Source organism: Coffea arabica, chromosome 10c (genome assembly GCF_036785885.1).
Source record: "Coffea arabica cultivar ET-39 chromosome 10c, Coffea Arabica ET-39 HiFi, whole genome shotgun sequence".
In the NCBI taxonomy this organism is placed as follows: Eukaryota; Viridiplantae; Streptophyta; class Magnoliopsida; order Gentianales; family Rubiaceae; genus Coffea; species Coffea arabica.
The window spans coordinates 15190811-15262899 of record NC_092329.1 but is presented as its reverse complement, the minus strand read 5'-3'; the positions used below and the strand labels follow the sequence as shown (position 1 = coordinate 15262899).

At 34.5% G+C, this 72089-nt stretch overlaps 3 protein-coding genes and 2 long non-coding RNA genes across 25 annotated transcripts; 3 read left to right on the top strand and 2 right to left on the bottom strand.

Annotated features, from left to right (window-relative positions):
* Positions 1-15563: 15563 nt before the first annotated feature.
* On the top strand, positions 15564-19036 carry LOC113713649 (cell division control protein 2 homolog C). 3 transcript variants are annotated; one of them, XM_027237428.2, is made up of 6 exons: positions 15564-15704; positions 16507-17085; positions 17179-17272; positions 17420-17489; positions 18150-18288; positions 18663-19036. In XM_027237428.2, exons 2-6 carry the CDS (start codon positions 16537-16539, stop codon positions 18753-18755), a joined length of 945 nt encoding a protein of 314 aa, XP_027093229.1. In that variant the 5' UTR covers positions 15564-15704; positions 16507-16536; the 3' UTR covers positions 18756-19036. The 3 variants fall into 3 exon arrangements, with proteins under 3 accessions (XP_027093229.1, XP_027093230.1, XP_027093232.1); XM_027237429.2 differs by having other exon boundaries at positions 15574-15704; positions 16482-17085; XM_027237431.2 differs by having other exon boundaries at positions 15576-15704; positions 16526-17085.
* A 4994-nt stretch (positions 19037-24030) lies between these two features.
* LOC140016279 (uncharacterized) lies at positions 24031-27371 on the bottom strand. Its single transcript, XR_011822656.1, has 6 exons — positions 26892-27371; positions 26369-26466; positions 26213-26295; positions 25587-25661; positions 24652-24702; positions 24031-24253 (listed from the first exon to the last, which is right to left on the bottom strand). It is a non-coding gene; the product is annotated as an uncharacterized lncRNA (long non-coding RNA).
* Positions 27372-41667: 14296 nt separating this feature from the next.
* On the top strand, positions 41668-46602 carry LOC140016122 (uncharacterized). 2 transcript variants are annotated; one of them, XR_011822463.1, is made up of 3 exons: positions 41722-42064; positions 45552-45610; positions 46012-46602. It is a non-coding gene; the product is annotated as an uncharacterized lncRNA (long non-coding RNA). The 2 variants fall into 2 exon arrangements; XR_011822462.1 differs by having other exon boundaries at positions 41668-42064; positions 45552-46602.
* Positions 46603-48722: 2120 nt separating this feature from the next.
* On the bottom strand, positions 48723-58535 carry LOC113713828 (uncharacterized). 15 transcript variants are annotated; one of them, XR_011822214.1, is made up of 9 exons: positions 58422-58436; positions 57284-57907; positions 53962-56895; positions 53611-53727; positions 52556-53413; positions 52380-52461; positions 49935-51770; positions 49602-49833; positions 48723-49388 (listed from the first exon to the last, which is right to left on the bottom strand). XR_011822214.1 is itself a non-coding variant. In XM_072068250.1 (8 exons), the coding sequence occupies exons 5-8, from the start codon at positions 52584-52586 to the stop codon at positions 51414-51416; spliced, it is 561 nt and encodes a 186-aa protein (XP_071924351.1). In that variant the 5' UTR covers positions 52587-52617; positions 53611-53727; positions 53962-54633; positions 56829-56895; positions 57284-57838; the 3' UTR covers positions 50921-51413. The 15 variants fall into 15 exon arrangements, 8 of the variants coding, with proteins under 8 accessions (XP_071924351.1, XP_071924353.1, XP_071924355.1 ...); XR_011822213.1 differs by having other exon boundaries at positions 52556-52617; XR_011822209.1 differs by lacking the exon at positions 52556-53413 and adding an exon at positions 51952-52032 and having other exon boundaries at positions 52380-52471; positions 53611-56895.
* Positions 58536-64641: 6106 nt separating this feature from the next.
* On the top strand, positions 64642-70481 carry LOC113714461 (F-box protein CPR1). 4 transcript variants are annotated; one of them, XM_027238298.2, is made up of 3 exons: positions 64660-64980; positions 67515-67615; positions 69093-70481. In XM_027238298.2, exon 3 carries the CDS (start codon positions 69134-69136, stop codon positions 70379-70381), a length of 1248 nt encoding a protein of 415 aa, XP_027094099.1. In that variant the 5' UTR covers positions 64660-64980; positions 67515-67615; positions 69093-69133; the 3' UTR covers positions 70382-70481. The 4 variants fall into 4 exon arrangements, with proteins under 4 accessions (XP_027094101.1, XP_027094099.1, XP_027094100.1 ...); XM_027238300.2 differs by lacking the exon at positions 67515-67615 and having other exon boundaries at positions 64642-64798; XM_027238299.2 differs by lacking the exon at positions 67515-67615 and having other exon boundaries at positions 64660-64965.
* Positions 70482-72089: the final 1608 nt, after the last annotated feature.

Here is a 72089-nt window from a genome sequence, read left to right as displayed (position 1 = left end):
CCACTCTAATAGAGCGTGGTACGTGCATCCGTTTGGTTTATTTAGTCGACGAGACCACGCTCCAATCGACATTGCAACACTTGTACTTGTGGCATTTCACGCAATCACATAGCATATAACATTTCATGATATCTCTAGCAAGTACTTTTAACAAATAGTTCAATTAGTAGTTAAACACGATTCATGCAAGAGACACTCACCTCAAGTGAAGTGTCTAGAATTCCAAACTTTGATCAAGATTGTGCTCTTCACCAACTCCTAAAATCATACAAATGATTCACATAAATTTTCACTTTTGAGTTGACGAATTTAACTCGAGTCAACTAGTATTTAATTTCACTCAAAAATCCCAAACTAGTATTAATCGTTTTCTCAAAGGATTTAAAGTGAAATCCACAAATCGAGCGAAATTAAATTTTGAGGTTTCTTTAAAACCCAAAAACTTGCTAAATTCGTCAAATATTCCAACATCCAAGTTCTAGAATCATATAAGCCATTTAACACCAATTTGGTGTCACAAGTTGAGAAAAATCACATTTAAACCATTTAGAGGAATTTTCCCCTCAAATTTTTCCCAAACATATCTTGGGAAATTCCTTTAAGAGGCAATCATATAAACCAAGTAAAACTAGTCGTTAGAATTTCTATAAAATAAAAACTCCTTAAGTTTGCCAAATTCCACGACCAACTTAGTCCAATGATTTTCATGAAGGCAAAAACTTGAGTTTTTTAGGAAAATTTCCAGATTTGACAAATTCCTCAAAATAGGGCATTTGGTCTAATAAAATTCAAGGTTATCAACTCAAAGTGGACCTAGTAACAACGGTTAATGCTAGAAAACATTTTCGGGACAACTTTGGTCCACATTTACCCACAATGAAATCCAAGCATCAAACCATTTCTAATTTCAAACAAAAAATCTGTTTTGGTATCTTCTTGAAGAATAAGATTTTGGTCCACTTTTTGGACGTAACCTCTACTAGATTTTTGTCCCAAATTGAGCTATACAAACCCCTTAATTAATACACAAATCATTTGAGCTCAAGTTATCGTGAAAACAGTTCACAATTATCATTCAAAGCTGGAAAAATTTCAGGTGCATTCGGTAGCAAGTAGTCCATTTCCCCTTCAATTTATCCAAATTTTTTCAACTACCCAAAAGCTACATTTTCACCCAAACAATACTACCCATATAGGTTAACATGTATACAGCCCAAGTAGTTCAAAAATTTGTCAAAATTGACCCCCAAAATTCAACTAAAATCTGGAAAATTTCCAGAATTCTTTGGACAGCATATACATTCCTTTTCCTTCAATTCCTCAACATCATTTCAACTACGAAAGTGGTGCATTTTCCCTCAAATGACCATAGACATTCAGCTTAACATTTACACAATCCATGAAGCTCAATTTCTTGTCAAGAATCCGATCAAAAACTCAAACACAAACTGGGAAAAATTTGGACAGTTTGGTTCAACAGCAGAGCAGTTTTCGTATTTTGGTCACATCTCATTCAATTCAACTTAGATTTGAGCATCGTTGGTAGCATTGGAAACTAAACTCATAGGGATACAATTTTTCAGAAGAAATCGTTTTAAAATTCTACTCATAACTAGCTCGAAATCTGGCAACAAAACGCAGCTCATATCCTGGCTTCCAGTGAACCAGTGGAGCAGGACAGGTGACTTTAAAAGACTGCCACGGTTCACTCAGGTGGAACCAGGACGTGAATTTTATACCGTTGGAAAGCTGGAAGAATCTAGTTTCTAATGGCGCTAACGGTACTCAATTTCGATGTCGGAGGGCAGAGTTATGATAGAAACAAAATGGCTGGCTGAGCCATACGGGAAAAATTTCCAGATTTTGCTGGTTTTGGTATTTTCATCACCTTTGGTCAACCAAACCTCAATATCTTTCAATGAAACTTTACACACAACTCCAACAACACATAAACATCAAATAAAAGCCGTTAAAACGTCAGAATTTCGCATGAAAAAGGTCGGTCTTGGCAGGGGCAGAATCGGAACTTTTTTGCTTCTAGAGCTCAATGAAGTTTCTAGCAATAATGCACCTTTAATCTACTTCCTTAAGCACTAATTCAACAATAAAACCATCATCAAACATCATCACAGCCATCAACTCAAAGTGGGAGTTCATAGAGCCCACATTTAACAATTTCCAACAATAATAAGCTACCCATAAGCATAATCAAGCTCTTAAGTGTGAGTTGGCCTTCATTGAACAAGAATTGAAGAGTGGATCATGGTTACCTTACTTGTGTGCTAAAAGGTCAGATTTTGGTGTCCCAAAAGCCCCAAGAAACTCCGTGGATGTGCAGCTCCTTCTTTGTCCAAGTGATTGTCCAAGTTGTCTTGAGCTTGTGTGGTGAATTTGGTGTGAATTGGAGCAAGAAAATGGTGGAGGAAAAATTGTGAAATTTGGAGTGTGAGAGACCGACGGTTATGGTGAGGGGAAAGGGAGTGAAAAATCTGAAATGGAGAGCTTCCTTGATAAGCTTGAGTGTGGTACAACTTTTGTGCTCCCAAGTCAACCGTGAACAGTGTATCGCGCGCGCGTTTCGCGACCGTTTCCTCTGAGGTTTTTTTTAACTGTGCACTAAACCTCTAATGCACATATATTCATGTAATTATCATTCACTCTTAATGACCTCAAAATAAGGTTCTAAAGTCCTTCAAATAAATCGCGCGAGTAAAACGCGTATTTCCCACTTATGCGCGATTAGGTGAAATTTTTGAGAAATTCTTATAACGATGACATTTCTAACTAATACATGGATATTTAGGCATAAAAATACCTATTTTAAGACTAAGGTATAAATCTCCCATTATTCGGGCTCATGAACTCTCAAGTCAGTTACTATTCCTGAGTCTACGGGCACTATTCACACTTAACAACTTTCAAGACTTGAATTGCGAACTAATTGCCTTAAAATTACTCATGAGATATAATGCTATAGAATTGGGTCCAATAGGGCTAGAAAATAATATTCGAAATAATTGAACAATTAACTAATTAAATAACCTCAGAATGGGAATTTAAAAGAAATAAATTGCGAGTCCTCACATTCCTCATCTAACATTTCTCCAACTTAATTATACCTTTTTATAGCCTCTACATATCCTACATTTCAACTTAGGACTAATTCGAGCGTCAATGTGCGAAAATTCAACTTAGGGCTTTGCCGAACGCGAACCGTCAATTAAATCTTAAAAATTTAAATAAATTGAAATGTAACATTTGAATGATTGAAAACAATATTATTTAAATATAAATACATATTATTGGATAATTTTAATATTTTCAATAATATTTTGATTTAATTTTCTAGAGGATAATGAAATTTTTGAGGTCCTCACAACTTTAAGTCTTTAACTAATTAAAAATGCTAGACTAATTAACTAATTGCGTGTATGAGCTGAAACTTGTATCTTGTGTGTATGAATTGACTTATATGGAACTTATCCACATAACATCAAGTAAAATAAGAAAATATTTATTAATGGAATTGTTATATGAACTTGTTAAAGGAAAAAAAAATCAAAACAAGATTATTTTAGGAAAAAATAAAAAGTCCAAGTTACACTATATAATTTAGAAGATTTTCTGGTAACGTACCAAATATTCTCTGGATTATTATATTTATGTATATGAAACCTTAATTTATATTTATATTAGTTTGTATACTAATTGATAATAAAAGGATTTGTATTGCAAATGAGAATAATGAAAGTAGCAGATCCAAACTAGAAGCTATAAACCCGGTCCAAACTTGTTATTCGCAAAACCCCTTCTTGGGTTAGAAGCGTCCTCAATAATTTTGGAAGCCCATTAGAGGAAAGATATAGTAATGGGCTTCTATGACATCATGAAATAGGCAAATACAAAAGCTTTTACCGATGAACCAAAGATGTATAAAAGAAACATCGTAGGCCTCAAAATTGATGAAGTATTACTGGTCCAGCAGTGATTAATGAACTATTTCATCAATTGCTTCATTGTATACATTTCATCATCTTGTTTGTTCATACGGCAGTAGTACAAAGTTGAAGAAGATTGTGAATTGAATCTCTTCACTTTAACCTGTTTACCTAATATTTTTTAAGCATATTTTGTTTGTAGGAAAAAACTAATAATACACTAATTTTGTGGGTAATTGCCTTAATTCATTAAATTCGTCATAATTTTCTCCAATTTTGTGGATTTCTGTAAAGGACGCAGTTGGGGCCATTAACGGGACACATAAACTCGCTTATGTTCCGAGTGGACAACAGGTGGCATACACAAATAGACACGGAGTGCAGTCACAAAATGTGTTGGTTGTATGTGATCATGATATGAGGTTTGTATACGTGTATGCAGGTTGGGAGGGAAGTGCCCATGTTGCTCGTGTTTTGGATGGGGCTCTAACGGGCCCAAATCATTTCCCAATACCCCCCAGGTATGCGAGTTACATCATTGTTCTTTCTATTTAGCATTAATTTCACACTACTAATGGCTATCATTTTTGAAAATACGTTTGGTATAGGCAAATACTATTTGATTGATTTCGCGTACCAAAATTTACCCGATTTCTTACCACTCTATAGAGGACGCCAAGCAGATGTTAGTGGTCATAGAAGGGGGAGATTTGCCACGGCTAAGGAACTTTTTAATTACAGACATTCTATTCTACACAATGTCATTGAGCGAATATTTGGTGTCCTTAAAAGGAGATTTGCTATCATGCGGGGTGCCATACCCCACTATATGATGATTACTCAGATAAACATTGTTATTGCCTGCTGTGCTGTATACAATTTCATTAGAGATCAACAACCGAACGACTATTGCTTCGCCAACCCCAATATGGGAGATTCAGACACAAATGGTGCAATTCCTCCCTATCTGGAGATACAGCCACTACATTTCCCTCCCGAAGTGATTAACCAATGGATTGGCATGAGAAATACAATGCCCAATCATATGTTCAATACCTATAGAAATACACGCCAGCGTTAATTCAAATATGGGTGAATTTATATTAATCTTTTTTATTATTATTATAAGTTAAAAAAACCCCTTTTTAGTAGTGTTGGTTCATGCTACTTTCGGAGAATGGGGTATGATGTACCTGACTATTATGCATATTTAATATCGTTTGATTCCCATAATCCTTTCGTTTGAGTTGTTTTACACCTGCTTTTATAGCTGTAACCTCTTGTAAGCACTCGGCAGGTGTGCCTTCAAACCTGTATTTCATCACGCAAACGGAGGCACCAGCCAAAAAACATGCGCACACTTGTTTACTAAAACCACTGCATTGCTTTATTAAATGTTCCAGGTTCTGTGCGTAAATCAAGATTTCAACATGGTATTGAACTAATTTTCAAACTGAAGGCCCCACTCGTTTGACCAGGTAAGCAAATTGGGGCATGGAGTACTTCAGCCTAAAATGGGTCTCGCATGTGTCCATCAAATTAGCACCATCCGTCACTTACTCCTTTCTGCCAACTTTTTGTAATCACAAATGCATGTCATTTCACAACAATAATGAGTCGCTTATGTTCCAATAAACTTAATCATGCAAATCAAAAATATGAGGTAAATTATGTAAATTTGGCCAATCCAAATGTATCCATTGTTATTCAAAAATAGTCTTATAATGTAAATTTAAACATCTAATTCAGTGATTAATAATTCAAAAATGCAAAAAAAAAAAATCGACAACATGATGATATTCAAAAACTTGAAAATAGGAAAGATCAAATCTTGGCTGATCTTCTGTAAACAAAAGAATGGCCAACCCGTTACCAAAACATCAATTTTGGTACTTAATATAAATGGCTTAAAGGTTAATGTGAGAAGAAAAGAAGCCGAATGAAATATTAATAAAAGATAAGAATTTAGAATTAATCAAGTCATAGGAACACAACAACCTTCTAAATCTGTTCATGGCTAATAGAAACCAAAACAAAAACATAAGATGTATGTTGCTATTAAGTCAAAAACATAAAAAATCTAAATAGTCAGATGTATATTGCATGACGTGAACTGCTGTATGACAATGAACTTGATGCCTTGCCATTTATGTAATGAGTAACACCTTCTTGTTCTTTAGAAGCTTTCTACCAAAGTCTAACAAAAAAACATTGAAAACTACACAAAATTTTTTTAATCCCAGAAACCTAGAAAATAAAAAAAAATTAATACGTTGTTGAAGACAATTAATAAATTGTCAAAGGTAATTAAAAAATTGTGTGAAAACACATAGTTTAAAAGGCTATTTTTAAATCACTAACCAAAAAAGCAATATATGTTCTACTTGAATTGAAGAGTAAATCCATAAATTGAAATAACAAATTAATTACAAAAACTTTTCTAGAAATAAAAATCAAACTGTAACTTTTGAAGATTTAGAAAATTCAAATTCAATGACTTAACTATGAAGAAGGTGTAGGAAATTACAGACCACATACAGCGAGCATAAACAAAGTCCAAATGTGGTCCTTGCATTGAAGGGAATAAAAACGAAGTTTCAAATCTGGTCATTGCATTGAAGTAAAAAAAAAAAAACTTTCCAAAAATATTGTGGAAAAGTGTAAACATCTGCATTACTTGATAAAATGATGATTAATAGATCGAGAATCATATATATGAGTAAAAATATAGAGCATCTTTGATAGCGATAATCTAATAAAGATAATCTAATATTTGAATTGATATTTCTAACTTTTGACTTGAACATGAGAGAGAGTTAAAAACATAATTTAAAATTATTTATATAGATGAGAGAATGGAAGAGATAATTATGGAAAGATTATCTAGAATTGTAAAGTCAAGAGAAAAAAGAGAGATAGAATAGCGTATGTTATTAGGGGGTTAACTCATAGAGCACGTTGCACCTACTTACTATGTCGATAAGCCATGTGGGAAAGAGATAAACTAAAAGAATAAAGATGAGAATACGGCTTTATTATATATATATATATATATATATATATATATATATGATGAATAAAGGCAAAAGAAGAGAGAGATGAAAGAGCGTAAGTTATTTTATAGAGCGTATTGAAACCACTTGTCCTATCATTAAGTCACATAGGAAAGAGAAAACATAAAACGATAAGAATGAGAATACGACTTTATATATATATATATATATATATGATTTCCTAGCACGGGGATATAAGGGTGCCGATGTGTTGGTTGTTTGCATGCAAGGTATATTGGACAAATATGATAACTTCTTTTAGTGAGTTAAAACAACCCTTCTCCTTACCTTGCAAATTAGGAGTAGAACAATACATCAAATTCATCTCCATATTTTTTTTTTCTCAATATCACCTTTTAAAATGATTGTGAAAAGTAGGTGTCCAGATCCTTCACATTCATGAAAAATTTAGTAGAGAATTTTAGTGGGAGGAAGGCTCTTTTGGAAAATTGAGATTCCAAATTAGGGAGTTTCACCGTTATTGATTGGGTAAACAACAAAGATTTCTTAAAACAAAATAAAGGATCAACTAAATCAAGTGATGAAGGACTGACATAACTATAACCTTGGTTTACATCTAAGAGTTTAATGCCATCGACATCTGCTTTATAAGCCAAATTTGCTTGTTTGCAAAATATGATATTATTAAATATAAATGCAAGATTAAATTCATCAATATTATGACCATACAAGGGGAATAGCAAGAATATGATAGTCTTACACATATTCATGACATGGTTGGACCAATATTTTAAGAGAGAATAATGAGACAGTATGAACGATGGTGATATGGTTGGAGTAGTGGTGGTGACGTAGGAATTGGAGTGTTGTAGGATGGATGGTAGTGTTGGGGTTGGAGTAGTGGAGATAAGGTTTGGGATGCTTGTAAGAAAGAGGAAGATAATTATGTTGAAGTTGAATATAAATTTGAATTTGGAGAATACTATAAGATGAATGAAGAGTATGATAGAGAATTATAAAATAAATGATTGTTTAGTATTCTCCACAGAAAGTAAACTAATAATTAGATAGTATCATTACAATAAATTCAAGAGGCATATAATTCAAATAACATGAAAATCGTTGAAATAGAGAATTGTAATCCAAACAAAAAATCAAGTGATATGTAGTGCAACAATTCTCAAATGATGCATCCGTTACAATAAATCATAAATTACAAACAAAATTAATGTAGAAACAACAATGATCCATTCATGTTCTACAATTCGATACAATACATGAATATGACTAGAATAAAGATAATTTGAGATATTGTGGCTCGTTCGCCTGAAAATAGTGATTACACAGGCGGGATGCATCTAAGCATTGATGATCCATCTGATTATGTATTCTGATAATGGTCAAGGAGTTGGGTCTCTTCTATTTAATTCTATTTGAATCATAATTAAGTCTGAAATCCAAACAAATATAGTATCGAGTGTCTCGCAAAGATAGGAATGTCCATGCAGAGAAGTCTAAAATGCTACAAATATGTATATGGATCCAACTAGATTATATGGGTTAGTGTTGGATTTAAAACAAACTACAATCATGTATGAGTACAAGAATCGAAATTTGGTCCACTTCCTACAAGTGCGTGTTCTATTTCAAAAGCGGACAATCTATGCATTGTCACTCTTCTATGGTTATGCAGTAAATTTCATTTCTATGATCGTATATCTGGATTGAGTGTTTTCTCACTTTCTACTCATTTATTAAGAATTTTTCTCAAATTTTCTCGAAAAAAAGGCACATCACATCGAATGTCAACTTTCATTTATTTGTGAACAATTGAATCATTTGATTGAGCATAAATTGGACACATGTCTTTATTGATAAGAGTGAGCATTTCTTAACAAGTTATTAAAATATTTTGTCATATTTGTGGATGCGTAACCCTATTGATATTTTCATTCTTACATAACACCCATTAGTCTGATTTAACAGATCCACCATTCAATCATTTATATGTTTTCTTGTTTAACATTCAAATTTGTTCCATGAATGTCTCATACTTGTTGGCTTGATTTGTAGATCCAACAACCTATACGAGATCCTTAAGTCTAAACCTAAAAAATGAAAACAAGAAAACATAATGTAATCCAATAATAAAAATAAAAAATTTCAAAATTGTAGTCTATCATTATCAAATTCGATGACATGAAAATATATGCATACCTATAATTTTAGAACTTCTATGTAAAATTGCTCTACATATATATCAAACAATATTGATGCACAACCACTAGTTCCTTTTACTTTGATAAGATTCTAATCACGTACATTGTTTACTTGTGTTGATATGAAATAACGGATATATTCTCGATATCTTGGCACACGTGATGCCACAACTGTGACAAATTATGCTCAATTTTGATTTTTTTTCTCATCAACAAGAGTAAATGTCAGAGAAAATTGGTGATTGTAGGTATCAAATTTAACCTCAACTAATAATTTTATCTTATGTGATTCGTTTATAAATATACTATCAACACATATCACTGGTTTAAGATATCAAAATACCTTAATCATAGGTGTAAACGCCCAAAACATATAGTAAAAAATTATATATTGAACAATACTTTGTAGATGATGTTTCCAGATTACAATTGTCCCGAAATTGATCATCACTAATTCTTGCATGAAAGTATGAAGTTAAGATATTAAAATCGATCAATCATTGAATACGGTATCAATAATGTGATACCGAGTATATCATACATTTTAGATGACACATCGATGTCAAAATTATGTTTTATTACTGTCCGAAATTCTTTAATAAAAAATGGTATGTTTTAGATATAGTATAAAATGTACTCGGCACTCATATTTGAAACTCAATTGTCGATACTCATTGTTGTTCGACACATGGATACAATTGTATTTTTTTATAGAAGTTATAATTTTCTACATGTTATGTGTACATCTTAAAGTGACTCTCAACTATCAATTATATGGTAGGATGCATCGTGAGACTTGCATTGAATATATCAGGTGGTTGGTTTGCTTTTTCTCATTTTATATCCGTGTTATGCTTGATTGATCACAATTTCATGGCATGCTATACCTTTTTTTTTTTGTTTCGAACACCATATCCAATTTGAGTTCTTTTATAATATATTCTACACATTTAATTTCTCCATACCTCCTCTGTGAGTAGAGTTGAAATTTGTGGTAGTATCGACACCTTCACTATAGTGCAAATGCAGTGCAATATCAAACGGGAATGATGCACTAAGACTCGCATCACCAACTGGATTGATATCTTCTTGATCAGCTTCATCATGCTCGTGATCAGTATCATTTGATTCATCACTATCTAGTTCTGATTTTGAGTTAGGATCTTTATCTACACCCCTACTTTTGAGTATAGTCGGTAGAAAGGATGTCGAGAATTTTCACCAGAGAAATGTCAGTCATAAAACTAGTGTCAACCCCCAATTATCCCTAGCTCGCTCAAGCTTTTGGCTTCAACGATCTTCTTTACAGATTGACTTATAATGCATCATTCATCCATACTTTGATTGTATTAGCTGGCTATTACAGAAGGCGATAGTTAGAGTCACGTGGTTCAACTCAACTTTGGATCCACCTATATACCCTATGATGTTTGCCCAACATTGATATCACCATGGCCCTAAAGAAATTGTATTTCCACCTCCATATATATCTCATATGCTAGTTGGAATGACAACGCTTTCATATGATACATCATGTCAATGTCATTGTCACACCCCAATTGCAATCCAGCAAAAGTACCTAAAACTACAAATTTTCTAAACCATAGATTTAAATTAAATACATCACGATCTAACCCCATGTACATGTGCACTCTATCTAATAACTCATTATAACCTATTCGATCTTTCACTAATAAAACTTTGTTATACCTCGAAGGGTTATATGTAAACAATCCCGTGGTCTTCGCTATTTTTTCTCTTCAATAAAAATGAATCATTAATGTGATGTCTGCTGACATTTTTCGCCTAATGTAATGAATATTTTTTAGTTAGATGCTATGAATTTCCTTATATATTAATTATGTAAATATAATTATTCTAAACATTCACCTTCACACTTTCTATTAAGGCAATCATTAAGTTTGAAAATAATACACCATTAGGTCAAATTAACTAAGAATAAATATATATAACTACCAAAGAAGAAAATTAATTGTTAACTACAACTAAAAAGTTTTAATACGTCAGGTATTAAAAAATTCATTTTTATTCACTTCCACAACTGAATTCATTAATTAACATGATAATAACTACTGTGTGGGACACACACTATGTGTGTGCATATTTTAGAGAAAAGTAAATAATAAAAAAGATATAGAATAAAAAAATTAGTTAGAGATATTTTTGAAAGGTGATGCAATGTTCACTCGTGAATTAGTTAAGTATAGTGATAGTTATGTAGTGATAATTACGTAGCAGTGGGAGATTTTCCAAATAACATGTAGATGGATAATGGTAAATGTTGGAAAGATATTTTTGAAATAACAAATAATAACACTTTTTAGTAGCACTAAATCGCTACTCATGCTTTATTATATAGAGAGATTATCTATAAATAAATTAATTACTTATTAATTTAATAAAATAAAAATTCATTAACTACCAAAAAAATGTTAACTAAGTGCACGTATTCACAAAATTTAATTAGTCATACATATAAAAAATTAGTCCATAAACTAATAAACTATAAAGTCAAAAAGTAATCATTCATTAAACATAATCATACTTAACTATATATGTTAACTGGACAACTAACGTCATTACCATAATCATTATTATCTATAATTAAAATAATTACTTATTGATTTATTTAAAAAAATATTTATTAACTACAACTGTTAACGAAATACACAAATTACCCAAATACATTTACATTAATTACTTATTATCTACAAATCCAAAAATTTATTATACATAATAATCTAATAGTATGTTCTTATGTTACCTAATTAACTAATTAGCTCAATAAATATCATCATAATTATTTTATGAATAAAATAATTACTAATTACTTTAATTAAATTTACTACAAACAATAGCAACAAATTTTAATTAAATATATAAATTAGTCAAAGAAACTCACTGGTTAATCCGAAGAGTTGCTTCCGGATGATTTCCACCACTGACGGAATGACAACAAACCTCCACCAATGACGGACAAAACCCATGAATACTGACAGACTCAATCCAATATGCCTCGATTTTTTGGGAAGGGGATGAAGATATAGAGAGAGAAATGGGGGTATGGGGATGAGAAGAGAAGAGAGGAAGGAGATAAATGTGGTTGGTGTGGATGAAATTCATGGATTTGGTACCTACTCATAGAAATTTTCTGTTCTGTTAGCCTTCATTTGTATCGATTGATTTGTAGCCGTTGATCAACATTGATCAACAACTTAAACTTCGCACACTTCTAAAAAACATTACATAGGAAGCCTCCTCATGTGTATCAAACTGTTGATCTATGCTACTTTTCGGCAAGGGTTGTCGTTGCATCCAAAATGGGATGCAGTTACTAGAGAATTTAAAAAATTGCTTTGCAGCATCTAGGCATGTCAGTGGGTAGGGTTTAGTTTGAATCCCTTTAATCCAGATCCAGACCCATTTTATTTAGTTAGACTCGAACCCAAATCTAGACCTTTTGGATCTGAAAAAGTAAGTCTATACCCAAATTCTTATGGATCTGGATATCTAATGGGCATCCATGGGTATTTTTTGAACATACTAAATTAAAAATGTATTTAAAATATATAGAGTTCATAAATAATATAAATACCATCCAATTTTTGTTTTTAAATAATAAAATTAACATTCGACAAGTTGAATGCAATATTGTGAACTCAAAGAAAGAATTATTATTGACTACTTCTATATATTTTCAAAGATTTAACTACATCCATATCTAATATTTCATTTGTTTGCCTTTATATTTCTCCTTTTCTTGAAAAGTTTGTACCAATTGCAATGACAATTAGGATTTGTTTTTTTAAAAAAACAACCATATTATATATAAATATTTAATCTTATTAAAAAATATAATTTTGTACCTCTTTTCCTTATTTAAATCTCAATGTTGGTAGATGTCTCCCAATCCAACACTAAAATAATGAATGAGATAAAAATCATTTAACTAAGGACCGATGGCAAATAAATAATAGATAAGAAGATTTACAAACACTTATTCATTTTTTCTTTGATTCAATCAAATCATCAGTAGTTACTAATGATTCAACCATATCTAAAAGTAATTTGGCACGAGTTTCATCAATCACCCAACCACCAATACTAAATGCAGATTTTGATGCTACAAAATTTTACTGTATACGATTCAATAGCTATAAAATATTATATTATTTTATAAATTTACTGATATATATTATTTAATTAAATATATATGGGTTTGGGTAAGATCTGATATAGGTTTGAATTTGGATATGGATTCTAGAAAATCAGACCTTACCTAGACCCATGACTCTTTCACAGGATCTGGGTTTGGGCAGGGTCTGGATTTGAGAAATTAAATCCAAACCCTATTCAAATATAGTGGGTCTAGATTGGATTTGTATAAGATCCGATTCATTGACATGTCTAGTCATCCTAATGTGATGAATGTTATATGAATATATATATATATATATATATATATATATATATATAAGTTTTGACGGTTGCCTGGACATAAATTAAAAAAAAAATTTTTGTTCTCCATACCCAAAAAAAAAATCAAAAGGAAAACAATTATTTGCTTATATCATAAACACAATTTCTAACATATCTTTTTATCTTCCTAATCACCTTTTTATTTCACATATATTACATTATAAAAAGTGTTATAATAATTATTTCAAATAATCTCCTGGCATCATATCTTAAAAATAAGGGAAAATCGTTTAAAACATTCCTCACATTTTACAAGATGACTTTTTTCACCCCTCACTTTTAAAAATATAATTTTACGTCCATCACAAATTCATATTAACCAAATTTGGTCTCTATCTACGTTTTCAACTAGTTTTTGGTCGGAATCCACCACGTGACGTGCATGTGATCATTTTTTAAGGGCAAAATTGTCAAATCAAATTTTTATATAATTTGATTCATAACCCCTCACATTTTATAAAATGAACATTTTAGTTCCTAACATTTTACAAAATAAATTGTTTCATTTCTAACATTTTTAAAAATGAATTTTTCCATCCCTCATATTTTTCAAAATGAATCTTTTTATCCCTCATGGATCATGTATATGAATAGCTTGTTTTCTATAAATCCATATATATGTCTATTTGATTTTACCTGAACAGTACGAATAACATGTAATTTATCTATATTGGATTTCATCTAAACATGCTAATCGTAGTTATACAAATGCTATTCAATAGATATATATAGGGGTTTAAAACTAATATTTTTGTTTGAAACCCATGTACATATTTGGCCAATTATTTGGCCAAATATATTTGCTGACATCACCATTACAATTTTCAATACACCTTTTTATCTTCCAAATTACCTTTTTATCTCACATACATCACATCACAAAAAGTGCTACAGTAAAAATATTTCAAATAACTTACAATCCAAACACACTTATTTGTGACCTTTCTCTTTTGGTAATAATTTATTCATTGAGTTGTATAATAAGGTTATCTAATTAATGGGTTCTAACTCGAATTCTATAATTGTGCTAACAAATTTCATATTAAATCTGAAATTTCTACTCGACACTTTTAATACCAACAGCTGAATTACTTGTCTTGTAACTGTTTTAAAATTTGAAAGTACCAATCACTTATTTTTTTTGTCATACTTTTCTTTTGTTTATTTTTTTCTGTCCAAATTTAATTCGATATAAACACTCGATAATATTTAGAATTAAATGTCTCCTTTATTTTCAAATTTCGAATAAAAGAAAATGAATATAAGTGAAAAACTAACAAATTTTTTAAACCCATTTATATATCTATTTGATTTCACTTGAGCAGTACGAATAGTATGTAATATATCTCTATTTGATTTCACATACTATTCATACCGTTCAAGTGAAATCAAATAGATATATATATATGGATTTTTAAAAAAAAATTATTCACTTACATAATCAATAAAAGATGAAAAAATTCATTTTGAAAAATGTGAAGGATGAAAAATTCATTTTGTGAAATGTAAGGGACGAAAAAATTTATTTTATAAAATATGAGGGATTATGAATTGAATTATATAAAATTTGATTTGACAATTTTACCCTTAAAATATGATCACGTGCAAGGCATGTGGTGAATTCCGACAAAAAACTAGTCGGAAACTTAAGTAGGGACTAAATTTGGCCAATGTGAATTTGTAAGGGACGTAAAATTATATTTTTAAAACTGACAGACGAAAAAAGTTATTTTATAAAATGTGATGGACGTTTTGAACGATTTTCCCTAAAAATAAATATGCTTTTTGAATTCATCATTATTCATAGAAATTCGCCAATGACACGTGGTGACTCGATTCAAAATTGTGAGGCGGGAAACACGTGCTAATGGGGAGCCGTTGGAGCGGATGAGGGGCAAAATGGGGATGATGGGATACATTTATTGTTTCTGCCCCAATTTTTTTAGCCTTCCCTCTTCCTCCTTTTATTCAATTTTAGAATCCATTCTTGCAAAAACAGAAACCTCTTCTTCAAAGTCCCCGATCCTCAACCGGTAAGCATTTCTCGACTCATGCGAATAAGTTTTCCTTCTTCGTTTTTATGTTTTTGATCTTTTCGTCTTTGGGTTTTGCTCGTATAGGAAAATGGTTCATTTTAGTCCGCATAAATTAGTATATTATATTGATGTAAAGATCCTGTGGTCTCTGAATCTGTTGTGTCTTTCATCACTCGTTAGTATTTCTTATAGGAATATTTCTCATGCTAAGTCAAAACCACTGTTCTTTTGTGTATTCTTGTTTTTTCTTTCGTTTTCTTTTTTATTTGTCTCTCTCTCTCTCTCTTTTCTTTTCTGGTGGATGATATGGGATGCCTTCAAAGTGTTTGTTTCAATGCTCATTCCTTACTGTGAATGCCTTCTTTGCAAAATGTTCAATCTTAATTCTGGCTGGCCTATGTGCTGAAGAAGGTAATTTGCCATTCTGGGTTGCATTTTCTTTCCATGATGTATTAGGATTTTGCAATTAAGAGTTCAAGGAATAGTAATATGTGGGACACAGTAGTGTGATGGTTGCTCATGATCTAATCTGTACCAGAAGAACTACTGATTAGTTTTAAAGACTGCAAAAATTTGCTTGAAAATATTGTCTAACTGACTAGAGTTTGTGGACTAAGCACAACCTTTGTGAATTAAGCATAGCTTAAGATGACATAGCATCAAGGATCCAGAAATTTAAGTGTCCAAATGATTTGCCATTATGGAATTCCCTAAATGATGTAAAATTATTGTTCCACTGAAGTCTTGCTTTTATGACTCCCATTCTGTTTGTAGTTAGAATCTTTGTTGTGTAAAATAGGACTGAAAGGCACTTCCAGGAAGGTTTACTATGGAGAAGTATGAGAAGCTTGAGAAGGTAGGGGAAGGGACTTATGGTAAGGTGTACAAAGCCAAGGACAAGGCTACTGGACAGTTGGTAGCCCTCAAGAAAACACGCTTGGAAATGGATGAGGAAGGTGTGCCCCCTACTGCTCTCCGTGAGGTGTCGCTGCTCCAGATGCTTTCCCAGTCCCTCTATGTGGTCCGTCTGCTATGTGTTGAGCATATTGTTGATGGCAACAAAAAGAATGGTGGCAGTGACAGTGGCAATGGCAAGCCCCTCCTCTACCTTGTCTTTGAGTACCTTGACACTGACCTCAAGAAGTTCATTGACTCCCACCGCAAGGGCCCCAACCCCAGGCCACTTCCACCTTCCCTCATCCAGAGCTTTCTCTTTCAGCTCTGCAAGGGTGTTGCCCACTGCCACAGCCATGGTGTACTCCACCGGGATCTCAAGCCCCAGAACCTTCTTGTTGATAAGGACAAGGGCATTCTAAAGATTGCTGATCTTGGACTTGGCAGGGCTTTCACTGTCCCACTCAAAAGCTACACCCACGAGGTTGATTTCTAGACTTATTACTGTTCATTTTGTGATGATGTTGTTGTCCAAATATACAAAATTGATTTAGATTTTCATTTCTTCTGGGTATAGATCGTCACCCTCTGGTACAGAGCTCCAGAAGTTCTCTTGGGATCCACACATTACTCCACTGCTGTTGATATGTGGTCTGTTGGTTGCATTTTTGGTAGGAGTCCCTGTCCTTCCTGTTGTCCATTGCTACCATTAATTTCTTAGTATTCCCTTGTTTCTGGGATCACCTTAATTCTGTCCCCATAGTAAATTTGTGTCATTGTTGTTTACAGTCTCATTATTCCTCTGGCTCTTTTCTCAGCTGAGATGGTAAGAAGGCAAGCCTTATTTCCAGGGGATTCTGAGTTTCAACAATTGCTTCATATATTCAGGTAGAGAGCTATAAATGCAAATTATTCAAGTTTTTAACTGCCGTTGACATCTATGATCCATGAGGCCAGCATTTGCCTAAATTATAATGTGTTTCATCTGGTCTTCCACTAACAGAACTTGCATAAATTATCCATGCCAACCTTAGTATTCCTGGCTCCTTTAGTGTCTTTTATTTATCAGCAGGTTGGGGGAACAATTGTTCAAGTTTTCGGTGGCACTACTTACTTAAAAGTGTCTTATTGGCTTTTATCTAAAGCACTAGAAAGATATCTTTGATACGCAAAAGACATCTTGCAAGTATTGTCTCGAGATATTCCTTTAAGTAAATAAAGGCGCACAGTCTTCTGTCCTGTCATAAATTGTGGTGTGTTACCTATGCTTTTGTGAAATTTTAATTAAGGGATCGTCTAGGGAAACTAGAAATTTGTGAGATACGAAACAGTGAGCATAGCAAATTGTCGCTTCCTCTATTGCAGTAGCCAATGTTTAAGTTCACATGTAATGTACAAGACATCTGCTTTTGTTTCACAAAGTAGAATGCTCAGCTGTTTGGTTTGGTATGCATTATATGTGATTGGATGTCAATGAAGAATAAAGCTCATGTTTTACTAATGAAACAAATATGTGCTTGGTTTTTTTATGTCTGAATGTCATTAAAGGCTGCTAGGGACACCTACGGAGAAGCAGTGGCCTGAAGTTTGCTCACTACGTGATTGGCATGTGTACCCCCAATGGGAGCCCCAGAACCTGGCACGAGCTGTTCCATCATTAGGGCCTGATGGTGTTGACCTTCTATCTGTAAGTTCCAAGGCCTAAATAATCTGATTTCAATCAGTACTAGAAGTTCTTATGGTCTTAAAACATACTTAAGCCAATATCCTTTATTGGATGATCAAGTTTTAGTCAGTTTACGTATTTCTTGAACCATTTAATTGGCAATTAAAATAGAGCGGGGATACATTTTCTCTCAAGATGGGGATAGGCAATGTGTTGAGTCCTGTTCCCCTTTCCTTCTCTCTCTCTCTCTCTCTCGTTTCCAAGTTCATGATGCAAGCTAGCCCAGCCTTGTCTAAAGTTTGAGTTTCAACTATAAATTGATCAGGGAGCTTGTTCAATATCAATCTGCTTAAAGTCTGAAGAAATTTTCATCCTATTTCCTTCTGTTGATGCAGAAGATGCTTAAGTATGATCCAGCTGAGAGAATATCAGCCAAAGCTGCGCTAGAACACCCCTTTTTTGACAGCCTTGATAAGTCTCAATTCTGAGGCTGCATATTGCTTCTAAGAGCTTGATTTTATGACTATCAAGTCAGATGCTTTCATTCAGAACTTGTAGATTGAAGAGATTGTCATCGTCTTGGTGATTGAAACTTGTTGTATCAGATTGACATATGTGGTGTTCTCTCTTTAGTGGTTTACCAGTGAGGAATAATAGTTCCTATTCTGGTTATGTTATTTTAAATTGTCTTTGCAAGTGGTTGGAATCAGTATACCCTGTTTTAGAATATGATCAAAGCTTGTTGTATTCACACCAGCATTTCCTTTTCCGAGCTCTTGCATGATCCCAGAAGCATAGGGTTGTGATATAATAGGCAGAGCCGATGTTGCTTCTGGTAGGATTTTTCATCTATGCTTGACATATTTGCTCCTGTTCTTTTATTTACCCTGATTGTAGTTTCGAATATTTCATCACAAGAAAAACTTCCAAGTAGTCTATTTATTTATGTCCCAAAGATATCAAGTTGGTGATATTGATGCAGTCCTACAAAAATTTGTCTTTTGCCTGCTTTTAAAGCGTGCAATCATCTTGAAAAAATCTGTCATCTGTCCTCAATTTGCTTCAAATTAAAAGCATTGATAACTAGATTTTTTTTTTTTGTTTTTACTAAAAGTTTAAAGACTAAAATAGCATAAATATCAAAATATTAGGGGCCAGATTTAATTTTATCAAAAATTTAAAGACCGAAATAGTACAGATTCTAAACATTTGGGGCAAAACCTACATTTCTCCCTTTGGCACAATCGCCCAAATCATCTAACTTTCCCTATTGATCCAACTGTGGAGTGGTCTTTCACTGGGTGTATCTTTTGTAACATTTTTACTTGCAAAAGAGAACCACAAACAAACAAAGAGCTGAGCACTAAGGTATCATGCAGCGCATTTATAGAGAAATTTTCAATTTTGTGATGAATTTTAAAAAAAATCTACAAAAGGGATGATTTTGGTGAGGGAATCTGTCGGGGGGGTCTTTGCATTCACGGAATGCGAGCTCAGTAGAGCCCAGAAAGTATAAGTAAAATTTTTGTGCTTATTTTTTTTCGGTGGCAGAGATTTTTTTGTATTAAAACAAAATGTTTAAAGATCTCGCATTCGCGTTCGCATTCCTTAAAAAAAAAAATTTTCGGAGGTCAATAGAGCTCCCACACTAAGTATAATTTAATTTTTTTTGCTTTTTTTTGGGGAGCTAGAGAATTTTTTCCAGAAAATAGTAAGAGCTAAATGCGAGCTCCTAAATGTTTTTTTTTTAATTTTTCAAATAGCTCGCATTTGATAAATTTGACCTCCAAAAATTGTATTTAATTTTTTTGTTAGATTTCGCATTTATAAGTGTGACTTTCAGAAAATTAAATTCAAACTTGCTAGAAAAAAAATTTGTAAATGAAATTTACGAGCTCAAAAAAATTGTTAAATTAAATGTAAATGTTGTTTGTTTTGTAGAATTTGCCTTTACTAAAATGCTGTCGGTAGTAAAATCTTATTTTAAAATCTCTACTAAAATCTTATATTTCGGAGAAATGTTAGAGAAATTTTATTTAAAAATCTGTAATTAGCAGAGGAATAAATTTTTTTTTATTTTAAAACTTACACGTGCCTAAAGTCATCAAATATGTGCTCTAAAAAAATCATATTCACAATAATCTTTTTAATATAATTTACTATACATGCATATTTCTTTTATATTAAAAAAAATTGGTAATTGTACGGTTGGAAATACGTTATTTTATTATAATACATTTAAATGGTGGAAAAAGTACACATGCATAGTTCTTTCTATTTCATAGATCAATGTAAAAATAGAATGAAATTGTTAACATGTAAGGTGTTGACTATATTTTATGAATAAAATACTAACTTTTTTTCCTTTTTTATCAAATAAATTTTTTTTATCAAATTCTAATTTTCCTTTGTTATTAATGAATCGTATTTATTTGTTGACACCGATGAATATTAGTTATAAGAATCTAATAATTAATAGTCATTAATATCTGTTACAATTTCAACTGTAATTTTAGAAATTCCATAACGCAATGCTATTTAAAAAAATTATATAAGTTATTTTTATGAAGTGCATGTTATTTGTTTGGTAGTTGAAAAGGAAAAGAAAAAAAATTAAATCAAATATGTAGCGATTAAATCTTGCGTGTTTTACCTTTTACAATTATTGGCAGGACTACTATTTTGATTAAAAATATAAAGCGATAATCAAGGCAAATTTATTGTCATGCAAAAATCCTAAAACCCTAAGTGCTAAAGCCGTAAAACACTAAATCGTAAATCTTAGAAGCCAAATTCTTGTAAACCCTAAAACATTAAATCAAGGTTGTTGGGTTTATTAAAATCCATTAAAAAATATTTTTGTGGCACGATAGGATTACTATTTTAATTAAAAATCTAAAGTCCTAATCAAGGCACACTATTGTCAAACTAAAATCCTACAACCCTAAACCTGAAAGTGCTATTCTCCTAAAACACTAAATCTTGATCTCTAAAACCCTAAAACCCTGAATCCTAAAAGCCTCAAACCCTGAGTGCTATCTCTAATGTAGTTAGTAGCTGATATTATAATTTATGTTTTTTGCATCGACATTTATAAAAAGCTAGTTGTAAGAGATATCTTATTTAAAAACTTATTATTAGTTGAGGAATATATCCGTTTCTTTTTAAAACTTGCATGAGTTTGAAGTTCGCAAATATGAGCTCTCACAAAATTATATTCAATTTAATTCTTTTTATATAAATAACTGTACATGCATAGAGGCAGATTACGGTTGAAAATACCTAATTTTATTATAATACAATTATTTTAACGAAATAACTACATATCTTGCTTCTTTATTTTCAAGGTCAATATAAAATAAAATAAAATTGTTAATAAGTTAGGGCTTAATTTTCATGAACAAAATTGGAATCTTATTTTTAACTTGCCCATATGAGAATATTAAAGTTTGTTCCCTATATTTAATGGAGAAACTATGAATAACAAAAGGTAAAAAATAACAATATATAAATATATTATAAATAATATGTTTAATTTTTTTTTTGTGAAATTCCGACATGTAACTAACTTACCGTGTATGAATTAGAGGAGAGGTTAGTATAGTTTACCTTTTTTATATTTATTCTGTTCATGGGAAAAAAAGTATTTCTTTGTAATTTTATCCTACATTTTTGGTTTTGTTTAAAAGAGTACTCATATAAAGTGAGAAATAAGATACGCGTGATGGCATTGATCCACTCATATTCGTGAAATTTTAGAATATATACAAAATGTCACCAAAAAAGTATGTAATCCATAAGTTAGGTTATTTATACAATAACAATATAAGTAGCGTGCCATCAATGCTGCCCAAGTTTTTCATGAGTACCACATGTTGTTGATTTGGGTATTCTTTGACTTCGACGTGGTTGGTTTGGCACTACTGTATGGACTTGAGTAATATGTGTCAACAATGTAGCATCTTGAATTTGAGTGCTTGTGCCTTCACCCCCTTCACAGTGCTCAAAGTATGCTGATGTGAGTCCCTATCGGGCGTAAACTCTGAAAAAGTCACAGGGGACCTAGAATGCCCAATCGATACACCTCTCTCATGCATAACTTCGGTCTGAGGTGTGACAACAGTAGATGAGTCAGCTTGGTTCTCAGTAGCCAGCGAACCTCCATGGAATCTAGTTTGTATGGCGGGTTCTAGTGATCGGAGTCTACGACGTCGTCCACCTCCATGCTGACTTCCGTGGGTATTTCTAGGAGCTCGCTGAACACGACACGGATCAGCATATAGTGGAATCTCCTATGGTACGTGTGGAGGGCGAAATGCAAGTTGGCGTGACTCTCCTACATGATGCAAAGATGTGGATGCAAAATCTCTCAACTCTTGAAAATATCTGCTGTGTTGTTCATCACTAACTGCAAGAGAGTCCTGTGCCATGAAATACATGCGAGACATGGCATCGCTTTGGAGAAACAAATATAAGAATAAGAAAGAGATACTGTGGTAAAAAATAGTTAAAAAAGTGAGCAAACTCAAAGTGATTATTAAAAGTGGGTTGAAAATAAACTTACAAGATATTGTGTCCTAGTGCTATCATCCTGAAAGCCCTCTGGAAAACGGGAAATCGACTTGGATTTGAAATATAAATCACCGTCCGCTCCCTATACCACTGAACATACTCATCCGATGGATATGTTGTATCTTCAATTACAGTGCCATCTTGTACATGCACACGTCAATCAGTCCAAATATCAATATATTGTCTATGCATGGTGCTCCAGTCTTGATTCGCCTTACCACGACGATCTAGAGAATGTAGAGCTGCCTGATTATCCGTCAACCTCATATCAGGCAGGGACTGATGAAATCCAAACTGCCGCATAACCCGATGAGGGAGATGCGGCTCAACTACATCCCAGCAAATAAGATACGTTACGGATCTCCAAATGTCCCGACCTGCAGTACAATACGCAGGAAGAGAAACGAGAATGTCCTCCGAATATGGCTGCCATATGAACTGAAAAAAATATAAAATCAAAGTTGTTTCATTTTTTCTATTAAGAAATAATAAAACTTCCCAATATTCAAATTGGATAATTTCATGGAAAAAGTGCTAGTCTCCGGTCAATTAAAAATTTTTTGAATTTCTAAAAAAATTTCGACAGAGTCTCCTCTATAACTGGAGGTTAACTTCCTGCCAACAAACTCAATTTCCATTCACAAAATGCAATCTGACAAACTTATACTTTCAGTTGACAAGAAATATTATGACAAGACTACTGGCACAACTTTTCAAATATTTCTATTGTCCGGACATATGTACAATACCTCTTCAGGACGCAGGCCTGTCAACTGATCTAGGAATGCGGGCACAACATGCCTAACAACTCTGTGTACGTCCAAGTCACTACAAGAAAACTGACATTTCACGACACCAGAATTGTGCTGGAAAAAGTCAAAAAACTGCCGCAAAAACCTTTTTGTGGCACAAATGTGACGGAATTCAATTGTGTCACAAAAGTAGCCGTTACAAAAGAAAACGACACAATTTTTCAATATGTCGCATGTATTTGCATCACACTTTGCGACTCCAATTTGAGTGTCACCACTCTACTTGCGGCACAAAAAATGCGTAACAAAAAATCTCCATAATGTTATTGCAACATAAAATTGTGTCGCACAAAAATCACTAATAAAGGCCAGAAATCAATCTTTTGATGGTACAATACTTATCCTGGTCAAATATATTACAATTGAATATTAGAATAAAATTAAAGTTCCACAATACACTAGAACAAAATATCATACGCTGCTTTAGTCAAATTTTACGAACTTTATCACAAGTCATCATTTAAAAAAAAAAAAAAGGATGAACTTCTTGTAATGTAATAGTTCACTCCAATGATAAGATGTTTCATATCCCAAGAAGTGCTTGTCTTGGAAAACACAAATTTATCATATATCTCTCAAAAGTATCTTCACATCTCAAAATCCTGAAATAACACAAAAAATATGGTCATAACCATTGTTGAACACTAGAATTTAGAAAGGTCATCAATGAATTCACTTCCAAATTTGGGAAAGTAATCAACATCCACAACCGAATAGAACTACATTCAATAAATATTTTTCAAAATCCTCTTTTCAAGTTTAAACCTTCAGATTAAAGATATACTTTCCATCAGGAATTATCAATAAACATATGAAAGCATAAAACAAAATGGACTTCGTTTGCCTAATCTGCTCAAAGTTGGCCCCTAGAATTTGTCCAGAAAAACTTCCTTAGTTTCTCTAACTCAACCACAATACCATTTCAGATTTAGTAAACCTAAAGAGAGGCTTATTTGCAAAAGAGACGAATCAATTAAAGAAAAGAGAAAAGATGGCTCACTTGTTACTGGCACTCTCTGCTTTTCTTGCTAACTGCAGCAGCCAGTCATAGCTGAAATGAGAATGACAAGGATTAGTTTGTGAAGTATATAAATTTATTTACTTATTCAGCATAACTGCATCTGTTTAATGCAAAAGTGCATGTTTATTTAAGTGTTTGCTTGCAATATTGATGACAATATTGTTGTAGTCCCTTTCTTCCTTGAAAAGCCAATGATGATTTTCAAGCTCATATGACTCACTTTGAGAGAGGGTCTATTACGTCTAGTAGCGAAAACTTGGCCAAAAAGTAGTTAACAGAGGTTCTAATTTTACACTTTGACATGCATTTTAGATTTTCTTAGAGTTTTACACCATAAACAGAAATTCCAATTTGAACAATTAATTTCTTTACTAGTAAACTACAAAGACATGATCACCTGGAAAAACATCAGCATGTAAATCTTAAAAGAACAAAATAGAAGTCTGAATTTTACTAAATAGACAGAAACCATCAATTTGAGGCAGCACTAAAAATGGGAACATGCCCAAGTCAAAGTATTACCTAAATCAATTAATCTGGGTAACTGCATTCTTACAAACTTAACCTTAGTCATTTAAAATTAGGTAACAAAGTAAATGTAACAGAGAAAGAGAATCAATGCAGGATTCAAACCAAAATATTCAAAATCTAAAAACTCATAAAGTTCCTGATTCATGCCATGGATGTATCATAATATCGAAACCGAATCTGTAATAAGATAATTTTTATAAGATCCAGAAATGAATCAAAAGTAAAGCAAATAAAGCTCCTTAAAATAATGACTGGTGAGCATGAAAACAATTACAGAAGACCTTTGAAAATGTGAGCTAATAGCAAACCTTGACTACATTTAAAGTGAAGCAAAGGCATGACCATATGAATAAATCTGGAAAAGTTAATATCATTGGTTTTACCTTGAGAAACATTAAACCTCTTTAACCAATGAGCACAATCAACAAAAGGCTTTCTACAAGATGAACTCCAGCTTGCTTCACATGCATAAAGAAGAAAAGAAAAAGCAACTTTAACAGAATATAACATATGAAACATCGCAGGATACCTAGAAATACATATCTCCAACATTATTTGGAAAATAACTTCCACTTAATTCCCCCAAAATATTTTTGCATGTAGTGATGAACATTATTTCCTTATGATGGTGACAAGGAAAATACATTTCATAGAGGCAATTTAAGCTAATTTGCAATATCAATTAATTTATATAAAAGAAAACATTATATGGCATTCCCATGAAGTTCTTCACCGGTGGCTATTGGAACACTTTAGCTACTAATTCTCATTGAAAGCTTTATGTAGACAATTAAAATCATAGCCAGTTTTACAAAATTGCAAATTTTCAAATGCAAAAGCTTATAAATTAACAAAGGCAGCTACAAGATCAAAATTTGAAAGCTTTCATTCAACTACTGAAACAAGTTTTCTTGCAGTCTCATACACAAATCACATAGCAGAGCTAGAATACTAAAATAACAATTCTTAATAGAAAGAAGTTTATTTACTGAATTGTCTCTGAACTTACTAGCCACCAGGGAGACTCTGGAAGACTGGAACTGAAAAAAAGGCCTAGCAACTGCAGTATACATGGAATGGTTCCTGAAATGACTGAGTACAGAAAAGTCCTTTTCAACTGACTAACAATCGTACCAGGAAATGGAGGTAGGGAAAACAGAATTACCAATCAGAGCCAAGGTACGCCAGGAGATGAAATTTCCAAATAACATACATCACTGACAACCGCAGCATATCATCAACTGAAGTTTTATAAGCATCCAGCTTCAAAACCATCAAATTGAACCCAAAATCTTATTCTCCAACCAATTTATAAATTATACAAATTACAAATTATGAATTATGTAGAATCGGGAGATGAAAATAGATGACCCAGTTGCAAAGGTCAATGGACTAGAATGAATAATTTGCCAGTATTCAAGAAATATTTCAATAATGGCAAAATAGAATCTGTAATAACATGATTTTTATAAAATCCATTAACGAATGAAAAGTAAAAGAAGCACATAAACTAAAAATGATGACGAAAAAAAAGAGATTTCTTTCTTTGATTTGAACTCTGTGACTAGGGCATCATCAAAAGGATCTTCGAAGGTTGGGATACAAACCTCAACTGAATAAAGATTGAGAGCAAAAATCACCAATGGAGCTAAGATAATGAAATTTAAAAAATTAAAAGAAGAGATTACCGAGTTAATCTAGATTTCTTCATCAACTCGTCCATGAGTTTTAAAAGTAATCCAGATTCAAAAATTTCAATTAATCCAGCTTTCTTCATCAACTCGTCCACGAGTTTCAAAGTTAATCCAGCTTCAAAAGTTTCGCTCAAATTAGATTGGTTTCATCGGTGGAGACTTGGATAAGATCGGAAGAACAAGAAAGTGCATCAATTTTGATAGAACACGGCATCGTCTTTGATAAAACAATACTTCAGGTGCTATTGCTGCTTCTCGTCATCGCTATTAATTGTAAAAACATCCAGTGTCAATCTGCTAAAGGATTAAGTAATTACCTGTTTGATGAGAAATGGAGAGATAGAATGAGAAATTAGGGATGAGCAGAGGCAAAATCGAAAGTTTTGGAAGAGAAATTTGAGGCATAGAGTTCTCGGACTACAGAAGAAATTTAGAAAAATTGAGAGGGGAGAAGAAGTGGAAGGACTGAGAAAATGGAAATATTACTTGCCATGAATATGATTCAGCAATTATTCGGTTAATGCTTGGATAGCTCACAACGACGACATCGTTTAGTTGCGCAATTAGCGGTGGAATTTAATTGTGACGTTAATTTGCCACGAAAAGCCAAATACGGGGTCAATATTTTAGCATAATCAAAATAATACCACTTTATTGCGGCAAAATTAGCTATGTGCCGCTTTGAAAGTGCCGCAAATGGCCAATTCTGTTGTAGTGAGTCATTATTCCACATATATTTAATAAAGTAGGAACCTGTTTAGAACAAATTAAAGTTGTTTCGATAACAAATGTCATTAAAACAACCGAAATAAGGGCGAAACGCGCACCTAGCTCCATATGGACTAGGGTAATGCTCCAACAGCACGATTGGGTCCGAACGCATGGTTGGTATATGTTCCCAAATCTAGAGCTGTTAGAAAATTAGAATCAATGTTAAAATTGCAAAATGATAATATGCAAAAAACCCAAGACATATTATTATTGGGTGCAATGTACCAGTAGCAAAACTAATGAACCGGTAATAGCCGATTTGACAAGATTCGTGGCATCACAAAGTGACCGATAGAGAGTTGCCAAACACGCACTACCCCAATGATATTGTCCAACAGTTTCCAAGTCCTACAGTACTGGAAGATACAACAAAGGGATTTTGTTGCCGGACTTATCGGATAATAAATGTCCACCTAATATCAGTAAGAGGTAGATGCGCGCACGCTGCCTACATTGGACATCTAAAGCATCAGGTGGCAACTCTGTGTCTAAGGCTCTTGCTAAACATCCCAATTTTAGCCTCTGTCCATCAAAGTATCCAACTGCAGAAGAAAATCCAATGAGCTCCTCACAAATGGCTTCCCACTCCTGAATGCTGCGGTATGTGTCTATCCCTATAATCGGTGGACCATCGATGTGCAACCCCTACAATACCTCTACATCTTGTAATGTCACGGTAGCCTCTCCAACCGGTAAATGAAATGTATGCGTCTCGGGCCGCCATCTCTCCACTAAACTTGTGATCAAAGAATGATCAATCATCTGATATCCACTCTCAAGCACCCTCTCAAATTCAACCAAGGCAATATAACGACGAACCCGATCAGGAATAGGCGTATGCTCCCAAAATCCTCTGTCACACCGTCTGACATCTAACTGATTGCCCTCAATATGTCCGTGAAAAATGAAATGTGTCCGGTGTGCAGTTTCCGCCGATATAATGTCGTGCACGTATGGTTTTGGATGTGGGCCAGGAGGGATAGGAGTGTCGGCCATAATCCCAAACAAATATTTGTATCGATTAAATTCAATAGTTATGTATAAGTACTTTCCAAAAGTTTGTGTATATAATTTTGGCTTATAAATCATGTTCAAGACTTTTTTTTGAGAAAATTTTGACCACATATCCCTTATAAATCGATTAAAACTCCATGCCAATCAGTTATTTTTTTTGAGAAACATTTGTTATCTCTCTATGTATTCATATACTGCAGCAATCTATTTGTAGTCATATTTTAAAAGTTTTAAAAAAAATTTGACAGAGTCTCCCCTACAAAGCGGTCATAACTCCCTGTCAATCAAATATCAAAATACCATATCCTGCATATGCAACAGCATTAACACATATAACACACCATCCGAGCATTCCTTTAACAAATATGTCAACAAATCAATGGATAAAGGATGTAGCGATAAATAAATAAAACTATTGGGCTGCACGTTTAAACTGGTTAATTCAATACTTATCATAGTCAAGAACGAAGCATGCATTTGACAAATAAACAATGGAAGTCACTAATGTAATTGTTTGAAATAAATTTTGAATCGAACACAAATGAACTAGAATGAACCCTACGCCAAACTGGAGTGCACTGACATGAGTTTTCAATTTCTAGGAATTCGATCAAATCAAGACCTATAATTTGGACAATTTCTCCTATTGTGACCCGTCTGATGACAATTTCGACATCTTCTTGGTTCGTCTGGATCCCTTTCATCTATCTCATTCTGAATTCTGCTAGCTCGAACCCGCCCTACCCGACGTGCAACAAACTTGCTCCTGTTTGCCTGCAGCTCCCATCCAGGATGGAGCCAAGTATCTTGATGCGGCAGTGGGTTAAACTTCCCTGAATACTGCACGGCCCACCTCGTTTTGGTAAACTGCTGATCCACAAGCAATCTCGGATTGTCACCTCTATTCCTGCACACCGCCAAAGCGTGTAAACAAGAAAGCCTGTAATTCTGCCACTTTCTAAAAACCACAATATTCAAACCACAATATTCAAAATCTAAAAACTCATAAAGTTCCTGATTCATGCCATGGATGTATCATAATATCGAAACCGCATCTGTAATAAGATAATTTTTATAAGATCCAGAAATGAATCAAAAGTAAAGCAAATAAAGCTCCTTAAAATAATGACTGGTGAGCATGAAAACAATTACAGAAGACCTTTGAAAATGTGAGCTAATAGCAAACCTTGACTACATTTAAAGTGAAGCAAAGGCATGACCATATGAATAAATCTGGAAAAGTTAATATCATTGGTTTTACCTTGAGAAACATTAAACCTCTTTAACCAATGAGCACAATTAACAAAAGGCTTTCTACAAGATGAACTCCAGCTTGCTTCACATGCATAAAGAAGAAAAGAAAAAGCAACTTTAACAGAATATAACATATGAAACATCGCAGGATACCTAGAAATACATATCTCCAACATTATTTGGAAAATAACTTCCACTTAATTCCCCCAAAATATTTTTGCATGTAGTGATGAACATTATTTCCTTATGATTGTGACAAGGAAAATACATTTCATAGAGGCAATTTAAGCTAATTTGCAGTATCAATTAATTTATATAAAAGAAAACATTATATGGCATTCCCATGAAATTCTTCACCGGTGGCTATTGGAACACTTTAGCTACTAATTCTCATTGAAAGCTTTATGTAGACAATTAAAATCATAGCCAGTTTTACAAAAAATAAAATTTTCAAATGCAAAAGCTTATAAATTAACAAAGGCAGCTACAAGATCAAAATTTGAAAGCTTTCATTCAACTACTGAAACAAGTTTTCTTGCAGTCTCATACACAAATCACATAGCAGAGCTAGAATACTAAAATAACAATTCTTAATAGAAAGAAGTTTATTTACTGAATTGTCTCTGAACTTACTAGCCACCAGGGAGACTCTGGAAGACTGGAACTGAAAAAAAGGCCTAGCAACTGCAGTATACATGGAATGGTTCCTGAAATGACTGAGTACAGAAAAGTCCTTTTCAACTGACTAACAATCGTACCAGGAAATGGAGGTAGGGAAAACAGAATTACCAATCAGAGCCAAGGTACGCCAGGAGATGAAATTTCCAAATAACATACATCACTGACAACCGCAGCATATCATCAACTGAAGTTTTATAAGCATCCAGCTTCAAAACCATCAAATTGAACCCAAAATCTTATTCTCCAACCAATTTATAAATTATACAAATTACAAATTATGAATTATGTAGAATCGGGAGATGAAAATAGATGACCCAGTTGCAAAGGTCAATGGACTAGAATGAATAATTTGCCAGTATTCAAGAAATATTTCAATAATGGCAAAATAGAATCTGTAATAACATGATTTTTATAAAATCCATTAACGAATGAAAAGTAAAAGAAGCACATAAACTAAAAATGATGACGAAAAAAAAGAGATTTCTTTCTTTGATTTGAACTCTGTGACTAGGGCATCATCAAAAGGATCTTCGAAGGTTGGGATACAAACCTCAACTGAATAAAGATTGAGAGCAAAAATCACCAATGGAGCTAAGATAATGAAATTTAAAAAATTAAAAGAAGAGATTACCGAGTTAATCTAGATTTCTTCATCAACTCGTCCATGAGTTTTAAAAGTAATCCAGATTCAAAAATTTCAATTAATCCAGCTTTCTTCATCAACTCGTCCACGAGTTTCAAAGTTAATCCAGCTTCAAAAGTTTCGCTCAAATTAGATTGGTTTCATCGGTGGAGACTTGGATAAGATCGGAAGAACAAGAAAGTGCATCAATTTTGATAGAACACGGCATCGTCTTTGATAAAACAATACTTCAGGTGCTATTGCTGCTTCTCGTCATCGCTATTAATTGTAAAAACATCCAGTGTCAATCTGCTAAAGGATTAAGTAATTACCTGTTTGATGAGAAATGGAGAGATAGAATGAGAAATTAGGGATGAGCAGAGGCAAAATCGAAAGTTTTGGAAGAGAAATTTGAGGCATAGAGTTCTCGGACTACAGAAGAAATTTAGAAAAATTGAGAGGGGAGAAGAAGTGGAAGGACTGAGAAAATGGAAAGATTACTTGCCATGAATATGATTCAGTAATTATTCGGTTAATGCTTGGATAGCTCACAACGACGACATCGTTTAGTTGCGCAATTAGCGGTGGAATTTAATTGTGCCGTTAATTTGCCACGAAAAGCCAAATACGGGGTCAATATTTCAGCATAATCAAAATAATACCACTTTATTGCGGCAAAATTAGCTATGTGCCGCTTTGAAAGTGCCGCAAATGGCCAATTCTGTTGTAGTGAGTCATTATTCCACATATATTTAATAAAGTAGGAACCTGTTTAGAACAAATTAAAGTTGTTTCGATAACAAATATCATTAAAACAACCGAAATAAGGGCGAAACGCGCACCTAGCTCCATATGGACCAGGGTAATGCTCCAACAGCACGATTGGGTCCGAACGCATGGTTGGTATATGTTCCCAAATCTAGAGCTGTTAGAAAATTAGAATCAATGTTAAAATTGTAAAATGATAATATGCAAAAAACCCAAGACATATTATTATTGGGTGCAATGTACCAGTAGCAAAACTAATGAACCGGTAATAGCCGATTTGGCAAGATTCGTGGCATCACAAAGTGACCGATAGAGAGTTGCCAAACACGCACTACCCCAACGATATTGTCCAACAGTTTCCAAGTCCTACAGTACTGGAAGATACAACAAAGGGATTTTGTTGCCGGACTTATCGGATAATAAATGTCCACCTAATATCAGTAAGAGGTAGATGCGCGCACGCTGCCTACATTGGACATCTAAAGCATCAGGTGGCAACTCTGTGTCTAAGGCTCTTGCTAAACATCCCAATTTTAGCCTCTGTCCATCAAAGTATCCAACTGCAGAAGAAAATCCAATGAGCTCCTCACAAATGGCTTCCCACTCCTGAATGCTGCGGTATGTGTCTATCCCTATAATCGGTGGACCATCGATGTGCAACCCCTACAATACCTCTACATCTTGTAATGTCACGGTAGCCTCTCCAACCGATAAATGAAATGTATGCGTCTCGCGCCGCCATCTCTCCACTAAACTTGTGATCAAAGAATGATCAATCATCTGATATCCACTCTCAAGCACCCTCTCAAATTCAACCAAGGCAATATAACGACGAACCCGATCAGGAATAGGCGTATGCTCCCAAAATCCTCTGTCACACCGTCTGACATCTAACTGATTGCCCTCAATATGTCCGTGAAAAATGAAATGTGTCCGGTGTGCAGTTTTCGCCGATATAATGTCGTGCACGTATGGTTTTGGATGTGGGCCAGGAGGGATAGGAGTGTCGGCCATAATCCCAAACAAATATTTGTATCGATTAAATTCAATAGTTATGTATAAGTACTTTCCAAAAGTTTGTGTATATAATTTTGGCTTATAAATCATGTTCAAGACTTTTTTTTGAGAAAATTTTGACCACATATCCCTTATAAATCGATTAAAACTCCATGCCAATCAGTTATTTTTTTTGAGAAACATTTGTTATCCCTCTATGTATTCATATACTGCAGCAATCTATTTGTAGTCATATTTTAAAAGTTTTAAAAAAATTTGACAGAGTCTCCCCTACAAAGCGGTCATAACTCCCTACAGGGGTCAATCAAATATCAAAATACCATATCCTGCATATGCAACAGCATTAACACATATAACACACCATCCGAGCATTCCTTTAACAAATATGTCAACAAATCAATGGATAAAGGATGTAGCGATAAATAAATAAAACTATTGGGCTGCACGTTTAAACTGGTTAATTCAATATTTATCATAGTCAAGAACGAAGCATGCATTTGACAAATAAACAATGGAAGTCACTAATGTAATTGTTTGAAATAAATTTTGAATCGAACACAAATGAACTAGAATGAACCCTACGCCAAACTGGAGTGCACTGACATGAGTTTCCAATTTCTAGAAATTCGATCAAATCAAGACCTATAATTTGGACAATTTCTCCTATTGTGACCTGTCTGATGACAATTTCGACATCTTCTTGGTTCGTCTGGATCCCTTTCATCTATCTCATTCTGAATTCTGCTAGCTCGAACCCGCCCTACCCGACGTGCAACAAACTTGCTCCTGTTTGCCTGCAGCTCCCATCCAGGATGGAGCCAAGTATCTTGATGCGGCAGTGGGTTAAACTTCCCTGAATACTGCACGGCCCACCTCGTTTTGGTAAACTGCTGATCCACAAGCAATCTCGGATTGTCACCTCTATTCCTGCACACCGCCAAAGCGTGTGAACAAGAAAGCCTGTAATTCTGTCACTTTCTATAAGAGCACGCCTTATCAAAAAATCTGACGGTTTGCGTATTGCCTCCTTTACCATCGACACGCCGGCCTGTGATAACCTTGTATACGCCCGATGGGCTATCGAACTCAATGACTCTGTGGGCGCATGCCTTCTGCTCAGCATTCTTAAAACGCCGCCATATGTTTGGGGGAAAAGGATTACGACAATGTGAAGCACCTTCCCTTCTCGTCTTAAATAACACAATTGTCTGATGAAATGTCATGTCAATACATGCACGAATTGGCAAATGGCGTGCCCCGCGCAAGACATTATTATAACTTTTGGATATGTTGGTAGTTAGAATACCCCAACGATAGCCATCGTCGTGTGTTAGGCACCACTTTTCTGGACTAATGGCAGACAGATAATCCAAGCATCTGGAACATGCTTCGTAGTTCTCTTCTGAACATCCGTCACTTGCGCAATTGTCTTGCCATTCCCATTGCCCAACACAACCTTTTAAAGTGTAAACCTTTGAAGTGTGTCATCAAATTGCTCCTAACATGTCGCAGGCAAAACCTATGGTAGGCCAAAGGTTCCTCCCAATAGTCAAAGTATGTCATGGTATAGATGATACTATTGTGGCGATCGGAAATAACACAGATAGGATGTCAATCAAGTGCCACATTATATCTTAATTGTTCCATGAACCACAATCAACTAGAAATCGTCTCCTCATCCACTATGGCATAAACAATTGACAGAATCTTGTTGTTCGCATCTTGAGTGACTGCAACAAGGAGTTTGCCATTGTATTCGCCAAGCAAATGAGTGCCATTAACACATATAACCGGTCTGCACATATGGAATGCTTCAATAGCCGGTCCAAAGGCCCAGAATACATACTTAAAAGTTTTAACTCGATCTGAACTATCCGAATGATGCGACCACTCCACCACGGTGCCTGGATTGGATTGCACCAGGGCATCGAGATACTGTGATAGTTCGGCAAAATTCGCCTCCCAAGATCCAAACACAAGTTCAATTGCTTTACGTCTGGCATACCAGGCTTTTTTGTAAGACACATAACCTTCAAGTTTTCTTCAACGAAACTTAGTATGTTCTTGACCTTTAATCCAGGATCATCTTTAATGCTACGGAATATGTGCCTTGAAATAACGGAAGCCGTCAGGTTTGTATTGTTATTTTTAATCATGTCGCCTAAGCAGTTATGGTCATTGATCCATTTTGTAATTTGCTACATTCCATGACTCCTTTTCTTTACGGCTCTAACACACCAGTCGCATGGTGGATACGATGGCGCGGTTGAAGTGAAAGGAGTTCTTTCAATTGATGATTTGCATTTAGCAAACCACGTGTTACTCTTACTCTCAATAACTCTGAACTCCCTATTATGATTGATGGACCACATCCTAACTGCTCGACTGAGCTGCTACTTACTCTCAAACATCATATGGAGACGTATATTATTATTCTCCTCACTGAATGTGACAATACGGTCCAATCAATCCTTCTCTTCTATATCATCATCATCTATGCTCCTAAGATCGAAGAAAAATACCATTCAACGTGGAACATATGCAGAGCTGCCAGCTGTGCTATTACGTCTGATATCTCCGCATTCTGTGTTGGTAACCCGATACCCAACAAAGGGTTGTTGGGTATCGAGGTTTACTTTTAAACCCCCACCTTCATGCTCATTATCCGAGTCACTACCAGACACATCTTGCGACTCCGACTCTTCAACCTCTTCCACATCAACTTCCGGATCATCTTCTTCAGAGGCAAGAAGCCTATCATGCCCACTAGCATATACATCATCTTCAGCTAAACTGCGACAACCTTGACCAGAGTTAGACTCGATCCCATGTGAAGAAATATGGCATGATAGCCCTGGATTTTCAAAACTTGGAATCGAATCCAGGCCATGAAAATGTTCCTGGGCACCCATGGACCCTGATGTGAGTCTTGGTTCTAATGAATCCATAGATCGATCATCATGCATATAGTGAGATGCCGATAAAGTCTCTGGAACAATTGAATTAGAACCGAAGTTAAACTTTGTTGGATCCATGAATGCATGTTCAAGCGACATCATTGGACCAACATTACCTATTGGTCCAGTGAATACGCTATTAACTCCAGGCATTTGGACGGTTTCTTCCTTCTCGATATAAATCTCTGCCATGTATGAAATCTTTCGATCCAAAAATCGTACATTACATCAAGAGTTTTATCATCCACCACCGCGAAAACAGTATATTTGGAACTCTCCAACGGTTGACGAAGAAATAATCTCAGCTTGAACATCCCTTTATCGACCCCCATATGGTGATAAATCCTGTCAACCAACTCCTCGTATCCAATTCTATGCCTCAAAGTGAATGTCCGGTTGAAAGTACGAGACAAATAACAAACAAAGTCACCCTCGTAATGTATTTTTCCTCCCCAGTATAGGTTTATCCGCAGAGGTCTTTCTACAGACATGTCTGTGAAATGAATCCCTATTTTGGGGACAATAAATTAGAATTAGTAATCCAAGAGTCCAAACAAATGAAAGAGGGTGGGCTCTAGGTCCAAATTGGCACTATTAAATAGACTAATTTCGATCCAAATGTTTATGAAAAAATTGAAAACATGTATGAAATATGCTATAAATGACGATATGAATAGCCTAAAACTCCCAACTAAATTTTTAGAAAATTTGGACAGAGTCTCCCCTAAAAATAGACTAAAACTCCCTGCCAACCAATCCACAAAATAGACTAAAACTCCCTGCCAACCAATCCAAACAGGGTTTATATGAAATTGTAATGACATTTGCCACACTACATATTGTTAAGAGACCCTATAATTTTTAAAGTTCAAGTATAAGAAAAGTACGGGAAGTTATATATATTTGGGCTCCACATTCACACCGCATAACAAGATTCATATTCACAATGATGTGATATTCTAGCAATGAACCTTACAAAATTAATGCTTTTCCCTATAGCAGATTTTGCCACTTTTTTAGCATTATAGATTTTGCCAATTACAAAAAATATTACAAGGTTGGTCATTGACTTTAAATCCATTAATTCGCCTTAAAATAAATTGGTATTTCATATTCTAACGCCCTTTTCTACTAAAAAAAAAATTTAACAAACTATACTATTTCAATTCGACGGCAAAGATCCAATAGTTGTAATATAAAATAAATTATCTAATAACTTGTATCAAATCTGAATGTAGCCAACTTCTGTGGGTTAGATTCTAGAGGTACCAAACACAACCTCCCAAGCTTGTATCCCAACCTTGTTGTACTTAGATGAAGAAATAATTTACAACCAAAAATCACTTAAAAATATAGAAGTTGCAACATGTATTTGTAATAGATAGTTGCCCTCACAAAAAAAGATCTCCAAAAATTTCGACAGAGTCTCCCCTATAAATGAGTTAAAACTCTCTGTCAAACAATCCAAATTACTGTCATTTCAAATTGCACAGGACGTATTAAAGTACTTTAAATCCATCAATTCGCCTTAAAATAAATCTGTATTTCATATTCTAACGCCCTTTTCTACTAAAAGAAAATTTAACAAACTATACTATTTCAATTCGACGGCAAAGATCCAATAGTTGTAATATAAAATAAATTACCTAATGACTTGTATCAAATTCGAATGTAGCCAACTTCTGTGGGTTAGATTCTAGAAATACCAAACACAACCTCCCAAACTTATATCCCAACCTTGTTGTACCTAGATGAAGAAATAATTTACAATCAAAAATCACTTAAAATATATAGAAGTTGCAACATGTTTTTGTAATAGTCAGTTGCCCTCACAAAGAAAGATCTACAAAAATTTTGACAGAGTCTCCCCTATAAATGGGCTAAAACTCCCTGTCAAACAATTCAAATTACTGTCATTTCAAATTGCACAAGACGTATTAAAGTACTTTAAATCCATCAATTCGCCTTCAAATAAATCCATTTAATTTCATTAACGCCTTCATGGTTTGGAAGAGTTTTAACAAACTATACTATTTCATTATTTCGACGTCCATAATATGTAGTTGTAAACTAAAAATTAATACCGAATGGCTTGTATCGAATTCGAAAGATGGACTTCTGTGGTTTGGACCACAGACTTCCCAACCCAAGTCTCTACGCCTCCCAAGCTTATGTCACCAACCTTGTATGCACCTATACGAAGCAACAACTGCTCAATATGCAAACCATTTCATATAAGTTATTTGCATCCCAATTAGTAATAGTTAGTTAACGAGAATTACAAAAAATTTTTAAAAATGTCGGCAAAGTCTCCCCTACAAAAATTGCTATAAATATTCAAAAACTGACAAAGATATTTAAAAAAAATTGACAAGGTCTCCCCTATAAGTAGGCTAAAACTCACTGTAGCAATGATACAAACAGGGTCTATATTAAGTTGTAATCGGTCAATACCACACTGTATAATATATATGTCCCATATAATTTAGAACCCTAACAACTATGAGCCGCCTACGAATTGCAAAAGAGACTTGAATAGGCATATGCGATTTGGAAGAATATTTAATCAATTTTTGGGCTCCACATCCATATAGCTATACAAGATCTATATTCATATACGTATGCTATTTTCATCAACAACACAATAAGATTTTTTTGGCTATATCCAAAGGCCACTTGACAGCATTATCTGTTATTTTCCTAACCTCGACATGCATATATTGTAAATTAGACTACAAGATCATCGATTCGACTTAAAATAAATCCGTTAACGTGTTCTAACGCCCTCTTCTACATCCAGAAATTTAACAAAATATACTATTTCAATTCGACGTAAAAAATTCAAAAGTTGTAATATAAAATATATTACCGAATGACTTGTATCAAATTCAAATCTAGCCAATTTCTGTGGTCAGGATCTTAGAGGTACCAACCACAGCCTCTAAACCTCCCAAGCTTGTGTCACCAACCTTGTATGTACCTATATGAAGAAACAATTTACAACAAAAAATCATTTAAAAAAACAGAAGTTGCGACATGTATTTGTAATAGTCAGTTGCCCTCACAAAGAAAACTCTACAAAAAATTCAACAGAGTCTACCCTATAAATGAGCTAAAACTCCCTGTCACACAATCCAAATATCCATGAAATTCAAAAGCTCCAATCTATAAACTACATAATGTCAATAAAATTTCTAAACTCCAATTGCAAAACATACAATGTCCAATGTAGATAGTGTTTCGACAAAAAATAACAGCTGCGAAATAGATTTTAAAAACAAAAACTGAAAAGTGGGCACTTGCCACCCAAATTTGGTACATAACCCTTGGCCCCACATTGAGTATTAGAGACTTTGTCTACTATGTGCTTAGCATTTTAGAAAATTATTTTGTACATTAAAATAGTCAGAGATGATTAATTAGTATCATTTTAAATTACACAAGACATATTAATGTACTAATTATTGTAATTATTATCATTTCAAATTATACAGGGCCTATTAAAGTACTAATTATTGTAAATGGCTTTGATAACTACATTAGTGAAAAATAAATATTTGTCAAATATATTTATATACACTTGTTAAAGTACGACAATAGTGTCTAAATGTATATAAAAAATAATTAAATGGCATGCTAAAACTGTTAAAGCAACGGAAATGCATCCAAGACAACTTCAATGCTCGGCATCAAATTTTGGGTCACGCTAACATATATTGTAATTTTAGCAAAATTTATTTTTCCATTTTAGTTCAAGGCCCTTATTTTTCTAAAATCTTCTCTAGGAACACAACTCTAATGTACGATTTACCCATAGCTGCCCTAGAGAAATTCGTTTCTCATTTGCATCACATGTTTAATTCCCTTAATTAGAACCCATTTTATATTTTAAATGGAACTTGCCCCTTTTTTTTTTGTTTTATCTTCTTCAACACAAAAAAATAGACTTTTTTTTAAAACGTTATTTCAAGTTGGTCCAATGTTAGAACATTTAGTCATTTCCTATGCCTTATCGGAAAAATCATGAACACCAACCCGTTCGTAGTACCACTAGCTCTCTATCCGCCGTAGACAATAAAATGAGACTAGCACCACTTTTCTTTTTAGAGTTAGATGTACAAAAAATAAGTTTAACCTAAATTTCATTCTAATTTTAAAAAAATTTTAAAAAATAGTTGAAAGAATTAAATGGACTTTTTCCTTAAAGGGGTTTTAGCTTTAAACTATTTTGCAATATTTGTCAAAAAACTACTTCCTTCTTTTTCCAGCTCCACTGTCCACACGGACACAATTAGAGCAACTACAACAAATTGAAAACAGAAAAATTGCAAGAATTCGAAAAATGTAACGTATATCCTCAAATCCACCACAAAAATTGCAAAAAATAAGCACAACTTACATCAAATTTAAACCCAAATTTCACAACAAATCTGAACTTGCCGTTGGATTCAAGTATTCAAGTATTAATTAAACTTAAAATGCTATAAGTGAGGCATTGCAAATGGAAAAGGCTCACATTTATGCTGTTTGGCAGTCGCAATGGGACGGTAATGCTGGCAAATGTTGGGTCGGCAATGGGGCGGCAGTGGGTGGGCAAAGGCGCAAATGGGTCGGCAATCTGGTGGTTGAAGAAACTCTGAAAACCGGCTGCAATCTGGAGGGCTTGCTTCAGCGAGGCAAAAAGAGAATGAGACGTGGCTTTCGGCGGAGTAGAACAACAGAGATGGTGGCGCCGCTCAACCGTGTGGCGCCGCTCCTCCTATTTCTATCGTCCGGTGTTTTGGCAGCACAAAATAGGACAAATGGTGGCCAGCTCCGGTCTTTGGATGCTTCAATGTGCAGAGCCCAGCTCAGATTTTTCAATTGCGAGGAGGCTATGGCGGGAGTTTGGTGGCCTACTCTGTTTTCTTTGTTTTGCTGTTCTTTGAAGATTTCCGAATCGATATTGCGTTCTGCTTCTTTGACTCACTTTTCTGGTCTTTTTTTTTTTTTTTTTTCCAAACAGACCTCGCATTCGCGGAAGTGAGCTCGCATTCCACGAATGCAAAGACCCCATTTCAAGAACAATCTCCAAAACCTCCCCACTTGTAGAATGCCTTTTTTTTTTTCATCATAAACTAAGAATTCTTCCCGCATTTATAGCTAGTTTGGGAGGAAGGAAATGAAAAGAAAAGAAAGGTTTTGAAAGGATAATAAACTACTTGTTTGGAACTTAAGTTTTTTGTCAAGTTTATCTGTTATAAGTTTTTTAAAAATTTTAGTTACAGTAATCTCAAAAAATTTATTAAAATTTTTAAACTATACATTTCAAAATATTCAAAAATCTACACATTTCAAAAAACTATACATTACAGTAAAGTTTTAGACAAACTCCCAAAAAACTCACTTTCTAAACAGGGCCTTTTTTCTATTGTTTGAGAGCAGAAACATGAAGGAAAAGAAAAGATTGGGAAAGATTTCATCTTCCTCCTTGTAAAGGAAAACTTTCCGTCTAAAATTGGTCAGCAAGGGAAGAAAAGTGTGAAAGTCTTAAGTAAATTTTCAAATATAACAAAGCTATCCTTGAAATTTTGATACAAAAAATTTTAATTTTTAATGAGTACCTGCTACAAAAACCATCATCAAAACATCTCCTTTCACTTTATTGAAAAGACATATTTGTAGAGATATTTATTTAAATATTTTTTCTTTTTATTTGCATTCAATTCCCAAACAAAAAAATTACTTACCTTATTTTCTTTCTTAAAACTCCCAAATAACTAGATAGAATGATCGTGTCCCATCCTTTCTCTTTTTTGACTTGCCCTTTCTCTTCCTTTCTTTTCTATTCTAAACTCCCAAACTATAGTGAAGTCGAGTGCTGAAAGTCCTGTGTGCAATTGATCGATCAGTAGCTTGCAATCTGTTTCAATCTCCACCTGATCCTATCTTGCTCTCTGCCTTTTAATGTTTCATTCAACACATTAGAGTCATGCTGTGTATAATGAGCATATGAAATTTGTGCCCGGCTAAGTTTGGGAAGAGAACAATTGGAGAACATCATCGTACTCAAGTCCTTCAGTCCTCCAGTCAGCTTTATCTAGGTAACTATCTTCTTCTTGAAAACGTTAATCTTCAATTGGTTCAAATTTCTTGATCCGGGCTTTAACTTTTTGTATCTAATTTTGTTGCTAAATGAAGTATATCATTTGCTTGTTCTTTAATGGTGAGGAGAAAAAAGTGGTGGCTATCATTTCTATTAATAACGTTATTGAAGGGTCTGTAGTCACGAAGTTTTCATCTTTTAGTTCCTTTTTGTTGGGTTGATCAAATTATTCTCAAATAAATTGAATTCGTTATATAAAGATTGATTTTTTTTTTTTTTTCGTTTTCATTTGGGTGGGGGCTTGATGAAGTATGGATTTTGAGAAATCCCATTTCCTAAAGATTTTATAGCTGTGGAAAATTGGCCAGTATGGTCTGTTGAGCGGTTTTGCCAGTCTTCGATTGAGATGATTATCTGAAAATATGTGGATAAATTAGTGAAAAGAGCCCTCTACGGGGCCTACTTTGGCTTGAAGGACTGAGACTAATCTTGAGTCGACTTGGGATGTTGAGGAGAAGGTTGCAATCTTCTGTGTAATTTGATCATAACTTAGCTATGTCTACTTGGGGTGCGATTATGAAGCCAAGCATTTAGCTTTTGTAATTTTTAATGCTTTACTCATGTTCTTTGTTTTATGGGAAAAGATAGGGTAATTTCTTCCCACTTTGCCTCCAAAATTAAAGCCATGTTGCTTCTTTGATCACGTTTACAAGGAGAGCCAAAATTACGTATCAAACACAACAAAATGGTGTGTTTGAGAACTTTGGTGTGAAATTAGAGAAAATGATTCTTATAGTCGCTAAAGTCGACATAAAGAGGATCGAAGATGAGAATAACCTCAGCCAGTTATATATTTGAGTCTGAGCATTTATCTTTATAATGTAGTCATACAATGTGAACAAAGGTGATAATTATGAGCTATGCTATAATATATTCCAAGACAAAGGATTAGCTTTACCGTAAATTCAGTAAAATTGCGTTGCTATCTCTGTATTATAAGCTTATTGCAGAAAAGGGTTGGTCTATGGCGACGAGCATAACTTTTTGGATTAGTTTAGCAGGATCAAAAATTTTGGAGCTCATGGAACATGATTCACAAAATTTTTTTTCCTCAAGCAATTAAAAGAAAATCAAACACAAGAATAGAGAAAGCAGATACTAGTTTGTCATGAGGACTTGTGCTATAGGTTTTCTAAATGCTTTTCAATTTTAAAAATACCTTCTCTGAAAATCGATACGGAAGTCTAGCATTGCTGTTAAGGATAGTGCTGGTTCAGTTAATTGTTAGACCACAAAAAACATAATACATTGTGCCACACCTTATTGAATCCAACTCATATAGGGGATTAAAGTCAAAAAGTTGGATTGGATTCTTCAACTGAGTAAAGTATTGTAAGAATTGGATGCTCCTGGCATCATTTATTTTTCCTCAAACCTGATGTCATTGCACCTTTCAAATACAGAATTCTGCAGAATGAGTCAAAAAGTTGGATTGGATTCTTAGTAAAGTATTGTAAGAATTGGATGCTCCTGGCATCATTTATTTTTCCTCAAACCTGATGTCATTGCACCTTTCAAATACAGAATTCTGCAGAATGGTTCCTAGAATCAGATTGGACAGTTAGTTGCTTGTGCATCTCTCTCTCTCTCTCTGTTTCTTTTTTCTTTTTTTTAATTTGCTTGTGTAACTGTATGTCTCTTGAATGACCTGTCTAGTAGGAAGGAATTCAGAGGCTCATTGGAGCTATTGAATAGGTTATTAAACAATTGTGTTTTGTAAATGTGCATGTCTTCTCTGGTGTAATATAGACAAAAAATGTTAAGAGGTATAGAGCTGAAAAGTAAATTAATACAGGATGCGAAATTTTCATAGGGAAAGCAAAGATTACAAACTAACTGGTTCATGTACTTTAGAAAAAATATTTAGATGACGTATTTATGGAATGACGTTAAAAAGCTTTAGCTTTCAGTGAGCAAGGAAGATAGCTTTCTTGAGGCAAGTCAGCTGCTGCATAGTGAGCTGAAAAAGGCAGTCCAATTTCTTATCAAATCACCTATAATGAGCACCTATTAACTCTCCTTTTCTTTTTGAAACATCAATATAGTTTCTGGATGTGTGTTTGAAATTCTAGGTCAAAGCCTCTTCGAAGGCATTTCTATTTGTCGAAAAAAAATGTTAGTGTCAAACTACGGCTAACCATATTAGTTTTCTAAGAAAAACTATATGTTACAGGTGCCTGTCTTGACATTAGTGCTATTTTGGGAAGGACAACTCTTTGAAATGTAATCTGGAATATGCCAGATGAGACTTTAGACTTTCGAGCTGGGTTACAATCAGAAAGACATTAATTTAGTGAGCTTCGCTGAAAAGCTAAATTGAATTTGAAAGCAGGCCGGCCATATTAAGATTGAGCATAAATGAAGATGGTTAGGGCGTTGAAAGGGTAGCTAGAAGTGTTCTTTGATAGATTACTTATGTAAAGAGAAGCCATATATGCATAGATTAGTTAGCTAGGTTATTTCTGTTCTGAACTACCCATCTTCTTACCATGATTTTGATTGCAAGGTTAGATACAATCGCAGTGGGAGGTTTTTGTCAATTGCATTCTATTGTTCCAGTTTTTTTGTGCTGTCTGCAGTTTCTTTCCACCTTTTGTTTTTCCATTTCTGTCTGGTTCTTGGTGAGAATAGAGAATGTTATTTCCCCATGAAACAAGCATAAACAAGAGAATGCTAAAGATCTATGGCTTGAGGTTTCTCAGTTCTGACACAATTAAATTATCGTCCACCATAGTTAATTGCTCTATTTGGATGATTTTGCTGTAAATTTTTGTGTTTGATCGAGAATCGGAGGTTTAATTTAAGGGCGCTTATCATAGCTACTCTAGGGTGTGTATCTTTGTTACATACCTCTATAACACGTAGAATGGTTTCTGGATAATATTCAGTCCTAGAGATTCTGGTTCTGCAGATCACATTATCAATAGGTGCTGTTGCATATTATTGTTGTTGTTTGAATGAAAAGTTGAAAGAGTCAGCATAATCTAGATACCAAACCTCTGAAATCTGCTGAAATTGTGGGCACATTTTTATGTTGTGCTTTGTTCATCTCCATTAAGTTGGTTTTGTTTAGACCACTTGGTTTATGATTGTTAGATTATCACTAAACTAGTTTTCTTGGTTTCTAAAATTCTAGTCAAGCACAAAATTCTGAAATCAAAGAATATATCTGCCGGAGGAGATATCAAACAAATATGACAATAAATCTTCAGACGTCAGCTGAAAAAGATTTTTTTTTTTTGAACTTTTACTAGTTTCCACTTTAGAAAATCTAAGGTTTCTTTATTAAATAGGAAAAGTGACTTTTTGTACACTGGGAATAGTTTAAGGTGTTAATATTGACACTTGAGATAGAGTTTACCTACCTCAAATATATTTGCAAATTGTTTGGTAACTTGAAATTACTACTGTTTTTGTTTATTCAGACTGCATGCGTCTCGCTCAATGTGGTACACAAATCCCGTGGAGTTGCCTTTGAGAAGCTGTATCCTACTTGTCAAGTTAAATTCCTGTTAATCCTTTGTACTAACTGCTAGTGATTACTATCCCAAAAACACTAATCATGATATATGTAACTGTCTCATTAGACCCCACAAGACACAAATAACAATTTCATTATCCCTCAAGACACAGATAACTGTCTGCGAATGGTCACCATTGCAAACATACTAACCATGATATACATTACTGTCTGGTTAAAAAAAAAACAATTTCATTACCCTTATAGTGCTTGAAGTAACAATCTCATTCCTGTTAATCCTTTGTACTAACTGCTAGTAGTTACCATCACAAAAACACTAATCATGATATAGGTAGCTGTCATAGTATGAGCAAAACTAATAGCTTCTTATCCTTCTCAAGAATTGAAGTCCTTTATTAGCGCAGAAGTAATTTTGTTTACAGCTTTAATCAGGGCTTTGCTGGATGTTGTGTCTAATAAGTTAATGGCGGACAAATCTATTAGCTTGCTAAAGTTAGTAGAACAAAGAGATCACAGAAGAAGGAGCTGGAGGAAGAGAAGAGAAAGCGACATGAGACCCTTATTCCTTATCTTCCATCAGAATGCATATCAAATATACTTGTTCGACTGCCTCATGAATCTCTCCAAAGATCTAGGTTTGTCTGTAAGACATCGTACAGGATTATCAACAGCACCATTTTCATTGAAGCCTATCTCCAACGTTCTGAAAGTGTCTTAGTTTTTCTTCATCCTTCAAAAAGAGATACTTTTTTTCCTTATCGCAGGCCTAACTTGCAAGAAAAACCGAATGCTTTTTCTGTTGAATCTAAGCTTTTTCAATTGCAATCTGTGCCTGTATGTCAGCAACCTCTTATAGATCCATCCTTGTTACTTCACATCAAGTTCATGGAAATAGAGAATGGCAAGATGAAGATAGAAGAGTATAATACCACTTGTCTGGGAACAATTAGAGCAGCTGGCGGTGGTCTAATTGTACTTGATGACAAGATGAAAAATGGTGGATTAATAGTCTTGAATCCTGTTACTAAGGAATTGACTGCACTTCCCTCGGGTAGTTTATGTTCTCCTCATAATGAATCATATGGACTTGCATCAGACTACCAGGAATTTTAAACTGGTTCACTTGTTTCAGGGCGAGATGCAATTTGTTAGCTGTGAAATCCTTGATCTTGGAGCTAAATCATGGAGAATAGTTGATGGACCTGCATTCAGAGCTTTCCGCTGGTTTGTATATGATCCAGTTTTTGCAATTGGGGCCATACATTGGGTTCCGAAAACTATGCATAGTAAGTACAGTGTATATGACACTGGATGATGAGAAGTTTCATCGCATACCTCTCCCGAGAAGAAGTAAACTTCACGATAGGATTATGGAAATGCGTGGGGGTCTTGGATTTGTGACTCATAAAAAGTTGTGCCGAATTGATGGGTGGATCTTGAGGAATTTATGTGGTGATGGTTGGGCAAAGCAATATAGCATCACAGTGGATTGTAACAGTCATCTGATCCCTCTTTACTTTTCAAGGATTTGTGGCGAAATGATTTTTGAGGATAAAGATGGCTCTTTATATGCTTGTGACTGCTCTTTGCAACATATGAGAAAAGTAGAAATGCTGGAGGGAAGTTTTCCAGTTGTTGGCCACTATTTTGCACATGTTAATAGCCTTCTCTCATGGAAGATCCAGGGTAACGTGAATGACTAGCAGATTCCCTGTTATTAGTCTAGTGTCTGCATCCAGAAAACATTTTTAATGGAGAAGTTGTACTGCAGAGTTGAGTGTCGACTTTGCTTTTTTCCTCTAAAGCATGTAAATTTTAGATATATATATCTAAACATTTATCTGCTTCAGGTTATTTGTCCCTTTGCTTGTATATAATTAGCCAAAACAATACTGATGTATGCATGTCCTCTTCAACTTTTTTGGCGCACCTGGACAGAAATGAAAATCTGTGTATGTTTTTGTGGTTGTATATGTATTAACGGAACTAGAAAGGCGATGTTTGACGCATGTTCATTTGGTAGGATTTAGGACACATAATTGACTACTAAAGCAGGTTTCGTAAGTCTGCATCTAAAAATGTCGGCAATCTCTCAGACTGCTGAAATTTAGACTGGATATAGCTTTGAAGCCTCCACATTATCCTTCTCGAGATCATCATTTTCAGCCACTTCTTCGCCAAGTATACTGTTCAGGATATATGCCTGTATATTATCAAAAGCCTTCTGGTATTGCAATCGTGTTACCTAATATTTTAGGATGAAACTTGTTTGCTGTGAGCCCATTAATTCAAAAGAAGGGCAATGTTCACCTTTAAATATGGTGTAATTAGTATAATAACAAAACGGGATATCTGGTGGGTGAACTTCATATAGTGCACAAGGTAGTGAAAAGAGGAACTTTATACATAACAAATAATTTGGTTGACAATACTTCATGATCAAGTTATTCAAACACAATGACTCATTCATCATTAAAGTCACCATAGTTGCTTCTCATAAGTGCCCCAAAACACGATGTCGTAATTTTGTTTGTTACATAAATTTTTACCACAAAATAATTCTTAAAGCCTTATAAACCACAATTATCAAAAAATTTAGCCAACCAACAATGAAATTTTTAACGTCAGTCAACCTCCTTATAACTATCCAATTCTATTGAACTCCATATTGTCAAGCTAATCAACAATTTTATAAATTTGAGATTTTTGAGTTATCAATTCATTGTTTGAGATTGACAATTCATTGAATTTTACATTAGCTAAAATCATATTGTCTACCGCCAATGAGAGTCCATGAAAAACAAAGGGTGCGTTTGGATTCACTGTTTTTGGAGGTGTTTTTCAAAAATTCAACTGTAGCATATTTTCAAATACAGCCATAGTCGCTTGGATTGAAGTTTTTGAACAACTTATTGTTTTTGCAAAACTCTGCGTTTGGATTGACCTGTATTTGAAAGGCACCTCAATTTGGGGGAATAATTTGGGATCACTGGAAAGCTAGTGTTTGCACTCCAATCATGGATCTGCAGCACAGCTGGGATATGCATCATCATTACAATTTTCAACACACCTTTTTATCTTCTCAATTATCTTTTTATCTCACATACATCACATCACAAAAAGTGCTACAGTAAAAATATCTCAAATAATTTACAATCCATTGTTTTCTCCCTACTTGTAACTAAAATTTTATTCCTAGCCTAGGCATGTAGCAATCAGCATGTTGTTCCAAGTTTGGTGACTTTTTGAGATAAGGCCAATCATTCATGGTACATCCCCAAAATAGACGTAGTTCATACAAAGCAGCTGAATTGTAAAATGTTTTAGCAGGATTGTAGGAGCCAAGCAAAGTTTCTACTTAGTACTACTACACGCAGGACCTAGGCTTGTTTAAGCGTTCTGTCCATTGAGATACATGTGAACCGTTATTGCCTGCCCATCTTCGTTCCAGTTATCTATACCCTATTGCGACACATTGATGGATTGGGCTCCATGGATTTGATTCCCTTCTTCCTGTGCATTTGCAAGGGCTCCGAGGGCAACTTCTTGATTGAAGTACTCATCGTTGGGCACATAATCTCTCATGAAATTGTGCAGAATACAACATGCAAGCACAATGTTGTTTTGAGTTGCTATAAGGTAGTTTTGCATTGGGCCTTTGAGTATTGGAAAACGCTTCTTAAGAACCCCAAAAGTTCGTTCAATAATATTTCTAATAGAAGCGTGTCGCCGGTTGAATAAAACTTTAGCTGCCCGCTCATGCTGCGTGCCCCGAGCAGCCCTAAATGGTGCCATGAACCCAGGTATGTTAGTGTAGGCAACATCCACCATATAATATTTTCCTACCAGTCAATGCATCGAATGCTAGTCAATGGATTTCCGTCTTATTATTTAAACAAACTTGTCTAACATATTGGCGATCTATTTGTTATTTGCTAATGCCAAATATGGAAATCCAAGTTTTAAAGCTTCTGAAGATAGACTAGTTACATACCCTGAGTTGGCGTTGGAAACCCAAAATTTGGATCAAGCAATGTGTCTTGGAGAATTCTAGTGTCGTGTGTACTGCCTTCCCAACCGACTCGAATGTAGACAAATCGCATATCATGATCGCAAACTGCAATCACATTTTGAGATAACCCACCGTGCCTATTTTTGAACCGCTCTCTTATCTCTGCTCGACACCAAGCGGATATGTGGGTTCCATCTAAAGCTCCAATACAATTCTGACAAGAAAACGGCAAATTGTATGTTAATGTAGTAACAGCATTAGGTGCTTTCATAGTTATGGATGAATTAGCATGTATATAATGTCACAGTTATTTACCCTAAACCACGGCCAAAAGAGTCCATTATTCAGAATTCTGGGGCGTGTCTCACCAATGTTCTTGGCCTAACGAAATCACGATTAAGTCGCACCAATGCTCGGAGAACTCTACGTACATGCCGGTCAATTGTCTCTATTGAATGCTGGAAGCACTCGGCTAAAGCCCGATGCCGCTCATCATGGCTCAAGCACATTAGTGCCAGAGCAACGGATTCATGAATCCTAACCCTCTGAAAAGGATATGCGTGCCAGTACCCACGCTCAACCAAGAGGTCGCACAACTGTAGGAACAGGGGCACATGAATGTGCATATTCTCGATAATTCTATCTCGATGGTCATTTATCAGCTCAAGCACATAATCCCTGCCAAAAAGTGCACTATCTCGGATTCTTCTTCTTCTGGGAACACGATTCATGAAGGGGTCAAAGAAAACCAATCCCAGTACAACAACTGCCGGAAGTACGTTGTTGAGGTCAATATCGTCCGTCTCATCGTCCTAGTGTCCGCCCTGAACATGGACGTGGTTATCCATCAATTAATGATTCCAACTTCTCACTGAATGATCAATCCCTACCCTACACATTTATGTCCCACAAATAGATAAAAAAATGTCAACAAAATCCAGTACCCAACTTTAGAGAGTTCGTAGTTAACAAAAGTGCGTCAAAAGTAGTTAGCAAAACAGCTACTGAAGTTGAAAACTACTACACGCTCAACCACGGCCATGAACTAGCCTGAGTCCATGACATTCAAAACACCTAAAGCTGACTATCATGCTAATAGACCAACGAATTTTACCCTGGGTATGCCACATAATATGGGATAGGAGATATTGCACAAATGCACCAATAAACATATTAACAACTGGCCAATGAAAATAAAAGCAACAAGTATTAAATGTATTATTTTTATCAAGACAGCTGTAATTACAATTAGTCACTTGTCAAGTAATAAATCAAGGGTTTCCAATCCAATGACGGAGAAATAAAGGGAAGTGGCCAGCCGCGGCAACATTGTTTCATAGAGTCAAATTGGAAAAAAAAATCAGTGGAAGAAAAATGGAAAACTCTTCCCTGGTACAGTGGCACAATCGCTAATAAAGTTAAGGCATACTCATACGTAAGCTAATACTATGTCAACACTCAAATGACATAGCAGGGACAAAAACACATGCATAACATGAGCTCTCATAAGTGTAACAAAGATAAAATGGATAAGGCTCCATCTACTCTGGGGGTAAGAACCCTCGGTGCCTCACAAATGCAAGACGGGCAACATCAGTCTTGCAAGTGGCCCAAATCGCCCGATCGAAGCATCCTTTAATGCATCTGCAACCTTTAGATGCACATTTATGTCTAGATTCAGGCCACAAAGCTCTGCCAAGGCAGCTTTTAGCTCGGAATCAGCATCCAAAGGACGATGTGCTGTCTTCAAGGGTGAAGAGACCGAACCACTCATGCTATTGCCCTTTTTGCCACTCAAATGGATCTCAAATTCTCAATGCTATCTAGAGCACGGATATATTGTCGGAATTGGTTCGACATGAGAAGAATGAATCGGTTGACATGTCTCCCGATTTGTGCTTTCCCTTTCCCTTTCCCTTTCCTAGTCGACGGCATCGTAACATCTTCATCCGATGAACCGACGTCTACAAAGTCCTTTCCCCTAGCACCTCTCATAGCATTCTCCATTTCCAACTCCTCTTCAGAGTTGAGAGGTGATAGTTCATGTTGAGGGCTGTAGTCCCCAGTAGCGCCTTGATTCATGAACACTGCTTCAAGCAAATAAAAAACGAGGCATGATCTATCATAAAATCTTCCGTAGCCTTTGTTCACCTACAAAAAATACACTAAAATCAGCATTAGAGGATGCATAAAACACCCAATACAACTAGTCTTCATAATAGGGAAATGATTAGGCTGCTAGCGAGAAACTTATTCGAAAAGTCCAGATGCACAAGTTAAGGGTCATAAAAAACTGATCTAAGGCAGGAAATATCGGCGAAGGTTATGCCACCTGGAGTAGATCTGCCCAGCAGCCATCGTCCATCATGAAAGTGTAGTTGGTAGAGTCCCAACCCATACCAGTGCCACGCCTCTTGAATGAAATATACAGTTTGGTCAGGCTTTGCAAGGCATAGTACTTCGATCTAATGGTGTTGCGGGGAAATGAAGTGCCAAACGAAACATTAAGCATGCTAGTAATTTCGGGGACGACATGACCCCCGATGTTATGAGGGGATATTTCTCCCTTCCAATGCATACTGACAAGATGTTGGGCAAATGCAATTTCATGTTCCGAAGTGAAAGTGATACGTTGCGTATACTTTGCTCGTGGTTGACTCATAAAGGAAAAATTAAGCTCTCAAGGAAAACTAACGTAGCTCCATAACTGATCTAAGGCATTCAACCAGCCCGAGTCATAGGTTTTTCTCGATAACTCACCTTGAAATAGTTAGTGATGCACAGCTGCAAATCGTTTTCTCCACAAGCTGACTTTGAAGAAGAATTGCTGAGTCTCCTACTTCTTTGAAAAGCTAGCAGCAGGAGAAGCACGTGTTATGACCAATTAAGTATCCATACGGTCAAGTGCAGATAGAGAAGATGGAAGTACTATATACCCTTCCAAGCATGCCGAGTGACAGGGGGCATGTAGTTGCACTAAACTTCTACAAAGTATCACCTAAATCGTTCACCTCAAAGTCAAGTGTGTTAACCAATGATAGCTGACCGAAACATATTACTTGAAAAGATTAATGTGAGGCATACAATATAGGATCAAAAAATTTGAACAAGTGCTTATGTTCAATGTGAAATATGCTGAAAAGTCAGCATAGCTGACTTCCCGAGCAATTACGAAGACAGATTAGCACGTTTATGCATGATAGGTACAACAATAAGCAAAGGGGATTAACTGAAATGAACAAACGTGAAAGGTGCAAACCGTAACCTATGTTAATTACTTTCCAACAGTGAATTCTTGACTATTGTTGAAGGAAGATTTACAGAGCGATAGGTTTATGTCTATTTCTAAGCGCATAAACATCGTATATTAAGGATGTTATCATTTATCTTGTTGTCAGCAGTTAGAGGTAGTTTAACGACATTTTCTCAAAAACGTTACTTGCAGACGGTAAAACTGTACTAATGCCTGCTGGTCTTATGTATGCCAACTCATGGAAAGGATGGTTTTATTAGCTTCCTCATAAAAACTAACTCAATCCCTCTAAATAAGAACCAAAAAGCAGCAAAATAAAAGGAAATAAGCTATTATCCGAAATTGGCAAGCAAATAAATTATGGCTCAAGCCTGTTATGTGTAATATGAATGCAGCTAAAACCCCATAATTAATGCAGAATTAAAGCAATAGCAATCGCAGCTGTTAGCTTTAGCCAGAAATGCAGTAAATCCATGCAAGGGAGCAACGATTAAGGTGCATCAGTTGGCAAATGTTTCGAACAAGTTTGTGTCCAGCAACCCTGTTGTATCGCCAACAAGTAAGTATCAACCCATCACTATCTTATCGCCATGCAATTGTTAAGAAATAAATGTCAACGCATCCAAATGTCTAGTGGATTTACTGAGAATTCTATCAGCTGATTATGTCCGCCAGAATTTTGTTCTAAAACCTAAACAATGAATTCTGTTGTCTTAGAAACTTGGAGAATATATAGACCTGGCTAGCAAGGAAGACCGAAAATGCAGCCACAATGCAGATGACTGGCCCGTGCAGAACCTGCCTGAAATTTTGTATCAGTTTCCTCACAGTCGGCAACAGAGGCTCCCAAATTCACTGACAAGCAAATGCCAAAACAAGTGTCAGCACTGTCCGCTGATAAACTAAGAACCCCAAAAATAGTTTTTGAACCATAGTAAGTGTCACATGGAAAAAGAAAAGCGGGAAAACAGCTGTACAGGGATGACTTATGAAGCTACTTAGAACGCTGCTATGAGGAAAGGGGAGCTTGCTGCTCAAAATGGTCGGCATACTCAAAACGCAGTGGATAGAACAACCAAAAGTACTAACCTGATGAGCTGAGTATTCACTTAACAATGGAGGATATGCTAATTTGGCAAGTTTTTGTTGAAGATTTGGTGCACCAATGGTCGGAGAAGCTCGCCTCAAGTTTAATGGGGGTTCTGCAGTTGTTCCAGGGCTGGAATGGCGGAGAGGTAATGCTTCGGCAAGAACATCAATTAGAAAAGGGGAAAGCATGCTTCACAAAAACGGAACAGTAGGTAATTGGGACACAAAAACAGAGACGATGGGGTTTTGAGTTAAAATGGTATCATTTTAGTAAAGGCGCACTGTAGACTTTTAAATTTTCCACCCCTGTTTTTGGACTACAAAAACAGTATTTGAAAATTTTGGGGGATCCTAACACAGCCAAAATTTCTTCTTCTTCTCTTTTTTTTGCCTCTTTAACCAAATCGCATATATGTGACGACCTCACGTCCTTCTAGGGTGTACCCACCCTAAAAATTAGTGAATCGTCTATCTGACTCTCGTCAGAACTCATTAATTTCACATTAACTTCAGTGATTACATTGTGGTATACTAAAACCACACGTTCAAATATTTTACAATGCCAAGTTTAATACAAAACTTCAGCGTGGTATGATACTAGATAATTTACAATCACAAAAGACTTCTTGTTAACTCCCTAAGCTCCCTCATTCGTTTTTCAACCACCAACTCCTGTAAGGAAAACAAAACTAAAGGGTTGAGTTAAAGCTCAGTGAGGTTTGCCGAACAAGTAACATTTAATAATCACTTAAATTAGTACAATTAAAGTAGTGCATATTTTACTGTACAATCACTATCAAAAGGATACAAACTCCTCCTGGGAGTCATTTCAATGTCATTGTACATTCATTTCAGTGTCGTGAGACATTCATTTCAATATTATTGCACACTCCGTCAATTCACCTCCTTATGTCCTCCAAAACAATAAACAATCCCCTACATTCAATAATCAGTTTAATAATCTCCCAACTTCAGGGTAATACTTGAGTATACCGGAACATTTACCTAAAACTTTCGTCCTATCCGACCAAGCCCTTTGTTGGCTCGAATAGTCCGTTGAACAAAGGGTTTTTGGGGCCTAGTTCAGCCGATGCGGTAAAGTACACATACGGCTTACATTCATGCATACTTACAGTAACATTTAGTCAATTATAAACTTTTAAGCTTAACTAAATCGAGTGCGATAAAGTACACCCTCGACTTAGAAGGCGAGGGATAATTGAGATATACTTTACAATGAATCGCTTAGCAATATTTCATAATAAGCACAGTTATCACATAATTTCACTTAAATAAACATAATAGTTAAACACATAAATTCGAAAACACTTACCAAGTACCCAAATAAATTACTCTCGAGTTTGTTTCCTGACTCACAGTTACCCCCTGGGACAAGTTTATAACTCTAAAGTGAATATACAATTCATAGATGACCACTTATCATTTATTATTTTATGATTTAAACTATTAAAGTCAAGTTTTAGCTTTAAAATACAAGATATAACATATTTTATATTTATTTTACATTTTATTTCAAAATTTATTAACTTTATCATTTCAAACCAAAAATTATACATTTTTTCCAGGTTTATATCTTTGTATAATATTTAAATCAGGAATATATCTTTCTCAATTCAATATTCATTAATTTTGGTTTATAGACACTCCATTTGTTGCCTTTTAAATCAACTAAACTCTAAGTTATTTGTAAATTAAATTTTGTTTCACGATGCCAGCCCCCTTAAATTCTAAAGTCTTTAAAATGTTCATGAAGACAAGATTAAGTGGTTAGCAGCCGTCATATGTATCTAACTACAATAAGTTGCCTTAAAGTTTCCGAAACATTATAGAAGCTCAATTCATTACCATGTCAACCATCAAATCAAGTTCCAGCAATATACTTCATAATTTTCATGAATATTTCGTCTTTTACTTGGTTAAAATATTGAACACTCAGTATTTACCCTGTCCCTGCTTAAATTGGATCAAATAACATGTACTATCAATACATAAGTCCAGCAAAAACAACAATAAATTCTGTTTTTAGCTAAATACAACTTTCCAGTAGCTAGGCATTCAAGTACAAGGCTGTTTCCCACCATTTGCTTACTTTCCCCCTCCCAACTTTACATGCAGGGAGTAATTACCCAACTACAGAGCATCATATGCAAGAACATAGGTTTACAGTCAAAATAAAAGACCAAAGCTGAATCAAGTCTTAAACTCTCTCTCTCGGCTAGAATGACAAGAACACTTGCAGTAGTTTGCTCATTCTTCCTTCAATACTCTGTTTAGTTTCAATTCATTTCTGTCTCACTGGTTGAGGTTAAGTGACTTATGACATGTTACAGCTTTATACATGAGTCTGGAAGTTAAGATTTGCAAAGGACAACCAGAGTTTCCTTCTTTTCCCTCTCGGTTGCAGCCAATGAATTTTTAGCATGGCAGTAGTTTATTATGTGACACTTCCTCAACTTTTCCTTTTCAGTTTTAGGTCTCAATCACTCATACAGAGGTTATTTATTCAGCTACAGGTCATCCTAAACAAACATGGAAGTCTATGATCAGAATTTAGAAGGAAAGCTGGACTAAATCTCATGCCCGTACTTAGCTGCAAAATCTGATGCATAGTAGCAAGCATCAGATTTCCTTCGAGTTCAGTTCTCTCCATTTCGAGCTCATCTTCTCATGCGTGAAGTGATCAAGATGCCATGCACACTTTACAGATTATCAAAGTAAATTCTAGAGTTATTATTCATGATTTCTTCTTTTTTTTCCTGATGAAACTGATAGCAGTTCATCAGGTTACATCTAACTATTCCAGCTCAAGGTTCCAATTTTCGCAAATTCCCTTAGCTAGATTTCACCTTATACCAGAAGCAAGCATCTTCATACATTTTCTGCAACACTCATCCATTTTCGCTTGATAACAACCTGCAATTTCAGTCGGTCATCACTCAGTTCACATAGGTTCAGTCAGTGAACCTTTAAGTTTCAAATCAGAATTTCTTTCTTCAGTCGAAGCTCAGTTTCTCTGCTCAAACACTACTTGCAGCTTGTTTATTCATTCATATTTACCGAATAAGCCTGAGATTATTGCAGGTTCTTAACATTATTATCCCAAGAAATATTAAGAACAGTTGCAAGTTCCAGTTTAAGCTCAGTATCTGCAAGTTCCAGTTTAAGCTCAGTATCTGCAATTTCACAGTTTCTGCACAACACTTTCTTGAACCAGAAGCTAAATTCCTAGCTAAGCTCAACTTATAGCTCATGTTTCACCAATTATACTATCTAAATAGTGAGTTGTTATGGCGAGTGTTACCTTTTCCCCCTTAAGGTTCGTTATTGCAGGCTGCTTAAGTTTCTGTCTCGGTTCCTCAATCCTAATTCCAGCTTCTCCTGCCTTCCTTGCTGTATTCTCTCTTGTCTTCGTTGGTGTAGTTTTGGTTAGCTGATGGTGAAGCTAGCCAAGCTTTCTCTTTTCTCACCCTCTCTGTTTCCTCTCGGTTGTGTTTTATAAAGATTGAATGGAAGAAAAGAAAGACAGAACTACCTAGTCTCCTTTGCTCTCGGTCACTACCTAACTTAGCAAATGTTAACCACCGCCCAAACTAGCAAGCCGACTCCTATTTGTTTCCTTATTTCCACCGCTTAGACTTAGCAGTTTTTGGTAGCTGATTTCTCTTTGATTTCTCTCGGTCATCGCCCAAATGTTTTGGCAAATAATTTGCCTCGGTTCCTCTCGGTTGTCCAGAAGATTATTTCTCCTCTTATTACTCACTTATCCCTTTGTTTAGAAGGCTCAAGAGTTAGAAGAAAGAAGGTCACTCGGTGGTCAATTCTTCATTCGGTGCCACACACTTCAAAGTTTCTCCACTCAGACCAACTCTCCAAAATTTTCCTCCACTCGGTTCCTATGTTAGCAATCTGATAGCTTGCTTGCTGGCTGCATGGAGGTTTAACCAAACTTCAGGGTTAGTTTGGTCTTTTCATTTTAACTTATTTGCTTACTAAGAGCTATAGTTTTATTATTTCATGCAAAGACTCCTAACTTTATTTGTTCTAATTTGCATATCCCTATAAGAATTTTTTTTTACACAATTCTAGGATATTTCTAATTTCTCAATTTATAGAACTTCAATTAGACATTTAATTTAACCAACTATTTGTTATATATAATATTTCTAAGAACAAAGTAAATAAAATGAAATAAATTCACGGTATATACATAATTTTCTTAGGTTCTCACAATATATAAATATATATATAAGCATAAGAGTTAGGAAGTGGGTCGCAGTCGGACTGCCACTCAGTTAGAGTGTTAGTTTAGGCGGTAATACCAGCCATGAATGGTTAGTATAAACAGAATAAATAAAACAAGTGAATGAATATGAATATGAGGCGGCTCAATCAACCATTTGATTGAATATAAGAATAAAAGAGTTTGTAAGAGAACTTACAAGATAAGAAGCTTGCACAAGGCTTGCTCCTTTGTTTGACTCTAAAAACTAAAATATAAAAACTAAGAACTAGTTTGTAGAGAGAAGGGAGAGGTTCCTTTAAGCTAGAGAGAGAGTTAGACTTGAAGAATTGGTGTAAGAATGGTATGTGGATTGTGTTGGATTTGAGGGGTATTTATAACAAAATTTCCGTGTTGCTACAGTACCTGCTACAATATTTGCTATAGTACCATTACAGTGCCTTGTTTGTCTTTAGTTGCCGTGTTTGCACAGTAACTTGCCGGATTGCTACAGTGCTTCCAGTGCTACGGTAAAAAAAGATTTTTTTTGAATTTTGTTTCGATTGAGCCAGTTTGAATATTTGTTTGTATTTTTAGCAGATTGCTGCAGATAACTCTTGTTTTGTCTCCTAAATTATTTTGTCATATTCAGGTGTTTGTATTCCCCATTCCTTGAGCCAGTGTCTGTTGATGATTAATCTTTGAATTTTTCTCCGCTTCATGAAGCTTTGATCTTTCAAGTTTCGGACGGTATTCTTTGTTGGTTTTGCAGCAATATTGTCATGTTCATGCCTGAGATGTGGAGGGATTTGTTGACCAGTCTTTGTGTTGTAGAATACAACATCAAAGTATCTAATCTTGTCTTCCCTACACTCCAGGGTCTAAATTAAATCCCTTTGATCCAGATTCAAACTCATTAAATTTAGTTGGATCTAGACCCAGATCTAAACCCTTATAGCAACTCCAATGGCATGTCCCATGACACAATACAATCACCCATTGTGGCCGTGTAATGAGCATTACACGTATCATCAGAATGATAGGTATAAATGCTGTTGAAAAAGAGGAGATAGTGGGCATTTTTTTCACAATGGATAAATTTGATTAAAGATGGACAATAGCTAAAATTTCATGGTGCAAATTAACATTTAATTTTTTTTTCAATGGTCATTTTTTGGTTCTCTCTATATAAAAACGCAAGACACTTTTTTTTTTTTTTTTTCATATCTCACTATCCTACTCTATTATTTCTCTTACTCTTTCACTCATTTTCCTCAACCTCTTTACACAATTTTCTAAAATTTCAATATTTTATGATTATGGACGAAAGTAGTTTTAAAAATATGTTAAATGCTCCAAATATAGAAAATTCATCCTCCTCAAAAAATAAAAAACCACCAAAAATTTTCAAATCATCCAAATTTCTCATTTTCTAGTATTCTTACAAATGTGCAAAATTATGCATATCCCCTAAATTTATCCACTTCCAACCATCTATCAAATTTCCAAAATTCACCAAATTTTCCTTATCCAATTGTCATGTATCCGCCACCCACTTATTTTAATCCGACCATGGAAAATTACTGCACATCGAACTATTATAATCTTGGTATGGGTTGTGGAGGTTCAAAAACTTTGTTGGAGGTAAGGAAGGATTTTGATAGGGAAGGACTATTGTAACCTTGGTATGGTTATGGATTATTGTGATATTTTCACATTTGAGGTATCATATATTTGTTTAATAATTACATAATTATTTTTCAGAAAATAACAATATATTTTTTTAAGAGATAGAAAAAGATATATTGTTTAAACTCAGAAATTAATAATATTATTTTTTTAGAAAATAAAAAATCCAAAAGGCATAAAATTTAATGAAAGTTAATAATTTATTTTTTAAAAATAACAAAATTATTTTTAAAAATTACTTTATTTATTGACGGGATATGAGTTATACATTATTAAAATAAATGTTTGATTTGATTATGTACCCATACTGTTATACTATGTAGAGTGTAATCCATTATGAGTGAAAGTATAATAATAGAGGAGATAGTAAAATGCTGATGTGGCATGTGGATTATACTCTATGCCCTTATGAGTCTAAAAAAATAAGTCCAAATCTAGACCCTCTTGGATTTGGGTATCCAATGGGTATTCATTGTATTTTTATAAACACACTAAAATAAAATATATTAAAATATATAAATTTCAAAAAAAATATAAATACCATCCAATTTTTATTTTCAAATAATAATATTAATATCCAAGAAGTTGAATGCAATATTATGAACTCAAAAAAATAACAGCTATCGACTATTTCTATTTATTTTTAAAACTTCAACTATATCTATGTCAAATCTTTCATTTATTTATCTTTACTTTTTCTCTTTTTTCTCAAAAAGTTTTGGCTAATTACAATGACAACTAGAATTAGGTTGAAAAAAGGAAACAATCATGAATTCTTACTGTATCTGATCCAATAATCATAGAATATTAGAATATTTTATAAATTTACTAATATATATATATATATATATAATTTAATTATATATGCATGGGTCTAGGTAGGGTTTGGTATGTATTTGGATTTGAATCTGGATTATAGAAAAATCAGACCCTACCTAGACTCATAACTCTTTTATAGGATTTGAGTCTGGTTAGGGTCTGTGTTTGAGAAATTAAATCTAAACCCCGTCTAAATACATCGGGTTTGGGTAAGATCCAATCCATTATGTACAACTTGTCATGATTCTAAATGTTATTGCTCGTAATCTTTGTCATTATGCTTGTAATATTTCAAATGCTTGGTTTTGGGAGTTTGTTTTCCATGGTTTGTTATTTGTGCGCTTGTTGCGGACTTGATTTCTTCTTAATAAAAATTAGTTGTTCTATCCCAAAAAAGAAAAAAAAAAAACAAGAGTCGTGATTTGGCTATACTTTTTATCAACAAAAAGAGAATCAACAATGATTTTCAATATAACCTCTTGATTACAATGAAAAATGAAGAAAATGTCACGAATTTAATTGCGTTCACTCTATTCACGTGTTGACTTTTTATGTTAATTGTATTATACTTCTATTTTAGTTAAAAGATTAGAGATTGCTATTTTTATTGATATTTTACCTTACTTAGTAGATGAGGTTTTGGTATATGATAGGAAGGTTGTGTAGAGATCAGAAGGCATGTAAAAAATCACTTTTTGTTAACGGTTAATTACGCTCGGGAAGCAAGATAAGAGGGATTTTGTTAAATTTTAAGCCAAGACAATCAGCACCCACTAAATAAAGTAGCTTTATATTATTTTACATTATCAATTGCCCAAAACTTTCATGTCTTCTCTGACTTTCATACTTTTACCTTTATCAATGTTTGGGTTTTGATTTTTTGATCCCTCACTTTCCTAATAATACATTTACATGCCTCACAAAAGTGATATGCACCAACTTGATCCCAAACTTTAATTCCGACCACAGTATTGCCTGAATCCATGATAAGACCAGGACACATATAACGAAATTTATAGGGACAACAAATTAGAGATTTTAACCCACCAACATGATCCGACCTTTTTTATCCAATCTTAGAATATCTTTTGATCTATCCAACATCTTTGTAGACTCAAAAATTGAGAGAAAATAATCAACAAAAAGGCAAAAGTCAATTAGTTTTCATCTGCCCAGAGGTACCAATGACACAAATCAATAAAAATGGCAGGGCAATGAAGGTGAGAAAGTCTTGAAAATTAAGACTTTGTTTGGATAGAGTATTATTTGAAATAATTATTGTAACACGTTTTATGATGTGATGTATGTAAGATAAAAAGGTGGATTGGAAAATGTATTTATGATGCAAACAAAATATTATCTGAAAAAAATTTGATATCCAAATAAACAATCCAACGAGCAACAACGAACACGGGCAAACTGGGGCAGATGGATTTGTAAATAATCCGAGAAGTATTAAATTTAAGTTTGAACTTTATTATTTTGCTCCCTCAACAAGTTTTTTTTTTATTAGTCAACGTGTTTATCTCCTTTAATTTCTTTTTAAAAACATGTTTTAAAATAACTCACTCTAGGTTTTTTATATATTTTTTAAAATTTTATTATTATAACTTTAATGTATTTAGTGTATCCTTATATTAATTAAGGTAACGAAACATATAATTGACAAAAAAAAAAAGGAAATCTAATCGTGTTTAGAATTGTATTTAAACATTTTTTTTCCGAAGACGATAATTGTTGTATAACTTAATCTATTCTACACTAAGGGGGAGGGGGTGGACCTAAGGAGGTCCAGGAATAATCCGGAGGGGACTGAACCACCACTAGACCAAACGAGTGCACAATACACCCGCCTGAATTTTTTAAAACAAACCACTTAAATGTGTCAATTTGGTGGGAGGAAAGGAACCCCACCAAATTAGGTGGTGGCCACCAGCCCAAAGCCCAAAGGCTGGTGGTTAGAATTGTATTTATACATGATTGACTTGATACATTAGTCAAAAGTCAACTCCGAAATGAACAAGCATTATTGATCTTTCCCCACGTTCATTCAATTCATCTCAAGCATCCATCCTTCACAAAATGCCATTTTCTCAAGGCAAGTATTAATTTGTATTCCTTTACAATTCTAAGTTTTTCCTTTACAATTCCTTTATATTTTTTATTCATAATCATTAATTATTTAGACACGTACACTTTATTTTAAATTTGTGATTTAGATTTTTTTTTATGATTATTAATTTGTCAATCATTCTTATTCTAAATTTGTAACTTAGAATGTTTGTGTTAACTTATATAGGTTAATGTCTATTTATTGAATTTAGTAAATGTTTACATGATTTTGATTCATGACTTAACTTTCATATTTTGCTTATACTCTCTCTCTTCTCATTAAAAACATTTAGTTGTTAGTTAGCACCTAGTAAATTTTGGTGTTAAGACTTTGGTTTCTAGTTAGTGTGGATCATTTGTTTTAATAATTTTTTGTTACTTATTGTTTGATCGTTTGCTTCGCCCCTAAATCAAAATCTTGCGTCCGTCCCTGAAGACGCAATGATATGGGTTGTATGATACACATGTTAAAATTTTCACTTTGACCCTATCGTACCTATAAAATTTACCACTAATAATCAGGGATGTTCATGAACTGAGTAACCAGTTCATTTGCAATTTCACTAACCCTAAGTACAAGTAACGGTTCAACAAAATTGCATTTCATACCCTAGCCCTATTCAATAGGTTAACCGCTAACCGGTTATTTTGTAGGATAGGCTTGGATATACATGGTAATTTAACCCTCTGGTACTTATAGGAAAAAAAATAAAAGAAAAACATAATTAGATTAACAAGGAAAGCAATACAATAGTTATCTAAATCAATACAATTGTTTAATCCTACAACTCTAGAAACCACCAACCAAATAGAAGATCGAAACATAATAGATAATTAAAGTATAAAATATTTTAAACATTTGTTTTCATTTTCTCTACTTCTTGAAAGCTACTAATTCATTTTTTATTAAGGTTGATAGGTTGATTCACAACCAAACATGTAAGCTCTATATATTAAAAATAAACTGAGTAGAGTTGTGAAATGGATAGAATTTATGAGAAAGGAAAATTTTTTTTGAAGTAAGGCGAAGAAATAGAGTAGCAGAATAAATGACATTAGCAGCGACGAATATAGAAAATGGAAAAAATAAATAAAAAATAAGATTAAATATACAAGTTTATAAGTTGTGAAAAATAAAATGTACATTAGCATGGGTCTTGTAACTTAAATTATTAATAAACTACTAAATAATTATAGGTTGAAGTTTGGATACCAGTTATCTTAAGCAACCTTATACATATGTGGGTACGTTTGGATGATCACGAGTTTTGAAATTTAAAAGTCATACCCTAACCTAATTTATCAAGTACGTATGGAACTATTTTGAAAGCTACGGATTGGTTACTTATATTTTGAATTGGACCAATTCGATTTTCTTGATTATTCGCTTTTTTCGATTCTTTTTGAACACCCCTACTAATAATTGTGATTGTTTCAAGCAAAAAGTGATTGAAATTTGGGACTAAATTGGTATATTTAACCAATGTAAGGAATGTAAACGTAACATTTTAAAAGTGAAGGACTAAGCAAAACAAACAGCCATATGAGGGACGTTACATTTCATGCATTTTCTCCCTGTTTGACACGGGAGTTTTTTGCTAAGTTTGTTTGTTACAAATTTTTTTAAAATTTTAACTATAATAATCTCAAAAAATTTTTAAAAATTTTTAAATTATACACTTTAAAATATTTAAAAATTTACATACTTCAAAAATTTTTTTAAAAATTTTTACAATAAATTACAATAAAATTTTAAACAACATCCAAAAAACTCACTTCCGAATCGGACCATGTGTTGGTGTTGGACGAAGTTACAAGTACAAAAAAAAAAGGCACTATAGAAAAGGGCACTATAGAACCTAGAAAGCGACAGCAAACCTGCATAGGTAACATCGGTCTACCCTTTTATGGGAGAAGGAGAATGGGTTATCCTCGGCCTCCGCTCTAGTACTCCAGTCCTCCAGTCAACCCTGCTAGGTGACTATCTTCTTCTTCTTGAAAACGCTAATCTTCAATCAGTTCAGTTTTCTTGATCAGGGTTTGCGTTGTTCTATGCAATTATGTTGGCAAATGAGCTATACGTTCTGTTTAATTGTGAGGAGAAAATTTGATGGCTGTGATCTCTGCTAATAACGCTATCAAAGGTCTGTATTCATAAGGTATGCATCTTTTTGCTCTTTTTAGTTGGATGGTCAAATTGCAGCTAAAACAGAATTAAATTCCTTCAACGCGAGATTGAAGATTTTAATTCTTTTTTGGGTGCTTAGTGAAACTGTGGGCTTTTTCCCTTGTTTTCTTTTTGGTGGTGGTGGTGTTTTGGGGGGGGGGGGGGGGTAGAGTAGAGGGTGGGTAAGAAAACTGTGGTTTATTGTTCCTTCCATTTTCTCTTTTTTTTCCCCTTTCTGCTGGTTGGGGTTTGATGAAGTATGGATTTTGAGAAAATCGCGTTTTCTTAAAGGTGTTAAGAGTTATGTAAAATTGGCTAACATGATCTGTTAGTTGATTTTCCCAGTCTTCAGTGGAGATGAGATGAAAACTAGTGAAAAGGGCATGCTACAGGCCTCCTAGTTTAAGCTTGCTTAATTTTGGGTTGTTTATGATAACGGTCTTTTTCTTCTGATTTCTGTAGATGTAGCCAAAAATTGTACATTTGCATACACAGTCACACTGTCAGCACAAATGGCATTCACAATAAATAGCTCAAATTTTGCGCTTTCTTGATTAATTATGTCATGTCTTTTCACAAAGTTTCCGAAGTTGTATCAACAATTCAGGCACTCCTTGTATTTGGAGAGTCAATTGTCTTGGCTTAAAGGACTGAGACTCAATCTTGAATCGAATTGCGAGGTTGAGGAGAAAATTAGGAGTCTTTTGTTTAATTGGTTGATATTACAAGTTGGATGTCACCTTGGGTGTGATCAAGAAGCCAAGCATGTCACTTCTGTAACATTTGATGCTTATTGCATGTGACCGCAAATGGTGATCTTCTTCTATCTTTGCCTCCAAAGTTAAATCCATCTTACTTCTTTGATCACCTTTGGTAGGAGAGTCAAGATTATGTGGCAAACTTCAATGAAATTGTGTGTTTGAGAATTTTGAGGGTGAAATAAGAGAGAATGTTTGTTAGACTGGCCAAAGTCAAGACAGAGTTGATCAGAGATGAGACTAACCCCAGCCAGCTATATATGTAGTAGTCTGAGGTATCATCTTTGTAATGTTCATGTAAAGTGAGAACCTAGGTAATAACTACTAATCATGTGAACTAAGGTGATCATATGATTACTTTCACCTTAATTTGTTGACTTTCTCTGCATTATAAGTCTATTCAATGTAAATAATCAAACCAGAGACCACAGCATTTATTGCACATAAAGCATGGCTTTTGGGATCAGATTAGCAGGATAACCTATTTCATAAGTGTTTGTTCCCAAACAATTGAAAGAAATTGAAAGATGACAACAGAGGAAATGTATAGTAGTTTGTGACAAGGACCTATGCACTTGTTTTGCTAAGTGCATGTGAAATTTCTAAATTTTGTTTTTGGAAACAGATATGAAAGTCTAGTATTACTTATTAAGGAGAGTGCTTTCTTAGTTCATTAATTGTGCAAAGATCCGCAATATATTCCTTCCAACCCAGATGCAATCCTACTCATGGAGTGGATTAAATTTAATAATTCGATGGAAACTATTTCACAAAATTTTTTCCCTAACAATTGAAAGAAAATGAAAGACTACAGAGGAAGTGTATATTAGTTTGTGACGAGGACATGTGCACTAGGTTTGCTAAGTGCATTTCAAATTTCTAAATTTTCTTTTTGGAAACTGATATGTGAGCCTAGTATTACTTTTAAGGAGAGTGCTCACTCAGTTCTGTTCATTAATGCAAAGATATACAATAACCTGCTAAAACTCATGAAATCCTACTCATGGAAGAATTTAGAGGCTCTCTTTTCTGGAGCCCAAGCATGTGCATACCACTACACAATTATTTCATGGCAACCTGAAATTCTGGTAGCCTATTTGTTGGAGCTATTGAATAGGTGATTAAATGTTCTGTCAGGAAGCCTAGTTTAGGGGTTCCTCTCTGGTTCAATATAGAGATATGTTAAAGGGCGTAACTCTGAAAAAGTGAATCAATACAGGATAGGAAACCTTCATGAAGTCTGGTTGAATTACCTTAGAAAGATACATGGATTGGATATATTTGGAGCCATGTATATAGCTTTAGCTTTCAATAAGCAAGGAAGATGGCTTTCTTGAGGTAAGTCAGCTGATGTATAGTGATCTGAAAAAGACAGTCCAGTTTCTTACATATCACCTATAAATGAGCAAGAATATACTCTCCTTTTCTTTTTGGAACCTCCAACCAATCTTTATAAACTCGTGTACAGTTTCTGGATGAGTGATAGGACTTCTAGATTGAAGTTTGATCATTTGGAAGGCATTTCTACATTTGGAGCATATTTAGTCGTATTAAGCTACCATAACTGTATTAGGAAGGGGGGGTGGGGAAAATCTTGTACCGTAATGGTGCTTGTCTTGATATTAGTGCTTTATATGGGATAGATAATGATATTCTTTTGGAGGTAATCTAGACTGTGCCAAATGAGATGTTAGACTTTGAAGATGGGCTTAAATAAATATGACAGTATTTAAATGAGCTCTCCTGAAAATTTACCTTAAAATTACAGATAACACTGTTCATAAAGGGAGATTGAGCATTGAAGGGGTAGATATCAGCTTTCTCAGATAGATGGGCTATGCAAAACAAAATCCATCTATGCATAGATGAGTAAGCTGGTTCATTTCTGTTCTGACCTATTCCAGCTTCTTACCATGATTTTGATTGCATATATAGATATATGCTCTTGGAACTTTTGATCCCTTGCATTTCACTATACTGTTTTGATACAAGTTGCAGTTTCTTTACCATCTTCTGTTTTAGATTTCTTTCTAGTTCCTGGTGAGTTTGAGGAATGCTATTCTGACCATAACACAAGCATAATCAAATGAACTTCTTGTGACACCATGAACTTATTGTGTTAACCATAGTTACTTGCTCTATTTGGATGACTTTGGCGTAATTTAGCATTTTGGTGGAGAATTGGAGGCTTAATTTAGGTGCTTTATTCATAGCTACTCAAGGCGTATGTTTGATACATATCTCTTTAACATGTGGAGTGGTTTCTGGATAATAATTATTCCTACAGGTTCTGATTTCCACAGATCTCATTATTTGATAGTTGTTGTTGCATATTGTCTTTGTTTTTTGTCTGAAAAGTTGAAATGAAAGAATCAGCATAATCTATGTTCCAAACCTCTCAAAGTCTGCTAAAACTGTAAAACCACATTTTCATTTTGTATTTTCTTGATCTTCATTAAGTTGGTCTTGTTTAAGCATAAATACCTGTTTTTATGATGTTAGATATTCAGGAAACTGGTTTTCTCAGTTTCTAAAATTTCCATCAAGCAAAAAATTTTGAAAGCAAAGCAGATATCTAGCAGAGGAGACAAGTATGACAAGGAATCTTCAAACCTCAGCTGAAAAAGACTTTTTGTGAACATTCACTATTTCCCAATGCAGAAAATGTGGAGAAAATAGGAAAGGTCTTTTGGTATACCAGGAATACGATAAAGTGTTACCATGGACCCTTGTTGAGATAGAGTGTATCTACCTCATTTATACTTGCAAAATGTTTGGTAACCTAAAGTAACAATCTCTTTGTTTCTGGACTGCATGCTTCTTGGTACACAAGGGGCACACGAAATCCCTTTAAGGTGCCTTTGTGAATCTAGACCATCGAACTCATGAAGATGGATTCCCGTTGATCCTTTGTACTAGCTGCTGGTAGTGAGATACCATTGCGAAAACAGTAACCATTAATAACAGTTTCATTTCCCTTGTATTGCTTGTGATATGTTCTTATCTTTGGTACAGCATTACTTGCCTCTTACGTAACAAGCATTACTCCTTTGTTCCTTTGACTAATGGATGATCAAGGACATTAGCGGATCCTTATGTTTTAAAACATGTCTTGATTCAGGGTTTTTAATGCTCTTTCTCTTCAGTGAAGTAAGTAATCGGATCAAAAGATCAAAGCTAATATAGTTTGATCTTGTTCAACTAGGTTTAGTCCTTCCATCATTAATGTCAGAAAGTACAAAAGCCGTATTTTTTTTTATCGTGGTATGAGCACAAATATTAAATTCTTATCCTTCTAAAGAGTTGACGTCCTTTTATGTTACTCATTTTTGGATTTTTTCTACAGCTTCACTCAGGGCTTTGCTGGATGTTTAGTCTAATAAGTTGATGGCAGACAAATCCATTAGCTTTCTAAAGTCAGTTAAGCAAAGAGCATCATGGAAGAAAGAGCGGGAGGAAGAGAAGAGAAAGCAGTATGAGAGCCGAATTCCCTATCTTCCGACAGAGTGCATATCAAATATACTTGTTCGACTGCCTCTTGAATCACTCCAAAGGTCTAGGTTCGTCTGTAAGACATGGTACAAGATTGTCAACTGTTGCATTTTCATTGAAGCCTATCTTCAACGTTCTGAAAGCGTCTTAATTTTTCTAGTTCCACCAAAAAGAGATGTCTTCTTTCCTTATAGCAGACCCAACTTGCAAGAGCATTCTAATGTTTTCTCTGTTGAGTCTAAGCTTTTTCAATTGCAATCTGTGCCCGTACTTCAGCGACCTCTTATGGATCCGACCTCATTGCTTCACATCAAGTTCATGGAAATAGAAAATGGCAAGATGAAGGTGGAAGAGTATAATGCCACTTGTCTGGGAGCAGTAAGAGCTGCTTGCGGTGGTCTAATCTTACTTGATAACAAAATGAAAAAAGGTGGATTAATTGCCTTGAATCCTGTTACTAGGGAATTGACTGCACTTCCTTTAGGTACTTTATTCCCTCCTCATAGTGAATCATATGGACTTGCATTTAGCCAGACTGCCAGACATTTCAAACTGGTTCACTTGTTCCGGGATGAGATGCAATATGTTAGCTGCGAAATACTCAATCTTGGAGCTAGATCCTGGAGAATGGTTGATGGACCTGCATTTGGAGCTTTTGGTTGGTTTGGCTATGATCCAGTTTTTGCAATCAGGGCCATACATTGGATTCCGCAAGTTGATCATAGTGAGTACATGGTGTCTATGACAGTTGATGATGAGAAGTTCCATCACATACCTCTCCCAAGAAGTAGCGGAATTCAAGATAGGATTGTGGAAATGCGTGGGGATCTTGGATTTGTGAGTCATGAAGAATTGTGCAAAATTGATGTGTGGATCTTGAGGAATTTATGTGGGGAAGGTTGGACGAAGCAATACAGCATCACTGTGGGTAGCGAGAGCTGTATGATCCCTCTTTACTTTTCAAGGATTTGTGGCGAAATGATTTTCCAGGATGAAGATGGCTCTTTATATGCTTATGACTGCTCTTTGCAGCTTATGAAAAATGTGGAAATGAAGAAGGGAAGTTTTCCTCTTAATTGCCACTATTTTACACATGTTAATAGCCTTCTCTCTTGGAAGATCCAGGGAAATGTGATTGATTAGCATATTTGCTGTACCAGTCCATTGTACATACCAAATAAACTTCATACTGAAACAGTTTCCTACAGGTTTGAGTGGTGATTTTTGCTTTGTTACCTCTAAAGCATGTAAAGCTTGGATCCTCTCTCTCTCTCTCTCTCTCTCTGTCTATATATATATATATATATATATATATATATATATCCAAAATGGTTGAGATCTGTCATTTGAATTCGCTTGACTGCGCGCTTGGACGCAATTATGATGGTCATTCACTTTGAAGATGCCTGTCTATGCGTGTTTATGAGAGTATAGGTTGGGTGTAGTGACGGAACAGGGAAGGTCATCTAGGATGCATGCTCATGTGCTGGGATTGAGAACACATAATCGACATTGAAGCTCTTAAAGTACATCAGCTACCTTCACATTAACAGTTGAATCTTTTACTCGGTGCGTTTTCTACTACATGGTTTTCACACACACACATATATATGCATAGACACACATACATATGCATATACACACACATATATATAGATATAAATATATATATATATATATATATATATATATGAAAATAGAATGAAATCACGGCAATCTTGAACCTTTAGCCATGTGTATATACGCATAAAGTTGAATCCCATGTATTTTTATGCATGCACGTATATGTACGTGTATGCATATAAATAATGTACCATTGATGTAAATTCTCACTAGTGACATATTTAATAAAAAAAAGTGTGTGTTGAGCCAAAAAAAAAAAAAAAACTGTATATTGGTTGGCATAGTATGCATGATTACATGAACATCCTAGTGTTCAAACTTGTTTGATTATTTTAGCAAACTTGAAATTTCGTTCAAACTTGACTTGTTTATTTGTCGAACCAAATTTGAACAAATTATTTTATCGAGCTTGAATGTTATTGAATATAAATTGTTGTTCAAGTTTAGTTTGATTAGTTAGCGAACTAAATTGGAACGAATTTTTACCAAGTCGAGTTCGATTTGAGTATCGAATAGTTTGGTTCATCTTTTAGTCCAACAGCTTTTGAATTTTTATCAAGGAATGGTGGAAATTTATTTCAAGAAAGAAAATACATTGGCTTCAACCGGAAAGAAAGCCTTCATATCTTTCATTAATTTCAATAGGCTTCCGTTTGGAAAGGACACTTGACTAATTTGTGCTGTTGCATGCTTGGGCTGGTGAGGAGCGTGTAGAAAAATACTTGCGAAACCTAGTAGCAATTCCTAGCAAGGAAGGTAGAGTCAAGGTAATAATTAATAAAAGCATAAAGGCATTCATAATGATTGTTAATACAAAAAAAAAAAAAAAAAAAAGCTTAACTGTCTACAGCGGATAGTAGTTGACAAAACTTCAGTGGTGAACTACAAAAGAGAGGTAGGGCTCTGTCTCTCGAAAAAAACTCCCATGGTTAAGTCAGTAATTTATAGAGAATAAATTGCAGAGAAGGAAACTCTCCAAATGTGTAATTCTAGGGAGAGGATAGAATTTACTATATGAATGAAAGATTGACCTAAATTCCTACCAAACCTTAATGGGCCTTAAAAGCTGTAGACCGGTGCCTACCAATAATTTGAAACTTCTAAAATCATTTAAGGGTTGATATTTCTTTTTATATATCTAACGGTGAATTTATACTCACGGGTGTGGTATCAAAAAAGTATTGTTGAACTCCCGATAAAGATAATCATTCTTGAACCTAGATATATT

Excerpts from the sequence above, each read along its gene's own strand:
- LOC113714461 (XM_027238300.2), top strand. The coding sequence starts at position 69,134 with ATGGCAGACAAATCCATTAGCTTTCTAAAGTCAGTTAAGCAAAGAGCA.
- LOC113713649 (XM_027237428.2), top strand. The coding sequence starts at position 16,537 with ATGGAGAAGTATGAGAAGCTTGAGAAGGTAGGGGAAGGGACTTATGGT. Across the intron at positions 17,490-18,149 it reads CAATTGCTTCATATATTCAG|GCTGCTAGGGACACCTACGG; the intron begins GTAGAGAGCTAT and ends ATGTCATTAAAG. Across the intron at positions 18,289-18,662 it reads ATGGTGTTGACCTTCTATCT|AAGATGCTTAAGTATGATCC; the intron begins GTAAGTTCCAAG and ends CTGTTGATGCAG.
- LOC113713828 (XM_072068252.1), bottom strand. The coding sequence starts at position 52,586 with ATGCCCCCTGTCACTCGGCATGCTTGGAAGG. Across the intron at positions 52,033-52,379 it reads GCATCACTAACTATTTCAAG|AGGCGTGGCACTGGTATGGG; the intron begins GTGAGTTATCGA and ends ATTTCATTCAAG. Across the intron at positions 51,771-51,951 it reads GCTGGGCAGATCTACTCCAG|GTGAACAAAGGCTACGGAAG; the intron begins GTGGCATAACCT and ends TATTTTTTGTAG.